Raw genomic sequence first — 72089 nt, 5'->3', positions numbered from 1 at the left:
TCTTTTCAGCAAGGATTCTTTATGCACAAAAATGGAAGCAGAAATACTCAGCAAAGCAGAGTAGATAAGTAAGGTGATGGATTATGCAGAATTGGTAAGGTTGGCAGCTCAAATAAGAGAGCCTAACGCCGAAGGTTTTGTGGAAGAATTTTCAGATTATTTGAAGAAACATTATTATATGATGAACACGTGAGCAGGCTTTGAACTACAAGCAACAGAGGGGATTATTGTAGTTCTGTTAAGGTTGAAGAGATCGAAAACAGGCTGCCTCAGAGGTAAAGAAATAGAATCACCATAGAAAAGGGGAGTGGGAAGTCAGAAGTTATTATGTATTGAAATGTATGTGTGAATTTTTGGAAAACTTAAGGGGGAAAAAACTTCTGAAGAAAAAGATGTCTCTCTTTTCTACTTAGCAGTTTCACGAAAGAGAGTGGGACTTGGTTTCTTACTCATATTTAAAGTACTTCTTGTAAAAGGCATTCAAAATCTCAGAGCTCTTCACAGCCAATAATATGGTGTTGCTTCAGAGCGGAGAAAGATGGAGCATTAATGATTTTAGGAGGTCAGCACCAGTGCATACAATTCAAAGTGCTGGTTTTGACCTATAAAGCCTTAAACTAAGGTTACCAGATTTTTTTCAATGAATCCGGGGACACTTTTAAACTTCCTACTAAATAGATGGATTTTGTCAGGGGGCTGATTTGTAAATATGGGGACTGTCCCCAGGAAACGGGGACGTCTGGTGGCCTTACATCAAATGGCTCAGGACCTCAGTGCCCCAGGGACCGCCTCTTTCCATATGAGCCTACCCAGACCCTGAGATCATCTTCTGAGGCCCTCCTTCGTGTGCCGCCTCCTCCTCGAGAGGTCCAGAGGGTGGCAACATGAGAACAGGGCCTTCTCTGCAATGGCTCCCCATCTGTGGAATGCTCTCCCCAAGGAAATTTGCCTTCTACCTTCATTTTAGGCCTTTAGGTGTCAGGCAGAAACGTTCCTGACAACGTTCCTTCTGTTCCAGACAAAAGGTGCCTAAAGGTGTATAATGAAGGTGCCATTGCAGAGAAGGCCCTGTTTTCATGTTGCCACCCTCTGGACCCTTATACTTTGCCTTAGCCCAGCAACTGACCAGAGTTTCAGTGGGAACCTTCAAGTGTGTTTTGTACTAATCTGCTCCATTTTTCCGGCCTTCCTTTCCAGACCAAATGGAAATTGCTGGTCTAAGGCAAAGTATAAGGGTACATAAAATAGTGGCAGAATACTGCTCCCTGGCCACAGGTCTTGAATAATGACTTCAGAAAGTGAATGGATGTGCATTTTCTAAGTGTCTTTAAAATATATGGATGAGCAATTGCCTTTCAAACACTAACACCTCCTGCCTTGCATCTGTATCTTCCATATAATTAACTTGAGGGGGGGGGGAAACACTTCAAAAAGTGGGAAATTGAGGAAATGAATATATTTCAAGTCCCTTTTTTTAATGCAGCCCCCACCCCACCCCTGAATAATAAACAAATTTTGGAAGATGCCACTGTTTGGACTGAAAATGGCAAAGTGAGAGCTAAGAAGGCTCTGTGGCACTTTTGCACAAAGAATCAACATTAAAAGAAATTGCCTTTCTCTTTGAATGCAACAGAGGAGAGAGACCTGAAAGGCAATTTCCACTTGTCTGAGAAAACGGCTTCATAGAAGACTAGGCATATAATGCACCAAGCTGTATTTGAAGAACCACTGATCTATCTAATGAAAACAAAATAGGAGAGCTCCCTTTAAATCAGTCCATATGCTTCTTGCTTCCTTGCCAATGTAGGGAATTTAAACTGAGCATGTTTGCAGTGCTGAACATTTCTCTTTCCCCCACCAACCATCCTCCATCCATTAATATCACCACTGGAGAGAGACCTGTTGGAATGTAATATAAAAGTGCACTCTAAAATGTATGAGATATTACTGGAATGGGAGACGAAGGATGAGCAAGTAAAATCCTCAATGATACATTGGGCAATAGATATCGGTCATAATATAGACATGGAAGCATGGGAACTATTGTGGAATATGGATATAAAATTTACAGCATGTTATAGTCTAAGAGAAAATATATGAAAATGATATATCAATGGTACCTAACACCGAGTAAACTGGCAAAAATGTGTAAATTTAAATCAAGTAAGTGTTGGAAATGTAAAGAGAAAGAAGGTTCTTTTTATCATATGTGGTGGTCTTGCAGTAAGGTTAAAGCTTACTGGGAAATGATATATAATGAATTGAAAAGGATGTTTAAAATAACGTTTGTAAAAAAACTCAGAAGCTTTTCTTTGGGGAATTATAGGGATAGAAACTTATTTATGTATGCTACTACAGTGGCAACAATGTTACTTGCCCCAAAATGGAAAGAATCAGAAGTCCCAGTAAAGGAAGATTGGATATAAAAACTTACGGAATTTGCAGAAATGGTGAAACGTACCAGAAACTTTTTATAAAAGAATGGAAATGGTTTATTAATTTTTTCAAATAATTTTTATTAACAGGCCAATCAAATCACATTAATTCCAAATTACACAGCCAAATTTTTAAAATTTTTTTTGGGGGTACCCATACTTCGAGCTCAGATAGGGATCCAAACATCTCTCTTGCTGCTGCTTTAATGCACACAGTTCTGTCCAAATAGTATTCACAGTTCTGTTCAATCTTCTCTTTGTTATTTTCCTCATCTTGTTGTTATCATCATATATTCCTTTCTTTGTGATCTCTGGTAGTCTCCACAAGCGGGTTGAAAACAAATGTTGTTATATCCTGTGTGGATTTTACACTCCTCCAAGAGCCATATCAAGATAGACAGACACCATTTCCGCACCTCCGTACAAAACATTCCCAAAGTCAGTCCGTTAATTTCCACAGGCCTGCCAGTCTCTCCTCAATTTTCTCAGGGGGCCCTGCCAGGTCAAACTCACAGTCCGGTATAATAACATGCCATGGTCCTCCTCCCCCTTGATCATCCTGTGGCCAGGCGTGCCGTAACAAATCTCTTTTTATAACTGCGTCACAAAGAGCTTCCATTCCTTTCCCGATGTTCCCACAAGCCATGTCTTTGATTAGTAATTTATTTCCACACAGTTCTTAATCATCCTGCTTGTAATCAGTAATTGCAACGGTTCTTTCTTGGGGGGAGAGTTATTGGGTACTCACATAAGATAAAAAAAAAGAAAAGTCCCCCTCCTTTTCAGTCCCACTCCTACATACCAATCCTTTGATGAATCTTCTTCTTGATTTATTGTTGAATCCAGCCCATTGCTCCACTCACAGAGATCACTTTAATTAGCAGTCTTATCTCCCGATCTTCACTCGAAATATGTGCATTTGCTTCTCTCTAATTGTTTATTTTGAGGTCCTGCAACTAGTACGCGCGATCAGAGACAGCTTCAGGGAGAGCCGTCTCCCACGAGGGCTATGTGCCTAGTGCCCTCACCCCCTTCTTTCGAATCTGGGGGTGATTTATGGCAACTGCAGGCAAGGCAGTGTTCCCCATTTCCTTGGGGTAACAAGGGAGGCTGCATACTCCCATATCAGCCTCTTAATTACCTCGTGTGAGCCGGAGAGATGGTATTATCAGCCATCTTCCAATGCGCCCCTAGCGGCCCCCCAGAATTGAAATGGTTTATTGAATATTTACAGACAAATTGCAGATAAGAACATTGCCAGGATTATTGTAATAACCTTCAGTTTGATAAGAGTATATATTTAAAGTAAATGAAAAAAATGAGCAAATTAAGTTAATTTGGATATGCAGAAGATATTAAAAATAAATTTCAGGAACTACAGAAAGAGGGGGAAGGAATATGTTAGGTACCTTTATTTTATTGTGTAGTAATTAAAATGATCAAAGTATTACAGAAAAAGCTTCCACTAAAATTATTTTATATTTATGCATTTCAGTTTTGCATTATATGTTTTGAAACTTTATTTGCTATTTTTTCATATCTCTTCATATTATTGTTATTAAACAATTTCTTAGTCATTTCTTCCTCAGTGCTTCAACTGTCCTTTCGTTCTTTTATTTCTCTCTTTCATGGATGCCATGTTCTGCAGAAGCTTGTGTAGACCAAGTTAATGGCCTTTTAGGCTTCCTCCACGTGAATAGGAGTTCACCTTTTAAATAATAAGAATTATATGTCATGGGGTGGGGGAGTATCAGGATTTTAGAGGTGCTTAGGTGGGGCATGGCCAAAGAAGGGTTGGGAATCACTGAACTATATCTTGTTTTATTATTTAATATTTAGTTCTGGTAGGGTCTATGGACTTCACTAACAATAAAAGCAGCAGGCTAAAATGGGAGATTAAAGAGACTGAACAGCAACTGAACACAGCAGGGTTTGTGCATGCATGATGATATATATATTGTGAAGAGGGATTGTTGACAACACTAGAATGTTCTCCCTGTTTGCTTGTGATCCTGTTTTTCCACAGATGCAGATTTACATGTATTAATTACCGATGTTTCTAGGTAACAAATTTCCATATCCAATTACAGTCTCCAGTTGGACAATTCTGCATGCTCAAATTAGTAATTGCCTCACAGTTTTTTCCTCAGGTTAATTAGCGGGACATCTGGAAATAATAATCTGTTACCCCCTAGAACATTTACCTTCAAAGAAACGATGCCAACTTTGAACTTCAAAGGCTTCTGTGGACTCTTTCAGCTGTGTGCCCATTGGTGGGATCTTTTCAATCTGACAAACCTGCCTGTGACAGCTGTGTTTCACTTTCTTATCCTCTCTAGAAATTCAAAGATGTGTTTTTGGAGGGATATGTGTGTGGAATGAGGTGTCTTTTAATGGATTTCAAAGTAATAGGCCCCCTGACAGATGGGAAGATCCTGATTTTACCTGTAATCCTCTGCAACGATGGGGATCCTCTTGCCCCCAGTACTATTTTCACAGAATTGCCTGTCGTGGTAGCATCCTAACCCTTTGCCCAGCGATCTAAAGTAAGTTTCTGTGCTGGCAAAGGCTGTATAAGCTTGGAGGGACTGGCACTATGACAAGGCTTAAAAGAAAAGCAAATACTGAGAAGTAACTGGAAAAACAAAAAAAACTTGATGATTGCTGACCCCAGTGAAAATCTTTATATTAGCTGAAGAGAAGCATTTGCTGTTTAAAGAGCCTGCCTCCTGAGATTAAAATCATCTGTTTTGTGATCCTTGAAGAAACAAGAGTCTCAAGTGAATGCTCCTCAATAACTAACAGAGCCCTGCGTATTCCCTCAACAGTTAAATCAGTTCACACAACAAGAGAGAATAGTCCTTGAGACGGAATTCTCTCTGCAATATTTACAGTTTGCATATTTATTGTAATGATGCATTTAAAAAACAACAACCCCCAAACCCGAAAAACTCGCTTCTTTGGGGGGAGATGTTGATTTCCTTGTAAGACTCTCCATCGCCTGAAGTTACCCCAATGCTGTTCTGCATAGGTTTATGAACTATTCACAGTGTTGTAGGATTTCAGAAACAGACTTGAAAGAGAAGTTGCTGAATTACAACTTATCACTAAACTGAAAACTATGGAGAGACCTGGTCTGAATAGAGATACTGGATTCCTGTCTCATTACATATGCGAATCGTCTGCATACAATCCCTTGCTTTTTCCTGTAGGCCTAATTGCAGTCGTTAACAGTCGTCAACAGGTTTACCATACCCATTGAGTCAATCACCCATCTCCTACTACTCTCCTGAGAAAAAACCCACCCCACCCTCCTGCTATATACGGTATAAGGGTCTGGTGACTTCTGTTTCAGTGTATCTGAAGAAGTGTGCATGCACATGAAAGCTTATACCAAGAACAAACTTTGTTGGTCTCTAAGGTGCTACTGGACAATATATATATTTCAATGTTGTAGGATGAACAGGAAATGCAGAAATCAGACAGGCAACATTATCTCGAACGTGTTCCCGAAGACCCATGGCTCTCTACCACTGATCTCTTTTAATCTTCTGGCAGCACTACCTTGTACACGGCGACAGGTCAAGGTCAAGGGCTGAGCTGACCCAGGAAGTTTATATAATGCCCCAAGCCATTCAGCTCAGAAGGCTGAGCTGAGAACCAATCACATTATTAGTAGTTTGTTTGTTTAATTTATTTATGTGGTTTTTCAGATTAAAAATTTACAGTCATATATCAAAACATAAATATAAAAACAAGATTCCAAGGAATCTCCTAGACTTCCATCCTCCCCTTTGTGGGTCCTATTACGTCCTTCCACAATGGGGACATAGGTTTCCGGGTAGGAGTTGATCATGGTGAGGGTTTGCCAAGCGTGCCTTCCTCTTAGCACGTTTCTCCCTTTCGTCCTGAGTTTGAGCATCTTCAAAGCCCATAGTTCTTTAAACACTAGCATGAGCTCCTTAAATTAGACCCAGAAATGAACTGGCAACCAATGGAGGGCTCACATAGTGTGGGGTAGTCAAAGGGCAGTCAAACCAATGATTCATTGTTTGCTAGATGGACACATGATAGGAGGTGAAGCTCACAGAGTTTTCCTGTAAGTTTGCTAGAACTCTGTGAGAGTCACTCCCACTGTGCCCTGACGGGGAGAGGGCATGTTGTTGTTGTTGTTTAGTCGTTTAGTCGTGTCCGACTCTTCGTGACCCCATGGACCAGAGCACGCCAGGCACCTCTGTCCTCCACTACCTCCCGCAGTTTGGTCAAACTCATGCTGGTAACCTCGAAAACACTATCCAACCATCTCGTCCTCTGTCGCCCCCTTCTCCTTGTGCCCTCCATCTTTCCCAGCATCAGTGTCTTCTCCAGGGAGTCTTCTCCGGCGTAAGCCGGAGAGGGCATAGCCATGTATATATTCTCCTTACCTGCCTGGGCACATCCTCATTTGGCTCTCTTCACTCTTCTTCATCTCATTGCCAGGCCAGAAACGTGAGAAAAATCTGCACGCCTGAGCTCCCATTGTTCAGACACCCTCTTAAGCTAGCCTTAAGTATGTCTTTGTAATGGAATTACCATTTGAAACTCTGAGATGAGTAAATGCTGTTTTTACCTTTACAAGACTCTTTGTGTGATTATTGTTTGAAGTGGGAGGAAAGGGGGAAATAGCAGGGAAATCCAGTCTGCCTTAAAGCACCCTGGATTACTTAAATTAAAAGGCTAAAACTAACCTACACAAGCTTCCCTTTCAAGCTGCAATGGATACACTCTGCTGAGCTCACAAACGTGCAGGAAGAAAGATAATATCTTAAAAATATACCCTCTCCTAGCATCTATACACACCTCTGTGGATAAGTATGCCATCATTTAAGAAAAATACACCAACCGGTGGCACTTTCAAGACTAGCAATTTTATTGCGCTATATGCCACAATAAAAATGCTAGTTTCTTAAGGGGCTCCGGGACCTCAGTTTGACTTGGCTTCAGACCAAAGCTTGGCTACCTGTCCGAAATAATTTAACATTTCTATGACACAGAAACAGCCTGCTGTGCTTCACCTTCTGGCTGTTTTCCATAGCAACCTCTTCACTCTGGATTTTAGAGTTCTAAAATATACCCCTCGTTTCCGAAAGCCAAAAAAAACCCCCAATCATAAAGCATGTTTTATGTCTGAGACGCTTATGTTAAATATACTGCATAGTAAAACAAGGAGAAAGATGACGACAATAAATCCTTCTGTGAGGAGGATTCGACGATCTGTATATTTGTCTTCATAGCAGTCGACAGCAGAGAATCTGCAGCAACCCGCACACCGCCAGACTACAGGAAAGCCTCAACTTGAACCTGCTCAGTACAAACATCTGTCTGAACTGACCTTCTTTAATGCCATCCTGCAAATTAATAAAAGCAATATGAACAGGCTGAAGCTACAGTGATTGCAAATAATAATATATATATATTTTTCAAAACCCAGCACACAGCCAAGAGAATTTTCTTCTCAGATTGAGTGCTTTGACACAATCAGTTCTAGAAACTATACCTTTACTGTTCCTGCCATCACCACCACTAATATTTAAAAACGGTTTTCTTCCAAAAGTTAGAGACAAAAATGCACATTATTGCAAACACAGGGCCTCCTCCGTAATGTGTAGTAAACTTTATTTTGCACAACATACATTCAAAGTATATTTAAATCAGACGTTGTCGTCCCCCCCCCCAAAAAAAAAGACTCTTGGGAACTGCAGTTTATCCCTCAGAGAGATACAATTCCCAGCACTCTTAATAAACTACTGTACAGCTCCAAGGATTCTTTGGGGAAACTCATGTGTTTTAAATGTATGGTGTTCATGCAACCGTGATTTATCCTGCCACTGCCATTCTCTCTGGAGTCTCCTGGTTCTATAGCTCTTCTTCCTTGCTATCACCGTCTGTTCACCTGCCCTGTCTCGAAAACAATGAGGAGATGGAGCAGCTAGTCGATGGGTAGGCAAACTAAGGCCTGGGGGCCAGATCTGACCCAATCGCCTTCTCAATCCGGCCCGCAGACGGTCCAGGAATCAGCGTGAGTAGAATGTGCCCTTTTATTTAAAATACATATCTGGGTTATTTGTGGGACCTGCCTGGTGTTTTTACATGAGTAGAATGTGTGCTTTTATTTAAAATGCATCTCTGGGTTTTTTGTGGGGCACAGGAATTCATTCATTCATTTTTTCAAAATATAGTCCGGCCCCCCACAAGGTCTGAGGGACAGTGGACCGGCCCCCTGCTGAAAAAGTTTGCTGACCCCTGAACTAGTACCTTCACACAGTTGTTTGGACTGGGTGGGAAAAGAGAGAGCCAGCAAATGGGCAGCAGTGCCTTGAATCTCACTGATGGTCCCCTCAAACCTTTGAGCCCAAGGTGTGTACTTTAGATTTGCTCTGCTCATCAACGGTCCTGCAGACCCAACTGCTTTTGAAACCAATGTTTTTTAAAACTGTTGGTGATGTCAAAAGGGGGAAAGGTCAACGTTTCCACACTATGGCAAGTCCCTTACATGTTATGAAGAAACTCCTTGGATCCTAGCCATAGTGTCCCACCAGCCAAGCAGGGTTTAAATAAATAAATAAATAAATAAATAAATATTTATACCCCGCCCACCTGGCTGGGTTTCCCCAGCTACTCTGGGCAGTTTCCAACAGAATATTAAAATACAATAATCTATTAAACATTAAAAGCTTCCCTAAACAGGGCTGCCTTCAGATGTCTTCTAAAAGTCTGGTAGTTGTTTTTCTCTTTGACATCTGGTGGGAGGACATTCCACAGGGTGGGTGCCATTACCAAGAAGGCCCTCTGCCTGGTTCCCTGTAACTTGGCTTCTCGCAGTGAGGGAACCACCAGAAGGCCCTCGGCGCTGGACCTCAGTGTCTGGGCAAAATGATGGGGGTGGAGACGCTCCTTCAGGTATACAGGACCGACGCCGTTTAGTGTCCTTCTTCCATATCAACAACTTTATCAGGCTTGTGTATAGGGTTGCCATATGTCCAGATTTTCCTGGACATGTCCGGGATTCCAATGATTGAATTAGAATCCGGGGGTTTTGGGGGGGGGGTAATCACCCAAAAGCTCAACAACTTTCCCAACAAAAGCTCAACAACCTTTTGTGTCCAGATTTTTACTTCTTGAAATATGGGTACAATGCTTAAAATTGTTAACATTGCCAATTCGGTCAATTTCAAGGATCTCAATGCCCCTCCAGGTATCCTTTTTTAAAATTCAGCATTCATCATGATTTGTCTTCATGATGCTAATTGAGGCAGTCATTACACAATAATGCTTTCAGTACCAATTGTGTCTGCAAATGTTTTGCAAATGACATGCTCCTTTGTTTGTGATGGGTGTGCGCCCATTAAAACCTGTTCTTTGACTGGCAGGTGGAGATGATAGAATACTTGGAACTTGCAAAAATGACTGGGAGAATAAGAGGAAACACAGTTCAGAAAGTGAGTAAAGATTGGGTAATATTTAAAGAATATATAAAACAATATGGTGAAAATGCAGATCTCCTGAGAGGTTTGGACTGAATCTTGAATATTAAGGAATGCTAGAAACTTAAAAAATTATTTGTGATATGCAATGTATATATCAGGAAGTGCTTATAGCATGGGTAGGCAAACTAAGGTCTAGGGGCTGGATCTGGCCCAATCGCTTTCTAAATCCAGCCCGCGGACAGTCCGGGAATCAGTGTGTTTTTCCATGAGTAGAATGTGTCCTTTTATTTAAATGCATCTCTGGGTTATTTGTGGGGCATAGGAATTCGTTCATTTCCCCCCCAAAAAATATAGTCCAGCCCCCCACAAGGTCTTAGGAACAGTGGACCGGCCCCCTGCTGAAAAAGTTTGCTAACCCCTGGCTTATAGGCTAAGAATATGTAGAAAGCCCAATAAGGTGAATCGGAAGTCCAAAATGTGTATGAAGTTAAAAAAATTGTTGTTAGTGTGTGTGTAGTTGTTACTGATGTACTGTTCTTTTTTGTTTTGTTTGTCTGTGTTGTTTTATGTATTTATTTATTTTAAATAATTTTTATTAACTGGCCAATCAAATCAAATTAAATCACATCATATAAATTCCGAATTACAAAGCCGAATTTTAAATTTTGTTGTTGTAAATTTTGTTCACACAGGATTAATATTGGTGTTTATCGGCTTAAGGAGACTATCAGAAGAGATCATAAAGAAAAAAGAGAAAATATATGAACAAGATGTGATGTGGAAACAGCAAGATAAGATTGGATAGAATTATGAACTCTGTTTGGACTGATTTGGTCTGATTTGGACATTAATGCAGTAGCAAGAAGATGATCAGAATCCCCCTTCGGATCTTGAAATATGGGTCCCCCCCCCCAACAAAAAATGTGTTGTTTTATGTAAACTATTTTGCAACAATAATAATTTTAAAAAAAAAAAAAATCTGTTCATGGGTGTTTGGTTTTGGGTTTTGTCCTTTTTCTTGCATTATAGCACAGGAGCGCCCCTCCGGCTGGCGATGATGCAGTAACAGTGGAGAAGCACCACAGAACAGCTAATAAAGAAAAATGATATGTGGATGATCCAGTAAACCAGTGGTGCTCTATTACTGCTAGAGTACGTTTCCGAGCACGATTCAAAGTGTTGGTGCTGACCTTTAAAGCCCTAAACGGCCTCGGTCCTGTATACCTGAAGGAGCGTCTCCACCCCCATCGTTCAGCCCGGACACTGAGATCCAGCGCCGAGGGCCTTCTGGCGGTTCCCTCATTGCGAGAAGTGAGGCTACAGGGAACCAGACAGAGGGCCTTCTCGGTAGTGGCGCCCGCCCTGTGGAACGCCCTCCCATCAGATGTCAAAGAGATAAATAATTACCTGATATTCAGAAGACATCTTAAGGCAGCCCTGTTCAGGGAAGTTTTTAATATGTAACGCTGTACTGTTTTTAACACTGATTGGGAGCCGCCCAGAGTGGCTGGGGAAACTCGGCCAGATGGGCGGGGTATAAATAATAAATTATTATTATTATTATTATTATTATTATTATTATTATTACTGCGTCAATGAATATGGTGCAGAATACACCCATAAAAACAACACCACCAGTCTGGAGGTGCCCTGAAAGCTAGGCACATCCTTCTATGCAGAAGGGTATCTTATGGGTTACGCCGAGTATCTGGTTGTAATGCCTCTGATCAACAACGATATCAGAGTTGAACTTTACAAGAGAAATATGAGCCTTTTGTTCCCACAGCACAGATGGCTGTTGCTAACCAGAAGCCGCATCCCTATCAATTAAGCCTCCAGAGGTTCATATCTGCACAGAGGAGGGAGCCTCTTAAAGGCATTTTACGTATCAAAGGCACAGCTTGCAGGTTGTAAAATGTGAGCTGCTTCTTGCACAACCAGTGAGAAAGAAATCAAGGTGGTGAAGATGGGCAGACCATTCCTATATCAAATTCACATTGCCCTTGAAGAAAGACAGAAGGGGGAGAAAAAATTATAGAGCTCTAGCTTAATTGTAGGCTTTGGAAACATCACAGAGCGTTCTAACATTGACGTTGGTTCCAGGTGGCCTCTTTCCATCCACATTGCATGTTATTCTGCACACCTGGGTGGGCACCCTGTTTTCTGTTGTGGGTCACTTTGGGATAATGTTGAATGCCACGTGCCAAACACTGGAAGGGATGAAGTCCTTCTTCGTGTGCCCCCTCCTCGAGAGGTCCGGAGGGTGGCAACACGAGAACGGGGCCTTCTCTACAGTGGCTCCCCATCTGTGGAATGCTCTCCCCAGGGAAGTTCGCCTGGCGCCTTCATTATGCACCTTTAGGCACCAGGCAAAAACGTTCCTTTTTAACCAGGTCTTTGGTTGATCTGATTTACATCCTATGCCCTTTTAAAATGTGTGGTGTGTTTTTTTTGGGAGGGGGCTATTGGGTTATTTTTATTATGGTTTTTTTTTGTAATTTTATATCTTGATTTTATTCTGTGAAGTGCCCTGAGACCCCCAGGTATAGGATGGTTTATAAATTCAACTAACAGTAATAATAATAACAATATAGGATTGGGTGTGCTGACCAGAAGGCTGATCGCCGAAGAATTGATGCTTTTGAATTATGGTGCTGGAGAAGACTCTTGAGAGTCCCATGGACTGCAAGAAGATCAAACGCATCCATTCTGAAGGAAATCAGCCCTGAGTGCTCACTGGAAGGACAGATCGTGAAGCTGAGGCTCCAGTACTTTGGCCACCTCATGAGAAGAGAAGACTCCCTGGAGAAGACACTGATGCTGGGAAAGATGGAGGGCACAAGGAGAAGGGGGCGACAGAGGACGAGATGGTTGGATAGTGTTTTCGAGGTTACCAGCATGAGTTTGACTAAACTGCGGGAGGTAGTGGAGGACAGAGGTGCCTGGCGTGCTCTGGTCCATGGGGTCACGAAGAGTCGGACACAACTAAACGACTAAACAACACAAGTGCTGACCAGACTGGATACAAGACGGCAATCAGCAGACTCACTTCTCCGGGTTGAGAATTGTGCCTGGCTGCTGTGTGTCACATGTGATACTGAAAATATGTGGAGATGTATCATAAGGACTACAGTAAATGAATTTTGTATCCACTCTGAGGCCTGCGAGATGCAGCTGCCAGTTGCTGCCACAAAGAGATAATCAAGAGATGTCAGAAAACACCATAGCTGTCAACTTACAGATTTGAAAATAAGGGGCCAGCAGCCTTGAAAATAAGGGACCAGCAGCCAAAATAAGGGACCTGCAGCCTCACCTGTTCCAGGCACTCCAGTCTTCCTGTCCTCCTGCAGTCTGGTCAAACTCATGCTGGTAGCTTCGAGAACACTGTCCAACCAAATTTGTAACCAGAGCTTCAACTGAATAGAATCTGAATCACATGCACCACAAGGCCTGTGCGGTCTCAACTTAAGATGGCTCCCCAGCCTGGCTTTGCACTGCAAAGTTTGCAGCAGCACGTGCAACAAAATGGCGCCCAGCATTCAAAAAACCCCTCAGCTTGCATTAACTAGCCACACACAAGGCATGCAAGCTCCACCCCCCAGTCGTTCTTAGACTTCTTATTGGGTGAGCAACACAGCCAAGCAACATAGTTGGAGCCTCCCTCCTCCCTGGCCGGCAGGGAGGGAGGGAGAGGAGCTGCTTCCTTTGAAATTTAAGGGACATCATTTAAGGGACATCCATCAATAAGGGACAGCAGTGGGACGTGGCGCTGGAATAAGGGACTGTCCCTTCAAATAAGGGACACTTGGCAGCTATGGAAAACACTAAATTATGATAAATAATAATAGTTGGCAGGTGAGGCAGAATCTGAAGTGGGCAAGGCCACCCCTTTTCTCAGCCTCTCCCGCTCTTCCCCAGCCAGTAGGCTGCTGGAGAGAGAGAGGGATGGTGTTGGCAGAAGTCTGAACTTACCACTTGCAGAGGGCTTTTGAAATGAGGTTGACGGCCACATAAAATTAAGAGGCTACAGGTGTCCCATCCCTGTCGTTCACACATCTTCTAATGCCCAGGCTTCGTCTATATTCTGGATTGAAAGCCCCATCGCAATCTCCAGGAATAAATGCTTTATGCAGAGTCCATCCAGAGTCTATTTGGATTGGAAGTGGCTCTCCTGGGTCTCCACCAAACGTCTTTTGTGTCCATTGCTCCTTCATCCTTGTAACTGGGATTGAAGCTGAGACCTTTGACATGCAAAATCACTGAACTATGCCCCCTCAACCCTAAAGCTGCAGCCCCTCTTTTCCCTACGCCAGTGTGGTGTAGTGGTTAAGAGCAGTAGACTCGTAATCTGGTGAACCGGGTTCGCGTCTCCACTCCTCCACATGCAGCTGCTGGTTGACCTTGGGCTAGTCACACTTCTTTGAAGTCTCTCAGTCCCACTCACCTCACGGTGTTTGTTGAGGGGGAGAAAGGGAAAGGAGAATGTTAGCCGCTTTGAGACTCGTTCGGGTAGTGATTAAGCAGGATATCAAATCCAAATTCTTCTTCTTCTTCCCTGGGCTTATCCGGGAATTTAATCCGGAATCTCTCTCACACAGAGCAAGAATCAAGTCACCTGACTGGGGTGGCCAATGTCACATCCTCCAGACGTTGCCACAGTACAGCTTCCATTGTCTCTCCCCATCAGCCATGATGTCTGGGGCTGCTGGGAATGGCAGTTCAACAACATCTGAAAGGCACCAAGTTGGATAACCCTGCCCTAGACCATCATCATGGACCGTAATGAGTGCCTCTTCCATATTCATCTCCCTGATCTCTTAGCTTGGCCAAAGTGGCTCTCTCTCTTGTCCCAAGTGGATGTGAAGACTCTACAACAGGCTTCCTCAACCTCGGCCCTCCAGATGTTTTTGGCCTACAACTCCCATGATCCCTAGCTAGCAGGAGCAGTGGTCAGGGATGATGGGAATTGTAGTCTCTAAACACCTGGAGGGCCAAGGTTGAGGAAGCCTGCTCTGTAAGCACAGAGGTTGCATCTTCTTCTCTTGACAGTGCCCACACAACTGAGCAAAAACAGAGAGGTTTATCAAGCTCATGACAGGCTGCCATCCATGACTGGTGGGCTGTGATTGGCTCACTGATTCACAAGTTGTAGAGCATTTGCAAGGCCAACACCTGTTAGCAGTGAAGAGACCAGGGTGGAATAAGAAGCAACCCCAAAAACTCCAGAGGGAAATATATTACTAGAGAGCAGAAAGCATGAACTAATAGCAAGAGAAGCATTAGATAACAGGCCATCGAGTTTTTGTTTTCAATTTGGTACGCAGTAAAGGAGTCAAGTAAGCTATAAATGGATTTATTAAAGCAAATACTCTCTTATTTTAGTAATATAAATTATAAACCAATACTCCAAAAAAGTCTTCTTGCCAAGAAATATAGTTTTCCCTGTAGAGTTTTTACCTTTGTAAAAATAAAAGGCTTGCATAGATTGGAGAGGGCACTCTTTCTAACTGCCAAAATCCTCTTTCCTAGATAATGCTAGCCTTTACCAAATTCTTCAGCTTTGGTTATATTCTATGTAATAAAAGCATAAATAATACAAAAGAGATGGAAGAGTACATTGGACCCAGCTATGCTTAATTCTTCCAGTCACACAGAATTTTAAATAAAGCAAAACGACATTCAAACAAAGGTGGGTATCCAACTAAGTTGTACTCAGAGTAGATCCATTGAAAGCAATGGACCACAGTTAGTCGGGTCCATTCATTTCAATGGGTCTGCCCTGGGTATGACTTGGTTAGATACCATCCGAAGAAAAAGCCATTTCTCTGCTTGGCTTAGTTGTGAAGGTGGGAATTCCGATGATACAAAGGATTTAGCTAAGCTATCTTTGTCTGAAATTCCCACCGCTGGTTCAGCTGCAGAAATTCTGAAAGATGTCTGCCCCTTCCAGCCAGTTTCGGAAGCAGTTGAGTCCCCGTTCCCTTATCTGTTTCCTTCCTTTATCGGTGATGACTTCTCCAGTTTGTTTAACAATCACAAGTTTAGGAATGGCTGTGATGTTGTATCTCTTCTTCAGCTCACTGCAAAGAAAAAGAGGGGGCGGGGAAAGAGGAACACACTGGTGTAAAGTGCAAGAGAAAATAGAGCGGATTAAGCGTGATTGAATATCTATTTTTACTTAAAGTTGGTTAAAAGAATTGTAATAGGGTTGTTATTTAAAAAAACCAACAAGCACACAATTTATTGTAGGTCTCTTTAAAAAGTCACCTGGTTTAAAGTGCTAATTCAAATAACAGAAGCGCTTTCTATAACACACACAGACAATATTCTGAAAAATTTCAAGCACTCTTCAAACCAGAATGAGATGTTACATTAATATCACACTCCCATGAATACTTATACAGAACTCACTTCCACTACATTTGGCAGAGCTTGTTGCCAGGTGCATAGCACTGAAACCAAAATGACTGCAGAAGCCTTAACTAAAAATTTCCATGTTTTTTGGAGCATGATCGAGCTTGTATGAGTGAGCTTGTAAGAACATAATTTTCCCCCCTTAAATTAGGGGCTTTTTTGGGTGTTGGGTTTTCAAGCTCAGAATAATTTAGATTCCACCCATGCAGTTTTCCAACCCAATTACAGTAGTATGGAGTGCGAAAAATGATTTCCGCATTATTGTTTTGAAAACAGCCAGACTCCTCCTCTGGGTAAACATGCGCTGCGTCATGCAAGGTCAGTCAGTAAAGTCATCTCATTGAGACTTTGGCACATTCAAAGTGATTGGGTGGTGCAAAACAATGGGCTGCATCCATCAGAGAGAATGTTGCATGCTGTTTACATGCTCATTTATCTGAAGACAAAGAGTCAAACCAAAGAAGAGAGAGAGAGAGAGAGAGAGAGAGAGAGAGAGAGAGAGAGAGAGAGAATGAATACTACAGCGCTTATCCCGATGCTGTGGATTTGTTTAAATCTCCGGATGGTCTCTGGATTATACAGACAAACTGAGGGATGAAGCAAGTTCAGGAATTCTTTATTTAATTTATTCGTTTATAAAAGTACTTATACACCTCTGCCTGCTGAATCTCTGCTGGAAGATTGTTTCACAGCCTAGGATTACACCCAATTTTCTAGTTGGGACCAGTCAGGCCTCCGTAACATGTAACATGAGGGCAGTGTTGGAAACCCAGATATATAAACTAGGCACCAAATGGCTCCTTAAACCAAGGTTGCAGTCACCAAAATGAAATGTCTAGATGCCATTTTGGGGGAAGACAGCTCCAAAGTCTGATTTTTCAAATGATTGATTCTGTGGTTGATTCTCAGTTGAACATCTGGCTAGTTCAGATGACGACCTTGAGCTAGGTTAAGAGCTGTGAGAAGTTATAACAGAAAAGCAGAAACGTTAAAGAAGAAGAAAAGAAAAGAAGAAATGGACAGTCCACACATACATTCTATTCCAGCCTCTTTTTCTTAATGGTGACTGCTCCTGCTCAGGCTGCAAAAAAAAGCGTATTTGGTTCCTGAAATGTGTTCCAATCGTATAGATAAAATATAGCTGATAGAATTCTACAGAATATTAGTGACTGAAAACAGTCCAGATCCAATTATCCCCAGATGTATAGAATGAGAGTCAAAACATGCTGGAAATGCAAAGAATCAGACAGAGACTTTTATCATATGTGGTGGACGTGTGATAAAGTAAAAACATTTTGGGAATTGATCTATAATGAACTAAAAAAGATGTTTAGATATACCTTTCTCAAAAAAAAAACACAAAAAAAACCCTGGAAACAATTTTGCTAGGTTTGATGGGAGAGCAAATTGTGAAGATAGATCAATGACTATTTATGTACGCCACAGCAGCAGCGAGAACTTTAATGGCCCCAAAATGGAAGCTACAGGAAGTACCTACGATTGCAGAGTGGCAGGTGACGATGACGGACTTTGCAGAATTGGCCAGACTGACCTGCAGGATTTGGGACCAGGACAATCAAAAATTTCAAAGGGACTGGAGTAAATTTATTGTATATTTGAATCATAATTGCAAAATCTGAAGACACTAGCAGGATTGAAATAAATCCTACAGTGTGGATAATAGAAGTGAAAGAACAAAAATGTGAGACAGGACTTGAAAGCGGAAAACCTGCTGAAGGGAAGGAGGGAAGTCGCATGCTCAGCAGAGCAGAAAGCTTTATGTTTGTGCTTCCGGAGGCGGCGCCAGCGGTAATGGCGGATTCCCTCTGAACGGAGGGAGAAGCTCCGCGGAAATCGGGACCTCCGCTACAGCGAAAGTGGAGGACCCTCAAAAAACCCGCAGGCGGAGGAAGCCTGAGGCCGTGGGACCCAGCGGGCACGTTTTGCGCCCCCCGAGCTGTCAAAGAAGCTCTGTAAAGAGCTTCGGAGCGGAGCGGGGGTGCGCTGTGCTGAGGGTCGATCGCTACTTCTGCGGAGTGAAGCTGCACAGCTGTTACCGGAGAGCGCTGACCTTTTTCCTGTGAAATTCCTTACTGAAACATCTACCCGTGAGTAAGAACCGGGGAACCTGGGAAAGATCAAAGAATAAGAGCGGATCTAACTGAACTGCGAACTTGATCCTGGCTTTGATCTTGGTCGCTAACAGAAAATTTGGATCTGAAACCGGCAAAGTATAAACAGGAAGCCTGCTTTGCCGATCCTGTAAATAGTTTAAAAGCAAGGGGAAAAAGAAGCTTTGGACCAAAGAATTTGGGCACTTTAAAGAGCTAAATTTCAGTGCCTGGCAAACGATCCCCCCCCCCCACAATTGGGGAAAGGGGGGAAACCATCATTTAACAACTGATTTCGGACTGCTTTATACAACTTTAAAGGTCATTCTGAGCGCACCCTTTTCTATAGACATTGTAATGCTTATAATATGTTCTGCAAGAGACCAGTAACTTTTTAGAAGATACATTGGAGCCAAGTATAACTGTTTCTATTAGTGAATGTTTTGGGAAATCTGTTATTTAAGAACTACCATGTTGAAACATTTTGCTACTCTGCTCCCCTAGAGGAACTTTGTGTCACTGCTGGGGATTTTCCACTGCAGCTGTCATCTTTCTGCTGTTAAAAAACAAGCCTGCTCAGTGGCATAAGCTGTGTGAATGACCTTGACTCTCAGAGGCTGAGTAATGGATCAGGACAAACCTCAAGATAAGGCGTGGGAACAGGCTCAAGAGAAGGCGACAAGAGCTAAAACTAGACAACAGCAACAACTACAGGCACAGCAACAACAAGCGCATAGAAGAGGATCTGTAGCAGGACTTTCTACGTCACAGGCCACAGAAGGAGCAGATCCTGCCACTCTGGATAAGATTCTTTTAGCTGTACAAAACTTGACAGCCAAGATTGATATAAACACCTCAACCATCAATGATCTTGGGCAGAAGGTGAGCGACGTGGGACAGAAGGTCAACACCAATACTCAAGCTATTGACAAGTTGCTGCTGGAATCCAAGGAGACAAAAAAGATAGCAGAGGAAGCGAAAGAAAGAGTCTTGGCGGTGGAGGAGAAAATACCGCCAATAAATAGAAAATTGGATGACTACAAGGTACAATTCTCTCTGATCGAACTTAAAGAGAAACAGACTAATTTGAGAATAAGGGCGGTCCCAGAAACAGAAGATGGAGAATTAATTGACTTTCTTACACTGGAATTTGAAGATTTCTGGGACCTGGATCCACAAAAGGAAGAATTTAAGATAGTGAGTGCTTTCCGTTTGGGAAGGGTAAAAAGGAAAAACAGAGCAAGAGACTGTCTGATTTCATTAAGATCAAAGGAGGAAAGAGATAAAGTCTTGAATCTTCACTACCAGAAAGCACTTGTGATACAAGGTGAGAGAATTGAGATCTTCAAAGATATCCCAAAACATTTACTGGACCTCAGATCTAATTACACAGACTTGGTAGGCCTGTTAAGGAAAAGCAACATTCCGTTTAGGTGGGAATTTCCACAAGGCCTCTCATTCACATTTAAAGGTCATAAAATAAGGATAAGATCAAAGGAAGATAAAGTGAGTTTTCTGAGAGACTTTGGTGAAGACCTGAGAAAAGAGGCCAGAACAAAAGATCCGGAAGTACCAGGAGCTGGACCACTTGACTTGGCAAGACACCCCTTGGGGTTGGATCAATTAGAGAAAGAGACACAACCGTCAGATCAGGAGCAACTTTTGGGAGCGGTTGGAGGAGCCTTACAGTAACTACAACATGTCTCTACAGATGTTAACTTGGAATATTAGGGGTCTAAACTCCCCCAGCAAGAGGAAAAGAATTTTTCATATCTTAAAAAAAGAACAATTAGACTTGATTTGTTTACAAGAAACACATATAACAAGACTCCACAGGAAATTACTTATAAATAAACGATTAGGTCAAGAATTTATTTCATCAGATAAAGTTAAAAAAAGAGTTGTGATATACGCAAAAGAGAAGTTATCACCAAAATTTCTCCTTAAAGACGAACATGGACGATTTGTAGCAATTGAGATACAATCTCAAGGTGAGAAGATATTAATAATTGGAGTCTATGCACCCAATGAGGGGAAATCAGAATTTTATAAGCATCTGCATGAGACTTTGTTGGATTACATGGACCAAAAGATCATTTTGATGGGAGATATGAACGGTGTTGTGTCGACAAATATGGATAAATCTGAAAGACAGTTTGTTACAAAAGATGGAAGACTACCAAAGACCTTTTTTGAAATGACTGACAATATGGATTTGATTGACATCTGGAGAACTAAAAACCCCCTAGGTAGAGAGGGGACTTTCTTCTCTGAAGCCAACATGACCTGGACACGAATTGACCAAATTTGGATTACAAGTGGGATGGCACCCAAGATTTGAAAGGTGGAAATCTGCCCAAAAATTTGCTCCGACCATAACCCTGTGAAAATGGAGATGAAACTAATACCGACTGGTTCCTTCAGATGGAGAATGAATGACACCTTGTTTAGAGATCCAGAAATTATTAAGAAGGCCCAAAAAGCTATAAAAGACTATTTTGAAATAAATTTGAAGACTACAGTGGAAAAAAGAGGAATCTGGGACGCAAGTAAAGCTGTAATGAGGGGTTTTTTGATCCAACAAAATGCTATAAAGAGAAGACTTCAAGAGGAAAGGAAAGGAAAGATTCTGGAGAAAATTAAAGATGGAGAGAAGAGATTAAGGTCTAAACCTAAGTCACAGGAGATTCTGCGAGAAATTAAATTATATCAAGCACAATATGTGAAAATGGTTAACCAGGACATAGAATGGAAGATTAAACAGATGAGACAAAAAACTTTTGAATCAGCTAACAAATGTGGAAAGCTGCTAGCCTGGCAGCTGAAGAAAAGACAAAAATTAAATACTGTGACGAATCTTGAAGTAAATGGAAGGAATATACAAAACCCAAAGGAAATTAAAGACTGTTTCCAGAGATACTTTAAGCAACTGTATGCACAAGGGCCACAGAATGAGATTAAGATCGAGAAATTTCTGGAAACAAATGGATTACAAAAAATATCCCAAGAGAGCAAACTAATTTTGAATGAAAAAATCTCTGAACAGGAAGTGGAAGGTGCCATAAAGAGTTTGCAGCTAGGCAAGTCCCCAGGACCAGATGGACTATCCTCCAAATATTATAAAGTTTTGAAAGACTTCTTAATTCAACCATTAATGGAGGTTTGCAACGAAATCATGGAGGGGAAGAGAGCGCCGGAATCGTGGAAAGAGGCTTACATCACACTAATACCGAAAAATGAGTCTGAAAAGACACAACTTAAGAACTACCGCCCCATATCCCTACTTAATGTGGATTACAAAATTTTTGCTGACATTTTGGCTAAAAGACTGAAAAAGGTTTTAGCTGGAATGATACATAAAGACCAAGCAGGCTTTCTCCCAGGCAGATATATGTCAAACAATACAAGGAACTTGATTGACATTTTGGAAAAACTGCAAGTTAATATAAACACAAAAGCTGTTTTGATATTTATTGATGCCGAGAAAGCCTTTGACAATATTTCTTGGAGTTTTATGAGGAAAAATCTGCAAGGGATGGGGGTGGGGGAAAGGTTTGGAAATGGTATAGGTGCGATTTATTCAGAACAAAAGGCAAAACTAATAGTAAATAACGCGGTTACAGAAGAGGTTAAGATAGAGAAAGGGACACGACAAGGCTGCCCAATTTCCCCTCTGCTTTTCATTTCAGTCCTGGAGGTCTTGCTGAACATGATTAGAAGGGACCAACAGATCCAAGGTATACAGGTCGGAGCTAAACAATACAAGCTTAAAGCATATGCAGATGACCTAGTATTGACATTACAGGAGCCAATTCCCAGTACCAATAGAGCTTTGGAAATAATACAAGAATTTGGTCTGGTGGCAGGTTTTAAATTGAACAAATCAAAAACAATGGTTTTGGAAAAGAACCTGACACCGATTGAGAGGGAAAGGTTTCAGGGAGAAACAGGTTTATCAGTGGTGAAAAAAGTGAAATACCTAGGGGTGAATATGACCTCAAAAAATGCTAACTTATTTAAAGACAACTATGAGAAGTGTTGGTCAGAAGTGAAAAAAGACCTTGAAATTTGGACAAATCTGAAGCTTTCCTTATTGGGTAGAAATGCGGTTATCAAAATGAATGTATTGCCAAGAATGTTATTTTTGTTTCAGACGTTACAAATTATTGACAAGATGGACTGTTTCAAGAAGTGGCAAAAAGAAATTTCTAGATTCGTCTGGCAGGGCAAAAAGCCCAGAATAAAATATAAAATCCTTACTGATACTAAGAACAGAGGAGGGTTTGCCCTGCCAGACTTTAAGTTATATTATGAAGCAGCAGCTTTTTGCTGGCTGAAGGAATGGCTACTTCTTGAGAACACAGACATTTTGGATTTAGAAGGTTATGATAATGCTTTTGGGTGGCATGCATATCTGTGGTATGATAAGGTTAAAGCTCATAAAGGTTTTAAAAATCATATTGTCAGAAAAGCACTACTCAATGTCTGGACTAGATATAAAGATTTGTTAGAAAGTAAGACTCCTAGGTGGTTGTCGCCAATGGAGGCTAAAGCTGTGAAAAAGCTTAATATGGAATCTAAATGGCCGAGATATTCGGAAATTTTGGAACAAGAAGGGGACAGGTTGAAATTGCAGAGTTATGAGAAACTTAAAGATAAGGTGCGAGACTGGCTACACTATTTTCAAATAAGAGAGGCCTATAATTTGGACAGGAAAATTGGCTTCCAGGTGGAAAAATCAAAGTTAGAAACAGAATTGTTAGAACCCAATGCTAAGACACTGTCGAGAATGTATGATTTGTTGCTGAAATGGAATACTGAGGATGAAACGGTTAAATCGGCTATGATAAAATGGGCACAAGACATAGGTCATAATATCATGTTTGCTGACTGGGAACGGTTGTGGACCACCGGTATGAAATTTACGGCATGTAATGCCTTAAGAGAAAATATTATGAAAATGACTTAGAGGTGGTACATGACACCAGTCAAGCTTGCAAAGATCTATCATTTGCCTGATAATAAGTGTTGGAAATGTAAAGAAACTGAAGGAACATTCTTTCACCTTTGGTGGACGTGCCCAAGGATTAAGGCATTCTGGGAAATGATCTATAATGAACTGAAAAAGGTATTTAAGTATACTTTTCTGAAGAAACCAGAGGCCTTTCTCCTGGGCATAGTTGGCCAATTGGTGCCAAAGAAGGATAGAACTTTTTTTATGTACGCTACAGCAGCAGCAAGAATACTCATTGCAAAGCATTGGAAGACGCAAGATCTACCCACCCTGGAAGAATGGCAGACGCAAGTAATAGACTATATGGAACTGGCAGAAATGACCGGCAGAATCCGAGATGAAGGGGAGGAACAGCTCGAAGAGGACTGGAAAAAGTTTAAAGTCTATTTACAAAAATATTGTAAAATTCATGAATGCTGAAGGCTCTGAAAATGAAACGAAGGGGTTCTAGGGATTAAGATAAATAAGATTAATAAAGAGAAGGATAAAGGTTTAAAATGAATAATGAAAGATCTTGCTGAACTAATTTTTAAAATAGAATGCAAGAAGGGAAGGCGGGTGGAAGTAAAGAGAATAAGGTTTTGAAAATTACTAATATGAAAGAGTGTTCTTTTTATGGTAAATTTTTTCTTTTGTATTTTTCTTTTTTCTGTTTTTCTGTTTGGATTTTTGATGTTTGTTGTTTGTTTTTTGTAATCTTTGTTGATTTTTATTAATGTTGTTCTTTTTGTAAAACTCTAATAAAATATTATGATAAAATAAAAGAAAGCTTTATGTTTGTTATTGCATTGTTGAAAATATTGTTTAAGGAAACAAATAATAAAAATATTTATAAAAAAGAAAGAAAACAAAACAGTCCAGATCCAATTATCCCCAGATGGTGGAGATGCCAGGTGCCATTGAAGACTGTATGAGAGACAAGTAACATGCCTCTGTCAGATGATATCAGTGATTGAGCTGGGATATAATGGCTCCTTAAGGTATCATAGACCCAAGTTGTTTTGGGCTTTGTATATCAACACAAGAGCCTTGTGTGGCATTTGGGCAGCCAATGCCAATGTTTTAGCAGAGGTATCACATGCTCTTGGCCATCTGACCCCGCCAGGAGTCTAGCTGCTGGTGCTACAGGACACAACAACCCGCATAAAGTGTGTTGCAATAATCCATTTTGAGGTTCCTAGTCCATGGAATACAGTGGCCAAGTTATCCCCATCTGGATACAGACATGGCCGATGTACTAGATGAAGCTGGTAAAAAGCACTCCCAACCACCAAGGTCACTTGGGTTTCTAATGCACCAGGGGTATCCAGCTAAGGTAAAGGTAAAGGACCCCCGGCCGGTTAAGTCCAGTCAAAGGCAACTATGAGGTTGCAGCGCTCATCTCGCTTTCAGGCCGAGGGAGCTGGCGTTTGTCCACAGACAGCTTTCCAGATCATGTGGCCAGCATGACTAAACTGCTTCAGATGGAAACCAGAGCACACGGAAACGCCATTTACCTTCCCACCACAGTGGTACCTATTTATCTACTTGCACTGGTGTGCTTTCAAACTGCTAGGTTGGCAGGAGCTGAGACAGAGCAACAGGAGCTCACCTTGTTGTGCGGATTCGAACCGCCAACCTTCTTACTGGGAAGCCCAAAAGGCTTGGTGGTTTAGACCACAGCGCCACCTGCATCCTGAGTAAACAAGCACATAATCACTGATAGGTCCACCCGCCATTGTGAGGCCCAAAGCAATGAAGATGATGCCTCCCCAGCCGTTGCCATTGGCTGTGGGTTTCTTGTGATGTCACAAAAGCACTTGGCAACTGAGTGGATATAAAGGCAGGCCAAGGTGAAAGCCCTTTTCTATTTCCAGCAGGACACACCTGGCAATGGATGTGACATTCAGCACTGCCCAGGTTTCTTCCACTTGCAGGAGGCAAACTGGTGAATGGAAGGAGGCAATCTGCTGACGGTGGGATGCTAGGGAGTGATAATAAGGCAAGTTTGCTTGCTTGAAGGCTGCTGGTATCTGTGGTTGGAAGCTGGCGGACATCTCATGATGGACCTAAGAGAAGCTGGCAGATGTTGGTGGATGGAAGTCAGTGGCTTTTGGATATGGAAGTTGGTGGAGGCTACAAGGCTAAAGCAGGCGGATGTTTGTGGATGTCGGCTGATGGAAGTTCACCTTTGGAAGACAGTCTGCAGAAGCCAGTGGATATTTGTGGACTGAAGCCAGGGCAGAAACGTGAATGGATGTCATGTTTTTGGATGTCGGTGTGACATTAACATGAGAGTGCTGGAGGTGAAACAGTTAAACAGGTTACCCAATCAGGACCCAGGGGGGTGAAGTCAGAGGGACTATAAAACCATCTCTGGGGGAGTTCTTTGGAAGAGTTCTTTGGGAGTTGGGTGGTTGGAGTGGGAGTGAATTGGGCTAGAGTTGCGGGTAGGTTGAGTTAGTGTAGTGAAATAGGTTGAGTCAGGAACAGTTAGACCTTCAGGGTCCCTTCTAACTCTAAGATTCTATGATTCACCTGAGAGCAGTTTCTCTTAAAATACTTCAAGGGACTGTTGTGACAGTAAAAGGAAACAGCCCCTTGTATGCTGCTACTTCCAGGAAGGATGGGTTCAGGTGTTGCAGGTAAGCAGACAAACCTGCTTACCTGCAACACCGTGGGGATTCGAACCACCGACCTTCTGATCAGCAAGCCGTAGCCTCAGTGGTTTAGACCACAGCGCCACCCAATTTATAGAGGACCATAGGCACCTCTATAAATGCTAAAGAGAGCTTTGCCCCTACCTGGCAGCACCAGAGGATTCCCTCCCCCATTCCTGCACACCTGGAATTAGGAGGCGGGGTTTAACCACGGAGTGGGCGGAGGGGAAGCAGATCTACATACGCGGGGGAGGGAGCGAGGTCTTCCTCTGCCTCCTACTCCTCTGCGCGGGCTTCTGCATTCCCACACACGTGTTCCACCCCCAAGCCGCTCCCTTCTCCTACTCACTGCTTAAAGGTGTCTTGGAAAGGCACCGCCAGCCATTCCCCGTGCATGTTCTGCATGTAATCCACCATCTCTTCGCGGCTGCGGTCCGACGAGACGAACACGATCTCGAAGGGCGCCGGCGAGGGCGCGTCCTCCACCAACTCGCTGTAGAAGTCGCACAGGATCGGCGTGAAATCCCGGCACAGGGAGCACCAGGCGGCCGAGAAGTACAAGCCCACGATCTTGTTCTGCAGCGCTTGCTCGGGATCTACGGCTTGGCCGTCCCGGTTCACCAGGAAATGCCCAGTGAAAATGTCCACCATTCTTTCTTACCGGCGCGACGAGGATCCGGGAGTGGTGGTTGGTTGGGGATCCTTTTTCCCCAGTTGCCGATCTCCGAAATTGAGGGGCCCCGGGGGGGAGGGAAGCCACGTGCTAGCGGGAATCTGGATTTCTAAGGCGATCCGCCGCGCGCGCCGTCTCCAAAGTTTGGATGGAGCGAATGTTTCTGCTTCAGAGGGAAATCAGCAGCGAGGAACCAAATGGAGAGGGGGGGGGGCGGAATATACCCTACTTTCCTGAGCTCCCGAATGGGCTTTTTCCCCTCTAGAAAGCCGAAGATCCTAAGAAGGAGGAAACGGGATGAAGGCGCAACGCGTGCTGGACCCGTCCGCGACCCCAAACGTCCGGGAGAGAAACGATTTTGCGCGTGGCTTTGGAGAGGCAGCGGCAGGCGAGAGGACTGCAGGGGGTCGGGGTTATCCAAGCCGTGGACCGTCTTAAGGTCGATGCCTTTGTTTGCCGCGGATATAAATGGAATGAGCTCGCTAAAAATAGCCCTCCCGAGCCCGGCGAGCTTGGAAAGCTCTTGCTCTGAGCATCCCGAGATCCGATTGCGCAAGGGGGCGGGTTTCTGCGCGCAGGAGGCGAAGCAACAGGTCTGCTCAGCTGGTCCTCGCGCAGGTCGGAGAAGCGTCAAGCCGGCAGGCGAGAGAAAGGCACGATCGCTCGCAGAGTCCTGCAAAAAGAAAAAGAAAAAGGAGGGGATTTGGGGAAGGAGTTATAAAATCCTGCTCTGCGATTACACCGACAAGCGACAGTTGCGCAATAACGCAGAGAGTCGTGGACAAGTCGTCGAGTTCATGAGAATTCTTCCTCGGGCTAGACGTTAAGCCAAAGGCTGTGTTTACCTGCAAAGCACATTGAAAGTGCCTTCTTTTCTTCAAAGAAGTCTGGGCACTGTAGTTTGTGAAGGGTTAATGGGAGGGTGAGCTGCAGTGCCCAGAATTATTTTAATTTCCATTTTTGAAAGCAGTTCAAATGATTGAAACTTACTTACCGATGTTTTTATTCTGGTTCTCTTTAGCACAGTGCAACTTACATGATGGACAGCCAAAGGACCTACCTCAATCAGAAACTTCCAACAACCCGTTTATTTCCAACCAATATTCTCTATTCTCTCCTCACTATTCAAAGCCACGGATAACATACAGTGGGAATCCCAGATTGGCTGTGGTTCTGCCCTGTCATTTGCCCATCCAGGTGAGCTACGGTGACACACAGGGCTGTCCCATCCCTGAGGCAGACTGAGGCAGCTGTCTCAGGCGGCAAAATCTAAGGGGTGCCTCCACTCGAAGGCCTCACACAACTTTTCTGAGACCCCAGTAAGTGAGACAGCACCTTCCCATTTCGCCTCAGGCAATAACACCGGATCCAAAACTCTGTTCCAACACGCTGGCTGCTACTGAAACATAAACATGTTAGAAATCAGTATTTTTCAGTGTGCCTGGTCAGTTTTAGACAAACTAAATTTTGGAATCAGCGTTTGAAACTGGTTTCAAATCCAGATAAAAACGGGGTCCCAGTTAACATTAACAATGACAGTAAACTCTAGCCCTCCAGATGTTTGGGACTACAGTTCCCATCATCCCTAGCAAACAGGACCAATGGTCAGGGATTATGGGAATTGTAGTCCCAAACATCTGGAAGGCCAGCGTTTGCCTATGCCTGCTTTACCTCTTTGAGGCCAGTAAGGGAAATCTAAGCTCAAGAAAGGAGCTTGGGAATCCCTGGGGCCTCATGACAAATCCTGGAAGGTTAATGCAGAAGCAAATGCAGTGTTAGATGTTTAACTCAGAATTCAGTTCTACTATGTTCAATGAGGTTTACTCCTTCGTAAGTGTGCTAGAATTACAGCTTCAGTTCCTAGCTGTTGGGGATTGTAGAGTCTGCACTTAATCTTAACAGTGGTAGTATTTATATGGTTGTTAATTGGTTGTTAAGCCACCTCAGGAGCCTATTAGTCTGAGAATGTTATCTTTACTTAATTACCTACTACCTGATACGCTGAAGATGTTTAATAAAAAATAACTTGTTTGGGTGCAGTAACAGATAAAGAAGGTATTGTTTGGGAAATAACCTTGCAAATTTGCATCCTGAAGCACTGGTGTATTTCAGATGTGGAGCTCTAATGCGAAGCTCAAAGCTGCAAGAACTTCTCCCATCAATTGACTGGGAGAAGCAGATCTCCACTCATTTCTTTTGTGCAGTTGGAGCTATACCTTGGAATGAAAGGACAGCTTGCCCCCTCAATTGCTCTGGGCATATATTGGTGTTCACATAGCCTTCTGGGTGGAGTGTAAACCTGAATGACGTTTTACGTAAAGCCATCATTACCACAGCACTTCAACTTTGAGGCAGCTCTAGTCTTTGGCCATCTTTCCTGTTGACATACAGTACAATGCTTTTTGGTCTTAATCAGCATTGCAGTCCAACTTTCAAAGCAGTATCCTATATTCTAAAAAGTAGTCCTCATTACATGCGTAGTCAAAACAGCATCATCTGAATGCAAGACAGAGCAAGCTCAGAGGAACCTCAAGGTTTGCAGAAGTACAGAAGCATATTGGGGGACCGGAACTCAGCTCAGTGAGGACTGAGCATGCTCAGTAGACACGGAATGCTGGATGGCTAGCGGTGCTGAATGGAATGGCGTCTTCTGAACAGGAGCAAGACTCCACTACACAACTTTTTGTTTCAGATCTTCCTTCTAAATCATTATATGGCTTTTCAAACCCAGTTCAGGCTTTTCCATTAAGGACACAGTATGGGTTTGCCACTTGATGATTTTACCACAGTGTCAACTTCCTGGGATGGTAATGTGTAACAGCTACATCCAAGTTATACTTGATAAATGTTATAGCAGTTCACTGTGATATAAACAAATACAGTGGTACCTCGGGCTGCAAACACCTTGGGTTACAAACACTTCGGGTTACAAACTCCACTAACCCGGAAGTAGTACCTCAGGTTAAGAATTTTGCTTCAGAATGAGAACAGAAATTGGTGCGGTGGCAGCGGGAGGCCCCATTAGCTAAAGTGGTACCTCAGGTTAAGAATGGTTTCAGGTTAAGAATGGACCTCCAGAACGAATTAAGTTCGTAACCTGAGGTACCACTGTACCAACTTTAGTGGCGCAGATTTTTGAGCAGGGGTGATGGAAGCTATAGTTCACAAATGGGCATTGCAGTAACAGATAGAAGGTTGTATAAATGTACATTTGTAGTCAGCGTTTTGCAAACTTCCCAATAGTGCACTAGCTGCTGTGAAAACCTCTCTTTCTGTTGCCAGTGTTGGGCCTCTGCGACTCGACCAGAAACCATGCACAATTCATAGAGAACTGCATGTGTAAACAGTTCATTGAGAAAATGTCAAAGAGGTTGCTACATTTTGGAGATACATCTCTTTTGGTCACAGCAATGTAGCCTATGTGTATTTACTTCTTCAGATGTATTTATTTACTTGTCTGTAAGGTGCTCTGAGGTTTGTCGCCATGCATCTATTTATACAGAGTCCCTGATCTTCCGTCAAGGGAGCAAATTAGCTTTAACTTGACACCAAGATGGCACTGTGTATTAGACAACTGATAAACATGTCTTGGCCACTACCAACCAGCAGCCTTTTCAGGCAATGAAAACACTCACCATCTATTTATAGTGTGATTAGAGAATACCTGTGTGTCTTTCTTTGTATTTTCAACAGCGGTTGCGTGTTTATTTTGCAATCCTCGGAAAGACATTGACTTGCCCACGAAGGATAAAGGAAGAACACAGTTTTCAATAGGCATATTGTACCAAGTCAACCACTGGTCTGCCTAGCTCAGTATTGTCCGCACCAGGAATGGAGAATCTGTGCAGTTCATTCCCTACTCACGCAACTATTTGTAGTTAACTTTCCGTACCTATTGGGACGCGGGTGGCGCTGTGGTCTAAACCACAGAGCCTAGGGCTTGCCGATCAGAAGGTTGGCGGTTCGAATCCCCAGGACGGGGTGTGCTCCCGTTGCTTGGTCCCTGCTCCTGCCAACCTAGCAGTTCGAAAGCACGTCAAAGTGCAAGTAGATAAATAGGTACCGCTCCGGCGGGAAGGTATACAGCATTTCCGTGCGCTGCTCTGGTTCGCCAGAAGCGGCTTAGTCATGCTGGCCACATGACCCGGAAGCTGTACGCCGGCTCCCTCATCCAGTAAAGCGAGATGAGCACCACAACCCCAGAGTCGTCCGCGACTGGACCTAATGCTCAGGGATCCCTTTACCTTTCCATACCTTTCCATACCTAACATGCAAAGCAGCCACTTCCCTATGTTTGCTGTGAAAAAAGCTAAGATAAAAAGATACTATAGTATCAAGGCTTCTGGAAAGCTGTTCCTTTCCTGGTTGCAGCAGGAGCAGAGATAACAAGGTTAAGACCATTTTAATAAGTTTTATTCAGTCTAAATAGCGAGAGACAAAAGAATGTATCCAGCCTTAACAATGGCGTTGCTCAAAACTGGGCTCCACCTCCCACATTCCTAACAGCAACATCTCCCTTTACGGTGTCTGCTTGGGACCAAAAGTCTCTGATTCCGTTATTCTTGTACCCTTATTGAACACCGAGTTCTGGGGGAAGGGGGGGGGGGTCTGAAATACTCTCCAGTGACAACATGTCAACTGGCTGCCCTGTCGCAATCCCACCCACCCCCCTTCTAAAACTGCCCAACTATTTTGTTCGTCTATCTCTTGAGTCGTAACTTTCCTCCACCCCCTCAACTCCCTGCTGTAAATCAATGCTACATTCCTCTTCTCCTGCAACATCAGGAGAAGGGTGTGTGTGAACTCCACCACTCCTCCTCCGTCTCGTCCTCTTGAGTCCAATCCCTGACAGATAGCTACTTAAACCGGATTCCCTACCCTGTCTGTTCCCACTGGTCCCTTGATCTCGAGTCTCTGCAGGTAGTTAAAGTGTGTTACCCCAGATCATGATGTTGGGAGGGTGTATCATATATCTGCCTTTGCTGTAAATTTAACGAGTTCAAATCTTGCCATTTAATTCCATTCATACAGTCTCCTCTTACATCATCGGGGTATCCTGGCAAACAAGCCCTAATACCCAGACCATACCTTCCAAGATCTGGAATGTGGCCTGGCTGCACCTCAGTATATCTGCTTATCTTTCATTCGGTCTTCTAATGAAGGCAGCCCTGTACAGGGATGTTTTTAATGTTTGAGGTTTTTCGTGTTTTAATACTTTGTTGGAAGCTGCCCAGAGTTCGGCTCATGCAACCCAGTCAGCTGGGCAGCATATAAATAATAATAAAATTATTATTAACTTCCCTGTATGATCCTAGGAATAACTTCAAACGACTAATAAAATACATTTCTCATAGCACAGTTCTTTTTTTGTTTCTTTTCCTTCTAAGCTTTCAGCAGTAGACCCACTTCAAGAGTTAATCCAGCAAACATTAGCTGGTTATAACATCTGCTGCTGATAATTCAAGAAATGGCCTGTTTTGTATATATGGAATATATACTCTTGTTTTGCCTTTCCATTCTCTCAGTGACATAATCCAAAATGTTGGGGCTGCAACGTATTAACTAAGAGAAAAACTAGCTAGGGTACAATAGAATAACCCAGTTACTATGGAACTGAATTTTTATATTTATTAAATCAGCTTCCCCTTCAACATTTTCAAAATCACCCATTCCTAGCAGCATTAACGGGGTACGACATGAAAGACATTTCCAGGCTGAAGTCTGCTTTTCTGTAGATACGTGACTCGAGGGTGGAACTGGGACAGAGCAACGGGAGCTCACGATTTGAACCACCGACCTTCTGATCAGCAAGCCCAAGAGGTTCCGTGGTGTAGACTACAGAGTCACCCACATCCCTGACTCACTGAAATGCAGCACATTTGAAGTTCACAGGCCAGGGAATTCATATACCATTTCTGGAAACCTGCTTTCCCCCACTGCTATTGAGGGGGGAAAGTTAGAATACCAATAGGGGACATGCAACCTGTGTTTACTTTCTACTACCGAGTGAGCATCCGCTACGAAAAGTAGCTGTACAAGTCTTGCTGTACAACTCTGGTAGGAATTGGATTCCTTCTGTATGAACATGTCGTGCATTAATGGCTCGTTTGCGCTATCATGCTTTTGTGAACCATTGTACGTTTTTTATTATGCAACACTGAGGCCTTTCCAAATTGAAAATGGCTTTAATTGCAGCTGTAAATGGCAGTAATTGTTAATTCAGTGCCAACGGCCACATATTTCCTTTGGGGAGTCCTTTAGAAAAAATGTGTCCATTGTTGACCAGGTAAGAGCAGCAATTTCAGAACATGCAATTAACATGAGGCACAATTCATGAGCCTCTTCAAAAGGGGGAGTTACATATTTCCTTTGATGGAAGAAAATAACATTTTTGTTTTTCAAAAGGCTCACACTATGTAAAGTGTGATTTTGTTAACATCCTTTGATCCCCACATATGGGGATTTCCCTCCGGTCACATGGTACAGAAACGTCTTAGCATCCCAAGCTAGACAAAAAAAGGAAATAAATTGCAAAGAGATTCAAATGGCTGACAAAATCCATTAAATGACCAACAGCACAATCCCAGGCCTTTCTACTCAAAAGTAAGTTAGTAGAACTAATAGCATGTCCTCTAATAGCATTTACTCCCAGGTAAGTGTTACAAGACTGCACCCGAAGATATTCTTCCCAGAACCCAGAGTTCTGACTCCAAATTGTAAACTGAACTGTGATCTTTGGATGAAGGGTGGGATAGATATTTAATAAATAAAAACAAAACAAAACTCTGTTTTGAGAAACTTAACTTCTATGAAGTATTCTATCAGATATGCTAAATAATAACAATGTACAATTGGATCTAATATACATGCTATATGTGTAACGAAATGTTTTGGGGCAATTTGCTAGGGGAAGCTTCATAAATGCTGTATGTATAGGAAAGCATTGTCAGAAAGAGATTAAGTATTCCTGTTGTGGTGACAACAAAAGCTCAAGGCACAATTTACTCTGGAGAATAACTTAAGCTTTAAACAGGAACAGTCATACTGTACAGCAGTGCAAACCCGTTTTTGTAAACTATTGAGAATTTTTAGAACTGATGTGATCTTTTTTATATAGCAATTACTATTTTGACTTAAGAATTGGGATACTTTTGAAATTTTTATTTAGGGTATTTTGTATTTAGTATTTAAGTACCGCAAACAACACTGAGTAATATTTTTGTAAGTCAGAATATAACAGTAGCAAGTTGTGTAATAGGGCTGCCATACATCTTGAATTTCCCAGACATAGCTGAAATATGGCTGTCGGAAATAAGGTGTCTGGGCGAAAATCGATGAAATGTCCAGGGAAATCTGGCTGTATGGCAACCCATGTTGGAAGTCTAGATTTTGGTGAATTTCCTTAAAAATATCTCAAAAACACATAAAAACCCCCACTCTCAACAACTTTGCATCCCACCCCAAAAAAGGTCTTTTTGTGTCTGGATTTTGAAATATGGCAACCCTATACCCTATGCATATAAGAAGGAAAATGTTTCTCGCCCTGTTGCACAGGGTCTCCTATAATTACTATTTACAAAACCTTGAAGAAAGAGTTGCATCTAATGAAAATGTGACTTAAAGGCTGATAATTTTCCTAATGGCCATTTTCATTGTTTTGAGCCAGATTTCTTTCAAAGGCCAGAACCAATACAAAAGCAGGGGAGGGGAGGGCAAAGGGAAATTCTCCTTTTAGGGGGCAAGTTGAAAGCAATTCCTCTCTTGCCATTTCTTTAAAGGTCAGTGATTCACTGAGCTCCACAACAACATAAAGGTAAAGGGTAAAGGGACCCCTGACCGTTAAGTCCAGTTGCAGAAGACTCTGGGTTGCAGCGCTCATCTCGCTTTACTGGCCGAGGGAGCCAGCGTTTGTCCGAAGACCGCTTCCTAGTCATGTGGCTAGCATGACTAAGCAGCTTCTGGCGAACCAGAGCAGCACACGGAAATGCCGTTTACCTTCCCGCCAGAGCGGTACCTATTTATCTACTTGCACTTGACGTGCTTTTGAACTGCTAGGTGGGCAGGAGCTCACCCTGTCGCGGGGATTCGAACCACCAACCTTCTGATCGGCAAGCCCTAGGCTCTGTGGTTTAGACCACAGCGCCACCTGCGTCCCCCACAAAAACATACCTGATGCTTATTCAAGGCACCCCATATCCTGTTGATCATCTGATCCCAGCACCTCTGATATGTCACTCTATCATCTTGGGCAGCTGTTTGGACCTTGTCAGTTTGAATTGTACATACATGTACACACACACACTGGCTGCAACCTTTTAAATGTACCCACTATCGTGCTTGAAACCTTCCAGCCTTTAAAAGAGAAACACCCCATTGGGCAGTTTAGAATTTTAGTGTTGTGCTGGTCATGTGACGCCTCCAAGCTCTTTTAATAGTTTTAAAGGGGAAACTGGTTCACACTTCTGATGTGGTTTCCATACCGCACCCAGGGAGAGACATTAGGTTATGAAAGGCCGTGATTTTTCAAATGTGGAGCTCACCTTGTAAATGGCCAATCATCACAGGACTCGAGCACCAACAGGAGGAGAAGAAGAGTTTGGATTTGATATCCCGCTTTATCACTACCCGAAGGAGTCTCAAAGCGGCCAACATTCTCCTTTCCCTTCCTCCTCCACAACAAACACTCTGTGAGGTAAATGGGGCTGAGAGACTTCAGAGAAGTGTGACTAGCCCAAGGTCACCCAGCAGCTGCATGTGGAGGAGCAGAGACGCGAACCCGGTTCACCAGATTACGAGTCCTCCGCTCTTAACCACTACACCACACTGGCTACGCCACACTGGAGTGCGCAGGAAGCAAGTGGGGGCCACATTGAGAGTGGACCCTTTCGCCTTTCAAGTTCAAAACACGTAGCCTCGGTAAGACGCACAGAGACAAGCCCAGATAAAACTCTTCCTTCCTTTATAAACCTTGGCACCAGCAATGGAGAACCTATGGTAGCATTATTATTTTGCATTTATTTCCCACCTTTTCATCCAGGGGGCATGCATAGAAGTAGGCAGGGATAGAGACAGAAGTGGGCAGAGCAACCAGGCGGTTTCTTACCTTTGCAGAGATATTCTGCCTACACAATCTTAAGTTTTTGCATGCCCTACCCAACCCATCCTCATCCGTGCAAGCGAGAGGCATCATCATAGTTTAAGGATATGTGTCGGCCAGGCAAAAGCTCTCAGGAAGAGAGCAGAGCAGGGTTGGCGAGGCCGTGGCCTATGGAGAAGTGTTGCTTGGGTGGAGTCCCAAAAGCATGGGAAGCAGCGTTTGGGTCCTAGGCCTGCAGTTATCCACTGCTGCTTTGCAGCTCAGGAAAGGGGATCAACATCTTCTGGAGAAGACTTGCATACTGTAAAGCTACACCTGAGACACAGGGAAAGGACTTTTGGCAGCCGCACCCAGGGCGGATGGACACTCATGGTTTGTAACGTTAAGGGTCAAGGAATAGTTTTCGTAACACAGATGGGAGACCGAACACCCTGGTTTTAACGTTCATAATGTGCTATTAAAATGTGACACCAGAGTGCCCTGCAGAGCAACCAGCAGTAGGGGAAATAAGTGTTTTGACGGGGGGAACAAAAAATGCTTTTAATTTTCAGGTATGCCCTGCAACGTTTTAGAACGATGTATCCAATATTGTTCTAATGGCGTTAAAAAGGTCAGTGTGGATTCAGCCCCAAATGCAGTGGTACCTCGCAAGACGAATGCCTCGCAAGACGGAAAACTCGCAAGACGAAAGGGTTTTTGGTTTTTTGAGTTGCTTCCCAAGACGATTTTCCCTATGGGCTTGCTTCGCAAGACGGAAACGTCTTGCAAGTTTGTTTCCTTTTTCTTAACACCGTTAATACAGTTGCGACTTGACTTCGAGGAGCAACTCATAGCACGCGGTGTGGTAGCCTTTTTTGAGGTTTTTGAAGACTTTGGTGATTTTTGAAGATTTTCCAAAACTTTCCCGACACCTTGCTTCGCAAGACGAAAAAAATCGCAAGACGACAAAACTCGCGGAACGAATTAATTTCGTCTTTCGAGGCACCACTGTACTTTGAGGGCTCTCCCCCTAGAGAGTCATTTTACCTCTCTTGTTCTGTTAATGTATAAGGAGGTTTGTGCCTGCAGAGGGATAAAGGGCAAAAAAGGGTTTAAGTTAGGTGTGCTTAATTTTGGGTGTTTTCATCCTGCACCTGGTTAAGCATATGAGAGCAACTTGGCACAATCGAAACTATAGACACCTGTGTTTGAGGCAAATTTGCTCTTGGCCAAAGCCTAGCCTGTGTTGGGATGCTGCAAGGAGACTGTTTGCTGCTGGAAGGTCAGAATATGACAACTGTAGGTATCCTATAAGCTGTAGACCTGAACATGGCCAGCAAAGGGGCTGACCTTACCTAGAACTTTCTGGTGTTTTTCTGTTCCACTGCCTTTTTCCCAGACAGGGACTTAAAGACGGCTTACAGATAAAATAAGAACAGCTAAAAACATTTTTTAAAAACAATGAAACATTAATGGAATTAACACTTATATATGTATCTACTAAAAAGATTAAAATATATTTAGTTTCTTTTGTTACTCCCCCCACCCCCCAGTTTGTCGTGATTGCCTTACGCATCACTGGTGGAAAAGGTAAGATATAAGTATTTATTTTTTAAAAAATGAAAGTGTCACATTAATGAGGGAGGGAGAACATGTTTCAATGGGTAGGGAAATGTTAAGTACTGTACTGGAAGCCCATTACATGCATAATTTTTGTCTTTGCCAGCACATACTACATGTCAAATTGGCAGAAAGAGGGAAATTGTCATTTTCTCCAAAAGCTTTCTGAAGGAATCTAGTATGTCAACTTCTTATGCTACTTAGAACAGTGGGACTAAATCCTAGCTTAAGTGACAGCATCAAACTCGAATTACTTGCATGTAAATTCTACTGAAATCAGCTTGTATTTAGGATTCTTTACAGATACTTTGCCTTACCCCTGCCACTCAAGTCTGTCAGTTTTAAAAGGCAAAATTGGATATATTTTGAATTTTGATGTTTTTGAAGGACCAGTCATCACCATAGTCAAGAGTTTTCATATCAACCTTTATCAGGCATTCAAAGCAAATATTGTAATATCTGATTTTGTTTTCAAGGCCACTACTTCTAAATTCCGGATAAAGTGTATATACAGGGGACAATATTCCAAAATATTTTGGGGGCTGCTTCACCTACTTACCTTACTTCCTTAGATGTTGTCTTTTTGGGTTTTTTGGGTTGAAAGTACAATAAAGCTGTTTCAATGCCAAAGAATTCTATCCATTTTAAATGGATGATTTTAAAGTTACAATTCTTGGCCAAAAGTATTGCCCAATAAGCATAGCTGCTTAGGCAAGTATATATCAGCATAAATGCTCATTGTTAAAATAATTTTAATTATAAAAATGGAAAGAATCCTATTCAGTTTTAAACACATCACTACATTTGCCTTATGAGAACAAGATTTACAGTCGTAAGTTGCACATAAAGGGTTTATTTTAAATGTTTTAAGGATAGAGTTACATCATAATTATAAAAATTACTTACAGAATTAAGTAACAGATTTAAAGTGTTTATACTTCTAAATGCAGAGAACAGGGAACTGTCTACATTGTTAAAAAATAAAAAAATGAAACCAAGCTCTAGAGATGAAGTCATTTACCTAATTTTAAAATGTGAACACGAAGACCTTTGAACTATACACATACCAAGAACCATCCAAATTGCACTAATGATGTAAAATACAAAAAAGCACAGCATTTCCAAGGAACCACAAATCATCGAAGCTTTTTCTCTTTTTTTGGGTTCTCTGAAATGGTTGCAATTAATGTATCCCTGGAGAAGCCTTTATTTTTCAAATGTACCAATTTAAGAAGGCTAAGCAATTTATTCAGTGAAAAAAAGGCTTTTTCCATCATTGTTTGGGGAGGGGAGTGTCGTAATATGATTCTACTTCAACTTAATTTAGGATTTGGCACAAAAAAGCATACTGTTGAATTTTACTGGTTTTTTATTTCATTTTGAGCAAAGTACATGGTCCCTTCAAACGCTGCATGACACATACAACTGGAAAGTTACCTCCTGTTGGCACTATGTTTGCCTCACCAGTGCATTTATCCTACTAACCACCATTAAAAACAGCACAATAAGCAAATTCACAAAGAACACAAAATTAAAAAAAACCCCGAAACTAAAAACCTAAACATTTTTTTAAACATGCAACTTTTAAGTTTGTTACATTGAACATTCTACCTTCTAAGCATGCAAAAAAGGGATGGTCTGCATTTTAAGTTTGTCTTTTTAAAATTGTACAGGGCAGCCTGACATCACGCGAAACACACAATATACAATACTACAGCAGGTAAATGGAGAGAAAGGCCAGTAACTTTTTATACACAGATCCATAGCTTGTGCCACCACAAGCCCCGTGATAACTCGGAAAATCATGTTGAACCCCTAAGAAAAGGAACCAACATTTAGTTACCAGGGTAACAAGCACTGCATGCAGATCTGAAACGTGAGCCTAAAACAAGCCCAAAGCAGATTGGCAGGGAGTAGAATCAAGTCTCAAGCCTCAAAAAAAAAAAAAAAAAAAAAAAAAAAAAAAAAAAAAGAAGAAGAAAGAAGGTGGTTTAAGCTATCAAAAAAGCAGACAATGTGGACACTTTAAAAACCATAAAATTTACACAAGAATATAGATCACTCTCAACTGGCAGAATGTGGTGTATTGCAGAAAACCTCCAATTGGAAGCTCTTTGAATGCAACATTTTCGGTCTACCTAATCCTCAGCAATCCTGGAGGCACACCTGGGATTCACCGTTAACGTAGCCCGCAATTCAAAGTACTATGTTTCGTGTATCTTGTGTGTGGTTCAATACACTCACTCATTCTTGTGCCACAAATATCAACTTGGGCTCATGGAGCCAGGCTCAGCTTTTGAGATTTACATGCAGGACTCTAAAGAGTCAATAGAAAACATACAGATCTGCAGAATGAAGGAGGAAACAAAACAAAACAAAAACCACTGGGTTGCAAATCTGCTCACTTGGTTCAAGAACACAGGAACATTTATGACTCAGGTACTTAGGGCTTAAGGACTGCATTTGAGAAGCTCTTCATGGAAAAGACTACAGCCTGCCTTGGGGTTGCCCATGATGAAATACTGTACACAATGCAACAGCAGCGATAGGACAGGAAAAGTTTAAGATACTGTATTTATACGGTATTTATTACCATTAAAGAGCATTAATGAGGCACAAGCCTTAAGGCTACAATATGAAATCAGGCAAAATTAAAAAAAGGAAGTTTAAACCACATGGAGTTTAATATGTATACCCACACCAGAGGTAATTTGGACCTCAGAAGGCTGATCAGCAACACTCGTTTTTTGTTTTACCTTCTAGCTATATATAAACAATGGTGCTTGCTTCTCAGTTACATGTGCAGACTGCAATGCCCTGCTTCAGCTTTGCTGCTGTTTGATATTTTTCCACTGATTACTTTAAAAAGCTGCCACACCAATCTACTACCTTACAAATTAAAAAAAGAAAAAAAGAAAGAAGGGGGGGGGGAGAGAGAAAGAGAAGAAGAAGCAAATTTTGTGGCTGTGGGCTGCTTATTTACATCCACAATCTGCTGCAGATGACTGGACCATGGAGACCGCCTAGCTTTTGTCAGGCAGTACCCCATTAGCATGCAGAACCCCAGTGTCCTTTTAACGAAGTTCACGTTAAAACAGCATACTTCAAGCAAAATACAACGTACAGCACAAAAGGCGACAACAGGTTTGAGTTTGTATAATGTCTTGTCTGGGTAAACCCCAAGAAGAAAGGCCAGAAAGAGGGGTGAGGGGCGGGGAAGGTAGGTGCCTTCTTGAACAAAACACAGTAAAATGAGAAGGAATGCAGCAGATCAAAGTAGAAGGCAACGAATGATTCTCCTTCTCTGCAACACAAGCCTTTAATGTACGAGGACTCTTCTCTTGTGAGGTTTGTCTTTACACGTAACAGATTTAAGTCCACACACAAGAATCTAGGTTGCTAGTTTTGAAACTGAGACACCCAGTAGTTGCTGTGGAGAATTTAACATTAACATGGAGTTCTAGACTGCTAGGGCACCAAGCGCCTGGATTCTGATAAAAGTTAACCAAAAAAAAACCCCTACGACATTGAGAACTGAAGGCATCCTTGCTTTGAATGTTTTGACCAGGTCCTACAGTTGCAAATATGGGCTCTTGCTCTGCATTCAGCTGCATTACATGTATGCCACGTTCTATTTTCCTGCAACTAAAATGTACAAAATTCTCATGTGATAGTAGCTCAACAGTTAACCTGAACACAGTACACCGATGTTAAATTGGGTTAGGCACTCCTTAACACTGCTTTAAACATATTATAGTCATCTTTGCCCAAACCCTGTGAAAACAAGGACTGCCAAACAAGAAAACTTAATACATACATGAAAGTAATAATATCAAGCTAGACTTGCATGTGGCAGTTGAATAGTTATGTGAGACGGTGAGGGAAAGTTATATTTGGGGGGGTGGGGGGAAATCAGATTAATGATTATGTTGCTAGATCCACTTTACACAGCTTGAATTTGCAGCTGCCGTTTCCTCTAACTTCATCCACATACCCACCAGAAGACTTCCTCCAAGAAAGGGAGTTCCCTTACACAAAATGTGTCATGTTCACATAAAAGTCTATTTGTATAGTTCACAATGGAATAGTTTTCCTGGCAGAGATTGTGGGCTCGCAGGGACATTTAAGCTTTCAAATAAACTGGAAAGCACTTAAGTCTTTGTGTCTACAAATTTTACATTGAAGTTCCACAAGTTTGGCAAAAGTTTGCATGGTGGTGTCTAAGATGTCTTCACCAAATCATAGACATAAATATGGAAATCATCGTCAAACTTGATGAAATAGACCGAGGGTTTGGCTTCCACCTGATGAATGACCATGCCAGTCCTTTTTGAGCCATCTTCTTTGGCATATTCCACTTGTTTCCCCACTAGGCTGTCCACAACTTCGCCAGGCTCCCGTTCTGCTGGAGGTGAATCATCTGTGAACACAACGTTTGAGTTAAAATGCAGCAGGATTTTATAGAACAGATGCTCATAGTTAGCTCAACGAGTAATAGTTTACTACATGCTTCAGCAATTAAATGTTCATGGCAACATATTTCTGATCACAATGGTTTTGTCTTCTAACCCAGGGAAAATAAACAACTGGATATACATATCTGATATTTCTCTTATCCAATTTGTCTCCATTTCACAGTAACCATCTTAAATACAGATTATGGTAAGGACAAACAGAATGATTGTTGCATAACCTAATTCCTGGAGGTTTTTCAGCTGTTGGCTATACTGCTGATCTGACAACATATCAACCTGTTCAGCTGAGTAGTTAAGCTGTACATTCAACCTGAATTAAAAGTTGGAATGTGAAAGCCATGCTGAAGTTTCTTTGCCTGTTCATTTATATTCGTTCTACAAAATGTTCCAAGTATCAGAATCCACAAAGTATTTTTTTTTAAAACGTTGTGGTTGGTGCTGTCAAGCATTACAGTATCAGTTAGAGTAACTCCCTCAGAATCTTATCTTCCTAGACTCCAAATAGTCAATTAAGGGGAAAAGTTAGTATGGTAAGCCTAGCATTTCTGGGCTCTCCTCCAAACCTCAAATTACCTCAAATAGTTCCTTCTTTTGGCCTTATGCTCCACAACAAAGGAGATCGCTTTATAAATAACCCTTTAAAAGCGAGAAGAGGGAAGGGTGCCTTTTCCATCACCTCTTCCAAGTTGGACAAATTAGGCACCACAAAATACTCCTCTGAAGCCTGCAGAATACCACTTCAGACATACTGTATATGTCAGTGGCTCCACAGAACTGAGGGTCAATCCCAACAGCTCACGATCAAATCTTGAACCACAATTTGTAGTTATAAGAAATCATGACAGGCGAGTGACCAGATTCTCATGTAGCGCCAAGCCAAACCATGACTTGGTGCAAACCTTCATGTTCCACAACGGATGATCCCACCTGCAGCATTCTTCCACCAATCCTGCTGCTATGCTCCCTGGGGCTAAGCCATGGTTTGGTTTAGTGTTAAAGCCAAACCATGGCTCATAGTTTGTCTCACTGCAAACTTCATTGTAGCCGAAGTTTTTTCTTGGTTTGTCTCGCTTCAAACAACAAGTAGTAAACAGTGCTCCAATTCTTCTAAAAACTCTCAATGCTCAATGTCAGACATTTTAAACGTATTTTCTTTCTTTACAGAGAGGATAAAATACTGGCCAACTTACTGGAATCAGGCATAATACGGAGATCACCTTCTTTATAGTCATCTAAGAGCTGGTACATGTACAAGACAGGATCCTTCTCATAGGTAATATAAAACCATGTGTTCATAATTGGTGCCCGAGCCAAGACCATTCCCCTCCACTCATCTTTTGAACCATCTTCGGTTTCAAACATATGCTCCACTGCTTTGCCAATCATGGTGTCTGCCAGGTGGGCATCACTGATTCGAGATGAAGCTGGAAGAGAAACACCAATATCTGATTAACATTCTGGTAGAAGCATGGCTACTACATCTTAAAGGAGGCCAGGAAAATAGTGTGCCTAATTGCAAGACTAAAGGTATTGCCCTTAATTCAAAGCTACATCATTCTTCTGGTTTAATCCACACTGTGGTATAGGTTTTTTTTCTATCCATCACTACATACTGAACAATTTCTAACCATGGCATCCATATGTCCTCCTATTTCAGCCATTATTCTTTGGAAGCTAAATTCTAATTAGACACACCAAAGTTAACTCAGGCACCATGCACTGAATAAGCCTGTTTTTCATGCTTTTTATGAAGTGGTCTCTAGTCATAATAAAATAGATAATCTTTAAGGTGTCCTAATGATCTCTGTTGTTGTTTTTAAGAGATAACGAGAGAGTGGCCAAAGTCCCTTTACTGAATTTTTAACATTATGGGAAACATGGATATCATTGTTCTAGTTCTAAGATACTTACTGCTAACTAAGAGAGGCAAATGTTAGAAATGTGACAACATGGTATTTTATTAAAATGGAAAATACATGCATAAGCCCTAGGGAGCACTGACAGTGGCTCACTGGAATTTATTTATTTGCAAAGTAGGTTAGGCTTAGAGGTCGTGACTGGCCCAAGGTCACCCAGTGAGCTTCATGGCCAAGTGTGGGATTTTAACCCTGGTTCCCCGGGTCCTATCTCTAACCACACCACCACACTGGATCCTGGTCCCAGTACTCATTATTTTTAAAGGTTGAATAAATATTATATTAACTGAGATCATTAGACAGAAATAGCCATTACTGGTGGTGAAGGGGGAAAAAGAGCACATCACTTCTAACCATCTTCTGGATATTAGTCAAAACCTTCCTTTTAGGTTGTAGCTTGTATTGGCTTTAATCCGCTGATGTAATGCTGTTCTCTATGGTTCTTCTGGGGTTTTAAAGTATTTTTGAAATTGATAATTTTAAATTCATTGTGAGCTACCTTGAGTTTTTTTATTGGAATGAAAGTTGGGGTATATGGGACTTAAATAACACACACAAATTCAGCCCCATCGAGACACTTACCAACTCTATCTGGAAGCACTTCGAGTGCTGAAACCCTTTCGTCTTTGTGCAGTTCTAGTCCATAGACACAATCAAATCCATCATATTTGATAAGGTAGAGGGAGGGATTTACAGGAACCTGGTCTAGGACAGTGCCTTTCCATTGTGTCACGGGTCCGCTCCCTTCTTTCCATCCATGCTGTATTCTGCAGCCTACAATATTTCTTCTAGGTTGCGACATTGGTTTGCTTGGTCCCACGTTGTTTCGATGCTTTCTATGTTTATAGATACACAAACATAATTATTAAAGCAATAATTAGTTTATGGAATGAAGCACCTCAAAATAAGAATATATTTTAACCAAGCCATATGCAAGCTTATTTTCAGGACGTGCCCAGGCATGCTTGACCTCCCCTTCAGAATTGTGGCATCCTAAGTGAATGGCATTGCTGCCTCCTCTCCTACCTGATGTTTCCAGATACAGCCACCTTTTGTATTTCCAGTATTGGTCCAGAACCCACAGCAGCAACAGCGGATCTGGGTGCAGTCCATGAATACTTCCGTTCTAACTAAAAGCTATAGTTTAGCCAAAGAAACCAAGGCAATGGCGCCACAAATGTGGAATTTGCTTGCCACTCCTCAATACTTTTCAGACCCATCTTTTCACTGAGACCTGTAGAAGTTAACTGTGACCTGGATTGTAGAATTGGAACTGTAATCATTAGCATTTTGCTGGCTACTATATTGTTTATGTTTGCTTTCAATAAATGTTTTGAAGGAAATTTATGTTTAAGTGCTTTAAATGGCTCTAATAATATAGTTTTATATGTACATGCTGATATATAATTTATAAATCACTTTGGAGACATATTTTGCCTGAAAAGTAGTCTAAGTCAAACACATATATGGGAGCTTATTTCTTAACATGCACTCATTTTCGTATTGTGTTTTTTGCTCACCGGTGCCTACACAGCTGCAAATGCTCAAAACTTTGTCGTAGGCCTTACCAATTAATTAATGTGTACATATCTGTCTGTATATTCTCTGAAACCTTTCAGAAAGGTTTTTCCTATTTTGATTTGCTGTTTTGTAGTTTATGAAAATGTTTATTTTTGTACTGGTAGTCTTAAACTGCTAATAAGTTATGTGAGAAAGTATTCTCTTTCTAATAGAGTCTGCACTCTTCGCTATCCCAAAAGCTGTAGCACAGATCTTTCCAAACTGTGTGTCACAACACATTAGTGTGTTGGCTGCAGTGTGCAGATGTGTCGGGTGAATGCTCCCCGCGCTCCTCCCAGGGCTAGAAAGGGGTTAATTTAACCTCCGGTTTGCTAGTAAAACTGAACTGATGTCGTGAAATGATCCATGTCTAAAGAGCGTGTTACCAACATGAAAAGTTTGGAAAGCTCTGCTGTAGCATAACCCTTCTTTTACCCACCTGGTGACAAGGTGGTGTGACCCAAGGTGGCATAGAGCTGCTTTGCCTCATGCAAATGAACTTCTCCATCCCCAGTTTTTGGCAGCATCTCCCAAAAGATTTCTCCCTTACACTGGGGAACCATCTGGAGCAGCCGTTATGCTTGTGTGGCAGCAACCAGGGGTTGTGAAGGAATTAGCCACCCTAGTGTGCCTAAATGGAGGTCCTTTTTACGAGCATATGGGACTTGAGATCCAAGCCACGGAGAAACACATAACGAGCTACTAAAGGCAAGTTTTATTGTGAAATGCTTGATAACCGACGAAGCCCTAACTAATCAGACAAGTCCTAAGGTCAAGTTTATACGGGACAATGGAAAATTTCAATCATGCTGCTTCTTTTTAGTTCTACTAAATTCAAAAATATTTCGACTGCACTTCATGGGATTTTATATTGTATTTCAAACATGAACTAATCGTTTATTTATTTATTTAACACGCCACCCTTCATTCAAGGATCACAGGGAAGTTTACAATACAAAAACACAAAAATACATTAACATAGTAACAAACAAAAACAGTACCACCACCAACCCCGGTTTAAAAGGCTATGGAGAAGAGTAACGTTTTTCACCTGGCGCCTAAAGATCTGCATTGAAGGCATCGGGTGAACCTCCGTGTGGAAAGCATTAGTCAAACGGGGAGCCACCGAAGGCCCGTCATCATGTTGCTGCCCAGCACATCTCTCGTGGAAGGGCACATGAAGAAGGGCCTCAGCTGGTAATCGTAGGGTCAACATCAGTCCATATGAGGAGAGATGGTCTTTGAAGTACTGCGGTCCTGAGCCGCCTACGACTTTAGAGGTCAAAACCAGCACTTTGAATTGGGCCCAGAAACTAATCTGCAACCAGTGCAGTTGGGTCAGGATTGGTGTTATACGCTTAAACCAGCCTTTCTCAACCTTGGATCCCCAGATGTTTTCGGCCTACAACTCCCATCATCCCTGACCACTGGTGCTGTGAGCTAGGGACCCATCTGGGGACCCAAGGCTGAGAACCACTGGCTTAAACTGTCTTGCCCTGGTAAGCATCCTGACTGACGAATTCTGCACCAGCTGAGGTTTCCGAACAATCGTCAGAGACAGCCCCACATATAATACTTTGCAGTAAACTAACCTAGAGGTTACCAGAGCATAGACAACAAAAGCTGTAAATTAGAATTAACAGGGCCCTCTGTCTCTGTCTCATCATGCAGGGTGACCAAAGCAGTTTCTGGGCCAAAACCCAGACTGAAATGGATCTAGAAAATGGGTTTCCTGCAGCAGCACCTGGATCTGGTCCAGGACCACCCGCTCTCACTGGTGTGTATTTTCACAAGTGAAACAAACTGCAGTTTACAGAGTCTAGATTTGAATGGCAACATTTCATTTGAGTGAGGACTCTGCAAGCTCAAGCCGATGCACTGTTATCAGTTGGTATCAGGTAATTTTTTGTTCTGGAGCCCAAGGAAAGTTCTACAGGTGTCCTTGGTTTCTGAAATTCCATTTGTTACTTTCATGACCTCTGACTTTGTACAGAAATGGTTACTGAGTGCCGCAACCCCATTGACCTTCACTATAACTTCTTGAACAGAAAATCCACACAGCTGATGTAACAAAATGATGTAACAAAAGTGGACACAAAAATACAGTCCTCACAGAAAGAATTACCAAGCCACTTACTTGTGGGAAGCTCTCTTCTTCATCACGCTGGCAGACACACCTGCATGCCCTACAAGGAAGATGTCAACAGTGACTAAGTCACCAGGAACAGGTTTTAACCTCACAGGCTTAATTGTTATTTCATGCAGCATTTGTTTACTGTATTGACATTCACTTTAACACAGCACATGGACCAAATCTATTAAAAACGCTAACAGAAATGAATTGCACCCACCCTGTTCATGCCACAGATGGGAAGCCTCCAGGACAAATCAGACCTGCCATGCCTCTTAAATCTGGCCCGGAAGCCCATTTCCCCCTGATAATGCCCACCTTATTTTTAGGATTGCAAAATTGTTCTAAATTATTTTTAACGCTGTATTTTAATTTTGCATCCCAATCTGGGACCTTAGGATGAAGAGGGGTGGGGTTTGTCAATAAACAAGTCCAATAACTAATGACAACAACCTGTTGCTCATCTGATGTGGTGACATCAGGTATGGGACAGGTAAAGCCACAGCTGCAAAGGAAGAATCAGAGGAGCCTTATTGTGTGCTACTGAATGGTTACTTTGTGAGCACAGCTCGCATTCAGTGCTGTGCAAATTTGGCAGAAAAGGCAAGCAAGCTGCACTTGTATCCACTCAAAAGCTCCTGAGTGGATATGACCCTGGCAGAAAGCAGTGCGACTCGCATTTGGTGCCAAATTTAAATAGCCCTGAATGCACACTGTGCTTGCAAACCACAACGCATCCTTTGCAAGCACTACTTATATTTGGCATCAAATGCAAGCTGTGTTGCTTTTCTGCCAGGGCTTTCTATCCACTTGAGACTTGCTGAGTAGATCCAAGCGCAGCTTGCATTTGGTGCCAAATTTAAGCAGCAGTGCTTCAGCCGGGATTGGATTCACGGGACAGCATGGGAAGTCAGCTGATGGGCCGGTGTGCAGCCCTCCAGCCAAAATTGTTTCTCTGCCCACTTTATGTCGTCATAGGTAAGTGCTTAATGCCACCAAAACCAAGCTCAGTCACCTTAGGTCAGGGATAGCCAACTTTTTTATATCTACCACCCACTAATGCATCTTTCTTGATGGTGAAATTTCCTTACCGCAGACCAGTGCTCGATGGAAGGAGGATTCAGTTTGTGCTACAGAACCCCCTAACACCCACCTAGAATCCTGAAACACCCATTAGTGGGCGGCAGGGACCAGTCTGACAACCACTGCCTTAGGTGTTCAATTACTGAGTTAGGCTGACCTGGGGTACAGAAGCAGAAGAGAGATGCTAAGTGTGGTACAGACCATTCTTATCAGATTTATTACCCATCCTTCATCAGCAGGTCCCAGGGTAGGTTACAACAACATAAAAATCAAAATTAAAACCAGTTAGAATGCACCATCTCTTTCGTACATTGCATGATACCGAGAAAAATACCAAACCTTGTTTATCACAGTTTCACATTCATCTGGCCACTGAGATAAGAACCAAAAAACCCCAGATACAGATCATATGTCACCCAATTATTAGCGTGCAAAGAAAGTGTGCATCAGGCCTTGCTTCTGTCCAATTTATGGAGACCATCAATATGCTTTGGAACTTCAAGCATACTCAGAACTAGTACACGAGGAGACTCTTGACAAGGTGCCTTTCTTGCACAGTAGCTTTCCCACCATTTCCCAGTTTTGGTAAGCATATTGCCCAAAGCCTGGCTATCAAAGGCTACACACACACACACAGATGTCCGTAGATGAGGCACAACTTGTATCATAGACACAGGAAAAGCCCCTGATCTTTCTAAGATCAGGCCGATTAGCTATAAAAATTAGCTTCAAGGCGGACATATGTGCATATTCAAGGAAACCATTTATGTGCCCTAGAGAGATGGATTACACCCATCATCTCTCGAGGCCAGTACACTTTCCATCCATCCAATGTGTAGCATTGTGATAAGTACCTGTCTAAATAGAAATATCTGCAACCAAACAGCTACATACTCTCTATCTGCATTAAAAATTAGCACCCTGGAAGAGGCAGCTTCAAAATTAAACTTTTTCATTGGCTGGACCCTCACCTGCCCCGAGGTCAACAGTGTGAAATCAATAAGGGAATACTGACTTTCTGCCTCGTACCTTAGGGTTTTGGGGGGAACTGGCACACAGCCTGTCAGTGTAAAATTTTCTAATTTTGGCTTCTTTTCTATACAGTGGTACCTCATGTTACGGACGGGATCCGTTCCAGAGGCCTGTCCGTAACGTGAAAAGCCCGCAACTTGAAGTGCTGCGTCTGCGCAGGCGCGCAGCGCAATCTGGCGCTTCTGTGCATGCACAAAGCGTTATAGCGTGTCTGCGCATGTGTGAGCAGCGAAACCTGGAAGTAACCCATTCCAGCACTTCCGGGTTGCCACGGGATGAAAGACGAAAACACCTAACCTGAAGCGGACGTAACATGAGGTATGACTGTAACTGCTACTTGTTGATCCTTGTCTGTTTTGTTTTTTTGAGCGAGGGAAATCCTCATATGCTGAACTACTGCAGTTCTGAGAGATGATATGCATATGTTTTGATATGCAAGTAGTCTTTATTATTTATTATATCAACTTCCCAACTTTCTGCACACAGCTCCCAAGGATGGTAAGAAATTTTTTTTTTAAGTCATTCTCTAATCTTCAATAAACTAAAAACTGCAGATAAAGCCAATCATGGGCACCTGAAGGCATTAATATATAAATGATGAATGATAATATTAAGATGAACCCAGAAAATAAATAAACTTGAAGACTTTGTGAGAGTGGGAGGGTAACAGACCTGCACTCTGGGTACACTGTGTTAAGACCTTTACCCAAAAGTTATTCTTACTTGAGAGTAGAAATAATACCCTGCAGGGATATAGCGGCATCAAAACATATTTGTGGTGAAACCCAGAGGAAGATTATTTTAGTTAAAAACTGAAGATCCTATTACATAGAGGGTGATCACAAATCTTCATCTGAACAAGTTAATTAGTTCAGTGCTCCAGATGGAGCAGAAATCTTAGGTATTATCTCTAACTTGTAATAGTTTTTCAGTATTAACGAAGCATGCAACAGCATCGAGGCTAGTGTTGTGAAGAACCCAGAACTTCTAGAAAAGTGCCGATGACGCTCATGATCTGTGCAAACAGATGCCTTGACATTAAATTCTCACAGTATTCTTTTCAATACAAGACACTTATCTATGCTTTATGGATGGCAAAGTTTCAGACTACAGCGCTCACCCTAGGTTGTGGAGTGGATATCAACTCAGATTTCCAACCTTGAGAATCAGCAAGCTGTTTTTCCTGTTGACTTATTAGAACTGAAGACTAGCAGCTGAATTAATGCACAAAATAGCAAGATGTTAAATTACATACAGATGAGGAAATCTTATTCATGTAGGAGGAATTTCCACTGTTGCAATTAAATTTGTTTGGCAACACATGGTGCACACAGGGGCTTCTCTTCACTATGTTTTGAAAGGGTCCAAATAATTGGGACATACCCCAATATAAACCGAGGGAACCAAGTTAATGCAACGTTCATCCTCACATATACCTAGGCCTATTTCAGTTCTACTTTGATAGAAGCTTTAGCAGAAGCATTTTCATATTAAGTACCGTATTTTTCGCTCCATAAGACGCATTTTTTCCTCCTAAAAAGTAAGGGGAATGTGTGTGCATCTTATGGAGCGAATGCCGCTGCGCAGAGAGGGAGAGCTACGTAGTGCCCCTTCAGCGAAGCAGGAGGAGAAACGGAGCCCCTTCCATTTCTCCTCCCGCTTTGCTGGAGAGGTGCTGTGCAGAGATGGAGAGGTTTTTTTTTCTTGTTTTCCTCTTCTAAAAGCTAGGTGCGTCTTATGGTTGGGTGCGTCTTATAGAGCGAAAAATGCTGTAGTTTCTGGAAAATTAGAATACGCAAGCAGACATTCACTCCTCCCAGTTCACAACCCGCCCACCCCAAAGCACCCACTTTAAATGCCAGCACATCACTAAAAGCTCCTTTGGTATATATGCTTACAATGTGTGCAACTTCCCCAACTTAAATTTGGTATGTAAAGGCGAAGCAATACTGTATATTTGCCTTAACTTAACAAATATAGTAAATTTTAGAATTACTACTTTAATTCTGCATAAAGCAGTACTCTGATTCACTTATTAGGAATGTTTTATGTCAGCTACAACCAAAACAGCAGATGAACTGCCAGAGCACTCTAGTTAGCCTAAATTAATGCTGGACCAGTTTTTTTGATAGATGAAGTAGCTAGTCTGGTAAGTTCCACCACCAGGGTGGACTTGATTTAAATCAAATCGATTTAAATCACTAGTCAGTAAGGCTTTATTTAAATCATTTTTTACAGAAAGACTCATTCTTGCTGGTATCATCTTAATATTGACAACCAAAGGAAGGTTTCATTTTTGGAATAATAAATTTTCAGAGTAGTTTTTACAGTTCTATCAAAAATTACTGATTTGGTTATACTATTAGAAATACACAAGACAGATAATTATGAAATTATGGTGAGGTTTAATAAGTTAACTGTTTATATTTGGACAACTTTTCTACTGTACTTTATTGGAAAGAGAAAAATAATCATTTCCTTAATAACAATTTATTTAACTAAAACAATAACATTATTGCGTATGTATCCATGTTTGTTAACTGATGTGGTTAAACATTTTTTTAAAACAAAACACCAGACTGAGTTTTAGCACACCTGAAAAACTTAAAACAAATCCTTATTTCCTGATGAACAGCCTTTGAACTATAGTCTAACTTAAATACAAAATATTTAGTTAGATTTTGCTTCCAAAAACATTTTATTTTAAAAATCCAATTTAAATTAAAAAAAACTGATTTTTTAAATATCGTTTTTTAAATCATTGATTTTTATACACCTTGTCCACTACTAATGCAAATATGCAGCCTTCACAGAGTTTAAAATACTGGGCAGAATCTAACGTTGCGAAAGCAGTAACAGACTTTGCTTTCCTCAACTTCCCCCCTGTGACACTGCACATGTCCCAAAAACCTGCTCCAGAGGCTCCTTCAACCTTCTGGAGCAATTCTGAGGGCACACAAAGGGGAGAAGAGGAAACTGGAGTCCTGTTGCATGAGCAAAGTCCATTTTGCTCATGCACAGGCAGCACTGAACACAACCAAGTATATTTTTATTTTATTTTTTAAATTTTTAAATTTATTTTTACCTAGACCAATGTGGGCAAGCCCCGTCATGCTCTCATCTATGAAAACCACATTTGAGGCACTGTATAATAAATATCAGACTTGCCATACCAGAGTAGTTCAGTTTGGAGAATAGCAGACACATTGAAAACAGGTGTATGCTAGTATTGCAGAAATATTATTACCTATGCCTGGTGGTAAGTGGACTTGCAATTGCAATTCCATCAACTGACCCCCATCCCAATCAGAATACCCAGCACCCACAAGCTGGATGGCACAAACACATAATGGCCTGGTGTCTGTAGACCAAATATGTGAATGTGCCAATCCTGTGCAGGTTGGCTTCTATGCACATGGACTTCCAGAAGAGGTGTGTCTGATATGCCAAAGGAGTGGGATTTAAAAAAATGGGATCTGCAGTCACCAAGATTTCTTATCCACCCGTGGGATGTGTAGCGACATTACTTACCTGGATCAGCTCTGGAACGCTGACCTGGTGCCTTTCCAAATGGGGTCTTCATTCATCTGTATTTAAGTGAGCAGCAAAGCTGCTGAACTAGGGTGAAAATCCAGTTCTGGATGGTGGTGTGAAGTCCTCCTCCGTCTTGAAACAGTAACTATAATAATCCAAATATGAAGTATGTTTTCCCACAAGTGTAACAGATGCTCCTTCAATTATAATACTCTGCAAGAGAAAAAGATAGCAAGATTTTAAGGACTGCTAATGAGCAATGCAAACAACAATGTCCAGAAACACTATGCACCCAGTTCAGCTTCTTCCTAGCGTGCATTTTCTCTCCTTACCATGACAACCTCCCACCCACTTCTTTTCCTCCCATGTCCCAATTCTAGCATTACTGTCATATTGTTGCCTCATTTCCCCACTTCTGTCTGGGCTGAGGAGTTACATTACCATCTCTTACATACTTACCTGGAGAAAAAGGAGGTACCTCTCCTCTTTCTTGGTATCCAATTCAGCAACAGAGTATTTTAATTTCCCTCATTTGGCTGGGTGCCTCCAAGGCACAAAATCCCCTCTCAGTTAAATATGCTTAAAAACAGAGTAATTATTAAATCAACTGGGTGATCTATGAGTGAGGAGTGGCTATTGTTGGCCACAAGGATACATTTCTTCTGTCCCACTCAGAAGTCTCTCAGTTTCACAGGTGGATAAAGAATGGATTGTATTTAAAGAGTATTTGAATAATTATTGTGATAGCAAAAACCTCCTGGCAGACCTTGATTGACTCTTGTAACATTTAGGTCACAAATAATAGAATTTTTTGAAAAGAACCGGGAAAATAAATAACAATAATAATATGCTGTGCATAAAATAACAAAATGAGATGTAGTACAATGAGAACAATTATTTTGTTTTCATCCTTTATCTTTTAACTTTTATCTTCCCCCTTTTCCTTTTCTTTCTTTGCAAAGTATGTCTATGTAGTTTGTACAATTTTTAATATGGTGTATTGTTGTGTAAGTCCATGTTGTATGTTCAATAAAGATTGTTTTTTTAAAAAACACAGAAGTCTCTCAGTTTCAAAACTGTATCTGGTACTGGGCTCTCGAGACCTAATTGGGATTCTGTTAATGCACCATTCACACCACTGCCTAACAGTCTCTCTGCATGATCAGGCTGAGATGGTCTTAGGGTGGTCCCGAGATCTTCAACGTTGATCATCTTCAAATACTTCCATACTGAAGCCTTTCTGCCTGGGACTGCTCAGGAATTCATGGCATCTATGGAAACCATGGGCCTGTTGCCACTGATATCTAGTACAAGACATGTGGCAAGACAGGCAAAGGACTTGGGTTTTCTGTTCTGATCAGGAAGGCTGGGGGGGGGGGGAGAGAGAGAAGGTACCGGTACTTGTAAATAGGGTTTGGGGGCTTTATGACTCCACTGTCATGGACAGATCACTGTCTGCAGTCCCTACTGTAAATGTCTAGTCCATTGACAGGTACCAAAGATACCTGTCTTTTCAGTGGTGTCTCATACTTGACTTCCCTTCTGACAACTCTGCCAAGCCCCATTGCCTCTTCTGGTCTTCAAGCAGTTCCTATATCCTTTCTATTTTTGAAAAATATTCAGAAACCTTCTATTGATCTTATACACTTAATCTTATTATGTTTGTTCCAATTGTTTCATTTTTAACAGCTTTGATGTATTGATTTGTATTAAGTATATTAACGTACGAAGTTCTGACTAGTACCTGAAGACCACTTTTGGCGAATGTTGCTGAACTCTCAAGTTAGTAGTAGTAAGTGTTAAAATTCCATGAACACGGAAATCAGCTAATGGATGGCGCATGATTTTGGTAGTTGGAACCGATTTCAAGTTTCCTCAAAAGGATTAGTATAAATCATAGGTTTTACACAGCGCAAGTATGCTTGATGCAACTGGTACCTTTAGGAAATAAGCACTGTAACACCCTCTTGTGGCAGATTCTACAGATATCCTAACTTAACCATTTTAGTCCTTCCAGCCACTTCACCTTCCTGCATGGTGAGCTTTCCTTACCACCTTTGACAAGCGTTCTCTGAGCCAGCCATTCCTCTCCAAGGCTCTTTACACCTTTGTTGTGGCTGGGAGGAAGCAGATCATTACCTAGAAGTTCACCATTTTCACACGTGTGCTCCATTCTATTCGCTTTCTTAACTTGTTCAAGAGGTTCCACTGAGCTGCGCAAGAGCCCCTAGTACCTCTTTTAAGCCACAGTTTACCTGTATTTCTCATGTAGCTGTTATATGTCCAAGCACCAATGCAGTAGACCTTCTTGATACTGTTCTGCACAAGCAACTTTGAATTCACTGTGACCCTTTCAAGTGGTCCCCATTCAGCACCATAAAGCTATTTTTTAAATAAAAAACCTTCTCCAAAATCTTGTGGATCATTAATTTCAAATCACCTCCCCCTCACCAAAGAAAACCCCATATACTTTCCTTTTATTAAGAAATACTCTTCTCAAGTTACGCAACTGATTACAGTCAAGTCCAGTTCCCCAAACCCAGAATCCAGATCTTGGTGATTCAGCCACTTGGTCCTGCAACATCAACCCTGCAACTTACACTGCTACCACTCCTTCTGTCCAGCCTGTGTCAGGAGGCTCTCAGACATTACTAGACACCAGTAGAATTCCAGAGAAACAAGAGCCAAAAATAGGGCTTTCTCCTCCCCGAGTAACAGGGTTGCTTACTTAGTAGCAAGTGAGCAAGCAAGTTAGGAACTGGATTTAGTACCAAGTAGAGAGACAGATACTAAATAATAAATAATATTTTTAAACGAGATAAATAGCAAAACTAAAGATAGCAGCACAAAATGGGACCCAACATAAAAACTACTGTTAGAAAATCAAATTCACAAAGTGGTTAGAAATTATAAATCCAAATAAAATAACAAAGCTAATTTCTCCCAACCCTATAAAAAATGGCAGGGCATTGACTTCTACCAGTTATAATCCGTATCAAGAAAGTTAAGATCTCACAGGTGATGCGGAGAGACGACGTAATAAAAACAGAACAGGAGTAAGCTTAGCTTTATCGTAAAAAAGACAGTAAGTAGGGTGACTCCCCATAACTAATTAGAAGGTTTTGAAGTTAGAACTTTCTGGTACTTTGGCCCTGCACTTCCCCACAGCTGAAGCTACTTACTTCCCAATTAGCACGCCGCCTCCCTGATCTTAAAGCACAATAAACCTAGATAACACAGGCACCTTAACCCAATGACATCATATCCAACTGCTAAGAAGTAGCCCATATCCAAAGGCCAGCTTTCAAGTTAATTGAAGGAAACATTTTCTTCACAATTACAAAAAAGGAGTAGCTTTTGCTTCATGGTTTCTCATGCACATCTGCCAGTTAACCACAGTAGCACAGCTGTTTCTTGGGCCACAGTGAAAGTAGGCCAAATACATTTCACGATGAGCAAATCTGTGAAGTTCTTTTTGGTGGCTGCAGCCGTATCTACTTGTATGACTTTCCAGCCATAACCATTCCATACAGGGCTGGCCTGCCCGTGAGGCAAGGTGAGGTGGCTTTGATTCCCACTTCAGCCATCTGATGGGGTTGATTTGATCCCCCCCATCTTGTTCCTGATGTGGATCTTCACTCACTCCTTCTTCCCTGGTGTAGGTGTCGGGGGGAGTGCCATTGTGTGGTTTGCCCCAGGTGCCAAAATGTCTTCAGCCGACCCCAACACAAAGACCTGTGTATGAGAATGTCGATAGCCTGCGCAAGAGCTTCATGCGAACCAGCTTTTTTCCATACCATTACAAATACATATAACCAACTCCAAGCTGTAGCTGAAAGTCCACCTAGGCAAGTCTACACTCCACCCCAGACCTTCTGAATCATACCTTAAGCGTCATGGAAGGAAGAACAGTTAAGATCTGGACTCTTTTAATCTACATCCAAATGTCAGAGGGAGGTAGAAATAGAACCTCTCCTAGGATGGAAAAACTTCATGGATTGACAATTGCCATGGATAATAAGAACATAAAAAGAGCTCTGCTGGATCAGACCAAAAGCTCATCTAGTCCTGCATTCCATTCCACCACCCCCGGGACCAGATGCCTATGGGAAGCCCACAAGCAAGACATGAAGGGATTAGCCCTCTCCAGCTGTTGTTCCTCAGCAAATGATATTCAAAGACACATGCCTCTGATCCTGCAAGGAGTATATAACCATCAAGATTTGATTGCTTTATCCCCCAGGAATCAATCTAAGTTCTTTTTAAAGTCGTGAGTGAATTCTGTAGTTTAACTATGCACTATGTGAAGGAGCACTTCCTTTTGTCCTGTACTGAATCTCCCATGTTTCAGCTTCACTGGATAACCCTAAGTTCTAGCGTAATATGAGAGGGCAAAGGCCTATCTCTATCCACTTCTGCTTCGTAAAATATACATTTTAGACACCTCTAATGCAGTGTTAGAAACTATTTGCCCAAAGGCTCCTGGAACCTGGGTCGTGGGTGCCAAAACAAAATGCCCTCCAACTTCAGCAGATCATTCCTATGATTTTAGATCTAGTAATATCCTGGGTCATGCTGGGGGCATGAGACTCCTCTTTCCTCCCTCTTAACCAGGCATCCCTAAACTCGGTCCTCCAGATGTTTTGGGACTACAATTCCCATCAACCCGACCACTGGTCCTGTTAGCTAGGGATGATGGGAGTTGTAGTCCCAAAACATATGGAGGGCCGAGTTTGGGGATGCCTGCTCTTAACTGTAATCTCCACTTTTGCCCCAGATGAGGTTGACAAGGAAGTCTCTTTCCAATCCTTTCAACACACAGTACTATGGAGGTGTGGAACAGATGGTTTGAGAAATTAGCCTCCACACCCTCAACCTCAATCCCATTTCCCTGTAGAGCACAAGTTCAGGCCCGATATAAATCTGTTATATTTATTATTCTTTATAAAGTGGGAATTCGCCACTTGCAAGTCTGTTATTTAAAAAATGTGCCACTTACAGAATTACAACCCTTGGAAAGTTTGAAAGATTCAGGCTTAGACTGGCTTCACATCCACAAGATTAACATCATCTTGAAAGATCCTGAGGTGTATTGTCCAGCCACAAAACGATGTTATGAACATCTGGATGTAGCAAGTGGTCCAAAAAGCAGGGTCTCTCATTGATATACAGTACCTGTTACTGTTACAATCCCAGTTCTCTCTGCATGCTACTTGGAAATCAATGTGGGAGATGGACCCTACAGGCGAACTGAAAGATTCTCAATGGCTTAAGATCTGGTCCACTCACCCACTTTAGGTCCATGTCAGCTAACATTCAGGTGGATATTTTGAAGGTGGTCCACCACTGGTTTTTAACCCCAGTCCGACTAGCTCATACTGTAAGATCTGGTCTCCCCCTAATGCTGGCAGGGTTATAAGATATGAGGAACATGCTAGCATATGTAGTGGGGATATAACATAACATGCTAAGTTATGTGTTTTATCCATTTTTGATGGTGTTAATGCTGATATTATTTGTCAACAACACATTTTATATCTGCGGGTCAGTGCTTATTTAGTTATCTGTCAAGCATAGAAGGAGTCATCTTGTTACTCTTTGGTCTTATGGTTTTAAAGAGGCATGATTACTGCCATCTCTGAAAAACTGACCCATATGATATGTGCCGCGGGGGGGGGGGGTTGCAGACCCCTCAGACTTGTAATATGGGGGTGGTTTGTTATTTATATAACCAAACCATATCATGGTTGGCACATTCCTACTAAAATATTATTATATCTGGCAAATGTCTACTCTGTAGAAATATGAACCTTGCATCCCACCATGGACTATATCTGATGGTGCTTTTTTATGACTGTTAGTATGAAGTATTTCTGTTCGATTTATTTACTGCATTTGGAAATTTTGTTTTATAATCACCATCATCATCATCTTGAAATGGTAATCCTAAATATTACTATTACTACTTCCAATTTCCTATGTGCTGGCACAGCAACAACATATACTTGTTCACTCAGCAACTACCGGTATCTATCACTGGTGCTGATCCTATGATGTCCGGGAGATAAAGACAAGTGAACAGCATACAAATTTTGTTGTACACACCAAAGTCTAGCCTGCAGGGACATTTAGCACCTTTAGCAAACAGAGAAGATGAGATTTTATCTTTTGTTTCACAAACAAGGCAGGAACACATTTTTGTGAGAGTAAAATGGCTCATGCTGCTCACTAAGGGTGCCAGAAGTGACCCAGGTGCCAGATCTTAGTAGGGTGCATTTCCGTCTAGCATGTAGTTACTAATTATTTTCCAATTCTGAACACAGGCTACTTAAATCTCCTTTAGGGCAATGGAATGTAAGCAGCCTGTGTACAGCCTAAGAAGTTATTTATAGACTCAAGTTATGATATCACACACTACCATGACTGTTGAAGATCTCATAATCTAAAGCAAGTTTGCTGCTTCTAGGAAGAATAGAGGGGAAAACCTGGATACATCTAGTAAAGGGTAGAGCTGATGATAGGACTATCTAGATCTATTTTTAAAAAATCTTGAGGCAACACTACCGGACAGAACTGTAGGGTGTATTCACAAGCTTCGATAGCCCTGCAAGAATCAGAATAACCATTTTCCATCTCAAATTATAGAAGTTGTAGACTTTAGCATCTTGAGCTCTAGAAAGAGAGCTGTTTTGGACTAAAAATGTCAAGGAGGGGGCCGCTTTTCTGAGTCCTCCCTCCAAGCTGCTAATCAATCACATGAAGAAACCGAACGGGTTACCAGCCTTTATTGGCTTATTTTCTGGCACCAGCTACAGAACATCAAACAGCAAGTCTAAAACACGGCAGGTTCTCTCTCTTCCCCGGCAGGTTAACACAAATATTTATAGGGGCTGGGGAATGCTGGCAACCAGCCAGCCCCATCAAATGCTCCTACTTTGGGGACTAATTGTTACCACCTGCCTGAGGGGCCCCACCCAGTGATACTTGCTCACAGGATCACTACTTCATGACAAGTAATGTGATATATTTGTCTACCATTCATACATGCAAGATACAATGGGGAAAATCATTGTCCTGTACACTTAAGACCAAATTCAGCGAATTAACCCCACTAGTATAAGCCTATGGAAAGACTTTTACCAGTGCCACAGTGTTACCTCCCTGCATGCTCCCACAACTGGTTCCCACGGTCAGGAGAAGACCCAGAACAGTACAGAAGGAAGAGAAGGGAGAACATTCCATCAGGCAAGCTGAACTGCTTGCACTGATGTAACTTTCACGTTAGCGCAATTCCTCCCATAGGATTTACAATGCAATTCCGTCTGACTCTACGATCTGCCTATTCTAGTAGCACACACACACAGAGGGACTTGAAAATGCTTATTTGCCTAAATCATTTTAGATTGGCAATTGTTTTCAAAACGTGCTATAATTTCATTATTTATGAAATAAATAAAAAAACCCCTCTCCATCTGAGAAATGCCCCACTTACGAATTCCATCCTGGAAATGTAAAGTCCTGCTCATCAAGCCAAATGATTTGTTTTTGCGCAATCTACCACTAAGTGATGGCTACTTCACTGACGTATCAGAAGTAGCCAACTTGGCTCACCTTATTATGCATTATCAGGCATGACAAATGTTCTTGTCAGTAAACATCTTTACTTTAGCCTGTATCCAAATCATCAAGTTTGGGTAAAAAAATTCTGAGGTTTTGCACTCACAACATCCAGGAGACACACAGGTTTCTTTATAACTATAGGTAAAGTAACAAGCTATTTCTAAAGAGAGTCCCAATACTATTTTTGTACAGACTAATTAAAAAACCCACATGGCAAAGTCAGCTACTTTAGAGAAAATGACCCAAAGCTCTCTGCATTGTACCTTCATAGAAATGAAGAAAGTGCTAAAGTTTCAAGTTAGTCAGTACTGTAAGAATTAAAAGTTTGCAATATAGAGTGGCGCTACAATTCTGTGAAAAAATTGACTGGGATTATCCAGTTGCCTCAACCCTCATACTGGTTTAGTGGATTCACTGTGACCAAAGGAGTGTTGAGCTTGCCAATTTACTGTAGTTCAGCACAATTTCCAATGTAAGCCATTAATATGAAATAGAAACATTCTGAAGAGCTTGGGAAGAAATGACAAAGTCAACACTACTAAACAATATGAAACACTGTCCAACACTGATGTACATACAACTAGAAGGTTACTAGGTGGGGTTGGTTTAGATGACTACTAAACAACAGGCTCTATGTCAGTGTTTCTCGAACTTGGGTCTCAGCTATTGTTGGACTAAAACTCCCATCATCCTTAGCTAGCAGCACCAGTGGTTGTAGGGAGTTGTTGGGGACTCAAGTTTGAGAAACACTGCTATATGCATTCAAGTAAGAGAGAGGACTCGGTACCATACAAAATTGTTTCGGGTTTGTTTTCTAAATTCAGGAGTGCACATGAAAGTCCCTGGATAAATGAATGAGTAGTCGTAGTCGTAGTAGTAGTTGTTATTTATTCAATTCATATACAGCCCTATACCCAGAGGTCTCGGGGCAGTTCACAGAAAAGATCACAATATATAAAATAAAAATAACAACCCAATACCACTTTTTATGAGATCTTATGCAGACGGCAGAGAAATTGAACTAGGGTTAATTGATGGTATTGGAAATCAGCCACTCAGACAGGCAGAACTCCCTGTGAAAACTCAGGCTCACATTTCCAGATCCAGGTTTCCTCCTGGGTTCTTGGGGAGCAGCTGTTGCCAAGAATGCTTTTGCACAGTTTCAGTCGGTGTGCCAGCTCCATCCATTCCTAGAGAGATCATATCTGGCCAAGATAACATGCCTTAATTGCCACCTAGAGGGAATTACTGCAATGCCGTCTCCATAGAGCTGCGTCTAAAATGTCCAGGAACTTCAACTGGTCTAGAATGCAGCAACTTGAGTATTGACTGGAATAATTTCTTGGGAGTATGCGATTACAATAGCTACATTGGCTTCTGGCCTGTTTATGGGGACAATTAAAACAACAACAACCTGTTTTTTGCCTTTAAAGCCCCGAGTCTTTTTGTTCATAAAATCTAGCAGAGGGACTTTTCTCTGCATTCCATCAGTAGTTGAAGTGTATAGTGGGGACAAGGAAAAGCCACTTTGTGGTAGTTCCTAGGCTATGCAATGGCCTACCTAGTGAGGTCTGAGTTGCACAAACCTTTGCTAGCCAAGACTTTTGCTTGCAAACGTTTGCTTGTCAAGCTAAAGCTATAGTGCCGGTTACCTGAAGGATGATTTTTAAAATTATTTTTATCTGCTGTCTTGCCATTTTTAAAAAAATAAGGTTACCTGAAGGATGATTTTTAAAATTATTTTTATCTGCTGTCTTGCCATTTTTAAAAAAATAAATGTTGAAATTCAAAAAGAATATACTGTAAGTTGTCTTTAGTGTTATTAAACATGGCAAAATGGGCTATAAGCATGTTATAATAACCCTATTACTAATTTCTCAGGCTAGAGAATGTACTTAGAAAGGTAAAGGACCCCTGGGCGGTTAAGTCCAGTCGAATTCAACTATGGGGTGTGGCACTCATCCCTGCTTTCAGGCCAACAGAACACCGTGACGGAAACCAGAGCACACGGAAACACTGTTTACTTTCCCACCATAGCAGTACCTAGTTATCTACTCGTGCTGGTATGCTTTCAAACTGCTAGGTTGGCAGGAGCTGAACAAAGCAATGGGAGCTCACCCTGTCACGTGGATTTGAACTGCCGACCTGACAATCGGCAAGCCCAAGAGGCTCAGTGGTTTAGACCACAGCGCCTCCCGCGTCCTTAGAACATAAGCTATAGGTTCGAGTAGCCTTCTCACCATGTAACTCTGATCATGTGTTGTTAAGTCTAACATGAACAAGTATTATTAACAATTATAAAGCAAATAAACATGTCTTAGTATTGTACTAAAGTGATTTCTGCATAAGGCACGAAATATTGTAATTATGAATCTAAAAGCATATCAGAATCTAACGACCCTTTCATGGGTTATAATGAGCAGCCAAAAAACCCCAGGTGTGAGGCTTAATTCATATTTCTGCTTTCCCCCTGCATACTCTCTACTCAAGAACCCTGTAAAAGAGCCCTAAGCCAAAAATGGAGGGTTCAAAGGAAGAGTAGCAGCACATATTTGACCCAAGGCACTTCTAACCCACACAAGTCCTCAGGAAAATTCTCTGGATGACATGTGTGTAGGCATATATGGTCAGAATGAAAAGTGGAAGAAACTAATTGTAAGAATGAAACAGAAGATGGGTAGCTACTAGCAAACATGCTATAATGAGACAAAGGCATGCATTTATAGAGTCTCATTCTTCCCTTCCAAATTAGAGCATATCCCTCTGTTTTCTAGCTTTCCAACACCAGGATAGGGTATTATTAAAAATGCAGTATGAGTTACTCTCTTGTATGTTTGTCTCCTTGACTCATCTTCCACCCTTGCCCATATGACTTAGACTGGTCCAAATACAAAGATTTATCTGGTCTCCTCCACTTCCACAAGATTAAGGCAGTTTGATGCCTCACCAATCTCACATAATACATTGAACAGTGAAATGAGTTTTCTGTTTGTTCCAAAGCACGAAAGCTATCTGACATTCATTCTAATTGTTTTCTATCATAAAAATATCATTTACACCTCTGCTGTTGATTTAAGTGTCTTTGGCCTCGCCACTAGGATCAAGAAGATATCCCAAACATTCAATTTGCTCGTTTCCTCACTACATTATTGGCCCACAGAGTACCAAAAATTAGTCCTCTTGAATCAGGTTAGAATTTTAACAGACTTTACTGATATTTTGAATAACATCTCTAAAAGTTACAACTAAGTGGAGGGGGTGTTTCCAGCAAGTGATAATTTACAGAAACTGACAAGTCACAAATGAAGGTAGAGTATAATATTTAACAACCAAGGCAAGAAAAATGTAGATAATGGGTTGATAAGAATAGAGAAGATGGAAGATATACTTGGGAGAACAAGGAAAAGGGTGTCATAGCAAATTTTCAAAGAACGGATTATTATTTTTTATCAACTGGCCAGACTGAGATGGCCTTACAGGCTCCCCCATTATATAAATAGCCAACCTTTGTTGGTCCATTCAGAATTTTCAGTGAGTGCCATGGGTTGTTCCTCTCTCCAGGCTGGCATCTCACTAGACAGAAAACATGTGCACACACTTTCCATGGAACCTGGGTAAAAGTCAGTTCCAGCAGACTGAAAACATTCTTTTGCATATGCAAGGTTTTAAAACCCACTATCAAATGAAAGTATGAAACTCCACAGTAAAAACTATGTAAATCTGGAATTCACTAGCACAACAAAAACATTGATCCAAGGCAGCAATCCTCCTCACTGGACAAAAAACAAATAACATAACACATCAGTGTACACAGAGCTAACCTGTTATGGTTTGATAGCAGTTTTGAGATGATCCCTTGTAAAACTTATGATACATAAGGATCCCTGCCTTAGATCCATGATTATGCACCTGGGCAGTGCTAAAGCACACTGAAACCATGATTTTTATTATTCAGTCAATGGAGACAGAAATGATCTGCAAATTGATGTTGATTTGGGGGAAGAGGGAAGCTGTGGAAAAAAATCATGCATTTTGAATAGCATTCATTTCGCAGGATCTAGTGTGCATGTGCAAACACACATGCAAGCCTTCTCCGTATCTGGTACTTCATTCTCTCCTGTAGCACCCCATCTCCTTCCCTGCCGACCAATGGGGTGACAGATGTCGCAGCCAGATCACCCTCACATCCTTCTCCCTGCACCCCAGCAACTGCATTTTCATCCCTCTAACCACCCAGAAATCCTTTCTCCCCTCCTACTCTCTTATTTGTTCTCTGGGAGAAAAAGGAGCCCCACCTCTTTGTCATCATTGCAAGGGGGTGCACCTTGTGAGCACCAAATTTAGATCCCAAGGGTGCTACTGTGCCTAACAAGTGCCACAATGGCCACCTCGGGTCTGAAGAATTGCTCTGCAGAAGGGCTATCCAGCCACTGTTCTGCTCCTCCTATTTACTGATAACCAGAAATATCCTGGGAAATTATTTGGCTAAGTTTTGTGAAATAAACCTACCAAGTGACAAGGATTCACTTGAGAATGGTCTTGAGCTTGTGTCTGATTGAAATATGCCAACTAGATACTACTTTTTAGTTCTGATTTAGAATACAGCTAGAGGTGCAAACCTGGCATATACAACATACAAAACCTTTCCATTAGTTAAAGTTCTAGCAGCTATGGAAGCTGTCAAGTTAACATGACCCAACCACCTCTGCCTTCCTTATTCAGGTCTAAACAGCAAAGTCACTGGAATTATAAACTATCAACATTTCCAATCCCTCTAAATCAGCCTTCTGCAACATGGCACACTTCAGATGTTGTTGAACTGCAACTCCTTAGTATCCCTGACCGTGATCAACTCTCGCCCAGAAACCAATGTCCCCACTATAGAAGGATGTGTGGATCCAGAATAGGCCTCCGTCACTTACGGACTCACTGTTAAAACCATGTCTATGGAAGACAATCTTACTTGGCTACGAGTGATCGCCAAAGAAGAAGAGTATCCCTAACCACCAGCCGTGCTGGCGCTGATGGGAGTTGTACTTGCAGGGCAAAAAGTTGAGGAATCCTGCTCTAAATGAATGACTGCTTGCCTGAGGTATGACTTAACTGAAGCATGCTGAGGCTACAGCAAAAACTGAGAACCCTGCACATCTGTGCCTCAATACTGTGGCACAGTGCATAATAGGTTGGGTGGGTGCACAGCAAGATTATTTCAGGTACAGTACGGAAGGAAGAGTGTAGCATAAAGGAGACATATTTCCACTGTATGAGTTTCAACGGGAAGTCTTGGAAGTTGCTTGCGTTGTTCCAAAGTACAGTGGTACCTCGGGTTACATACACTTCAGGTTACAGACTCCGCTAACCCAGAAATAGTACCTCAGGTTAAGAACTTTGCTTCAGGATGAGAACAGAAATCGTGTGGTGGTGGCACGGCAGCAGCAGGAGGCCCCATTAGCTAAAGTGGTACCTCAGGTTAAGAACAGTTTCAGGTTAAGAACGGACCGCCAGAACGAATTAAGTTCTTAACCCGAGGTACCACTGTACAGATTCAAATTGTTTCAGATGCAATAAACAGCACCAGGTTAACCAAAGGTCTCACTGGTTCAACATAAAGTTTGACTTGGACTGGCAAAGGGAATTTCAATTTGCAAAAAGCCTCATCTATATGCCTAATCACCTACAGCATACCAACTGCATATACATAACTATCCTGAAGCCCCACCTCTCTGTTACTCCTACCCCTTACAAACAGCAAAGCAATAGCCATTAAGCACAGTTCAGCTTTCTGCTTAAGCCCTTCCCTATGGAACTGAACAACCCTGGCCACAGAACCAGTACCTTCCTGCCGAAACTTGCTCTGTTTATTTTCTGTTCATACTTCTACTCCCTCCCCTGGAAAGCCAACTTACAATTAATCACTATCAACATATAATCAAGTTAGAAGCCAGAGATTCCTCAAACTGCCACAATGGAGAAAGTAGTCCCTATAAGAGGATGATCCTAAAGGCCTTAATTTAGCTCCCTCACATGTATTTGAGTTCATAACTCAACCCACTCCAGAACCCTTTGAATTTCCATTATACTTTGTCTGTAGGGGTTGATAAGGTTCCTACATCAGAATGTTCATTTAAATGTCTTTTTTTATCCTGTGTTTTAAGCTTTGAGGTCAGTCTTATCTCTAACGTCCTAAAGAGTTCAGGTTCTACAGTCTTCTCAGAAACTTCCCCTCATGATCATCCTTTGACTCTTGCTTCCTCTGCATCTAGACCACGGGTGTCAAACACAAGGCCCGTGGGCCGAATCCGGCCCGCCAGACCTTGTCATGTGGCCCGTGTAGCCGCCGCCGGCCGCCAGCCTTCACCTTTTATTCTCGCTTTTTTTTTTTTTACACAAGAAAGCCGCCTCTTCAGCGCATGCGCGGCAGCCTACAAGACAGAGAACGTCTGCCCTCTAGCAGCGCCGGCCGTTCTACACAGGAAACCTCCACTTTACATGCATTCATGTAAAGTCCTACAGATACAACCGGCCCTTTGAGGGTGACCAAACTGCTGATGCGGCCCCCGATAAATTTGAGTTTGACACCCCTGATCTAGACCTAGCAAAGTTAAAAAAACAAGTCAATACAAATACAGTATGGCTAAATATTTATATACTTTCACTCTGTAGTGGTGTGCCGCCGTGGAGACTGCCCTATTAACTGCTCTGAGAACAGGATGCAGGGCATCATTTGCTGATCAACAAGTCAACTGTAACAAGAATGCTGCATGCAAAGCCCAACAAAAACTGAACAAAAGGTTCCCAATTGTAAAACCTGGGCTGCAACCGATTTTCCTTGGTCCCATCGGTGGGCAGAGACTAATCAAAGCTTCATTTCAGTACAGGTGCAATTCTTCATTCAGGAATACTGAACATATTTGATAATGTATACATAATATGCAATATGTTAGCTTTGTGCTTTTATTACTGTATTCTTTCTTGTAAGCCACTTAGAATTATTTTCAGTTATACAATCTATATCCGTACCACTTAACATAAATATTTCAAACAAAGGCTTCCAACTATGCCTTTATATAATTTTGTAATGTGGCAGCTAATCCAAGAGTTCCAATTTCCAAAGCTTGACAAATATTCCATTATTCTACCCATCTGCTCTGCAATTTCAAAATCAATTTTACCAATCACCACCAAGCATTTAAGTTCCAATTGGTTACATTATGTATTTTTGAAAGATACTACTAACTTTGCTGGTGATAAATTATGCAAAGGCCACAAAATTATTGTGTGGACAAAAGAATAGTAACACAAAGCCAACATTCTAAACGTTAGTAACATCCTCAGAAGTAAAAATGCACAATGGGGAGGGATCTCTCTTGTAGCAACCAGTCACCCACAGGCAGCACAGAAGCAAAGAAAACTCTTGTGCACAATCCTCCTTTAAAGAAAAGCATGCAATTATACCCAAGGTCATTTTACATGAGAAGAAACTGCAAAGGGCCTTGTCAAGTAAAGATATGTGTGTGTGTGTGTGTGTGTGTGTGTAGTTCAAAACTGTTTTATGAAGTTTTGTCAAAGCCAGAAGGAGGTGCTGGTAGCTAGCCAAGATCTTTGGGGTGGTTGTTGTTTTTTTAAAGTCTTGGATGCTTTCGATGAGCAACACGGGATAGTGAGGAATCTTAGATCTGTGTAGTCACTGAAACCCTAAAAAATGAGGTGCAGCCCTTCCTTTTACGCACTTATCTTGTCGTTATGAAGAAAAGTTATTGTATAAAACTGAACTACCATCACCCTATGCATGTTTTAACTCTCGCAGCTCAACAATTACTTCAGATTCTGGAATGGCACAAGCACTAAAAAAAAGGATGAATCAGAGGGGGGGGGGGAATTGCCACCCTGTGTTCAGGGTATGTATGATGGCAGGTAATGAGGCATATCCCAAAATAAAAGGAATGGCCCTGAGCATCCTGCTAACGTAACACCTATTTAATAACCTTAATCACCGCCAACATTTTTTTGGTGCATCAGCCTCCCTTCCCCCCATGCCTAGGAAGAGAGATACGCACATTCCAGTCGAGCCTCTCAGCAGAGGTCGCACCACTCACCCCCTCCCCCTCCCCGAGGCCTCCCTAAGCTTGCAAGAATCTTTTGGACTTTTCCTCTACCGTACTGTACAAAAAGGAAAAGAAAGCTCCAGAGCAAAGACCCTTCCCTTTATATCCCATCAAAGTCTCTCTCCCTCCCTCCCTCCCTCTCACACACACACTGCAGTTTCCTTCCTTTTTGGGTGGGTTGGGGAAATAAAAGAGGGGGAGGCAAAGCACAAGTGGATGAAAGACCAAGAAGCAGAGAGAAAATGAACCCTACAAGGGGGGGGGGGGCAGCAGAGCGTCAGCCATGTTTTGCTTGTGTGTGTGTGTGTGTGTGTGTGTGAATGTGAGTCCAGTATTTACAAACCTGCAGCTGCAGCAGCTCTTGGAGTCTGTGAAGGAAGAGGGGAGGGAGAGAGGGGGGAGGGGAGGGAGAGGGAAAGGCAAGAGGAAAAAGAAGAAAAAAAGGAGGGGGAGGAGGGAGAGAGGGCGAGGAGAAGGAGAAGGGGAGAAAAGCAGAAAGAAAGGAGAGAAGGGAGGAGAGACAGGCAGCAACAGCAGACAAAGGAACCCAGCAAAGCCTGACAAGACACACACACACACACACACACACACAGAGCTGCTGTGGCAGGCACTGGGGCAGCTTTGTTTGCCTCTCTCCTTGGCCATTTTCGTTACCTAGTGGGAAGTTTCTGGAGGGTGTGTGTGTGTTTGTGTAAGAGAGAATCTGTGAGTGTGTGATTGTGTGAGGTTGTGTGTGCCTGTGTGCGATTGTGTGCCTGTCTGAGACTGTGTGTGTTTGAGTGATTGTGTGATTGAGTGTGTGTCTGTGTGAGTGTGCAAGAGCCTGTGTGTGAGAGAGAGAGAGACGAGGCTTGCCACATTCTCATGGGCACCACTAGCAACAACAGATCCATCACCCCCCCCCCCATTCACCAACACACACACACTTCCCCCTCACCTACCCCCGCCCCTCACTCCCTCGTGGCTCTCTGTTTCCGATAATGGGATTTTATTTGATTTTTTCAGGATGACAAAAGGCCCCAGGCTCTCCCCCCCCCCCACAAAACAGAGGGGAGGGAAGCAATGTGTGTATAAGGAAGATTCTTTTGGGGGGGGAGGGGGGGTTGAAGACCACGAGCGTCCCCCTCTCGCTCCTTCCACCCCACAGGAGGAGAAAAGGGTCCCCCGCCGGGCTGGCCCCCCCCGTTTCTTCCTAGCAACAGCTTCCGGGGGGGAAAGAGAGGGAGAAGAGAAGAAGCGGGGGGGGGGGAGCCTGGCGCGAGGTAGCGAGCGAGCTGGGGGGGGGGGAGAGGAGGAGGAGGAGGATCGCGCGCCCTCCTCGGATGAATAATAAATAACGCCAGCCCCGAGGGACGCGGGGCGGGAGGGGCCAGGCCAAGGGAGCGGCTCCCCCACAGCGACTCCCACCGGCGGTGGCCGGTACTGCCCGGCCGGGCCAAGGGCGGCGCGGCGGCGGCGGCTCCTTTTCCCGCTCCCTTTCCCCTCCCCCCCCCCCGCCGCTCCCCTCACCGCCGTTACCTCACCTGCTGCCGCTGCCCGAGCCTCCTTGTCCGCCCTCTCCGCCGCCTCCGCCTGCACCCGGGCGGGCGCGCGGTGCCCGGCGGGGGTGCGGCGGCGCCGGCGGGGGTGCCAGTGCTGCAGAGGCTCCGCCAACCCCCCGCTCGCCCGGCCAGGCCGCTCAGCTCCTCGGCGGCGGCGGTTGCTGCTGCGGCGGCTCCCCTTGTCTCGCTCGGCCCCCGCCGCCGCCGCCGCTGCTCCTCAGCCCTCCTCCTCCTCCTCCTCTCCCTTGCCACATTGGGAGCCTCCCCCTCAGCCTTGCGCGGCCGCCGCTGCCAGGAGAGAGGCCTCCGCGCCTTCCTGCCAAATAGTGAGCCGCTCCGAAACGCGCGGCCCCGCCTCCCGCCGGCCTGCTGCGGCGGCCGCGCAGGCGCACTGCGCCCGCTGAACTGCGACAGGAGAGCCGGGGCCTCGGCCGTCTGTCTGGCCCGGCGCGAGAGCGCGCTCGCCTCCCTCCCTCCCCACCTTCGGGAAGCCGGAGTGCGCATGCGCCGGCTCACTTGCCCGTGGATTGAGCAGGGGAGCAGGGGCTTCGCTTTCTCTCTGCTGCTGCTCCTCCAAAATGTTCCTGTTGTGTGTTTTTTAAAGCAACAATACGCTCTCAGTTTTTATGGGGTGAAGAAGCTCTGCTGTTTTCTGCATGCAGCCCCCTGAAGCGTATCTTACCTGCCGAAACAAATTTACACGTTTTTGACATGTGAAAGTTTATTATTATTATTCTTTGTTTATTTGGTTTTCAGATCGAAGTTTTACAATCACATATTCAACATAAAAACAAGATTCCAAAGAACCTCCTGGACTTCCCTCCTCCCCTTTGTGGTTCCTATTGTTAATCCTGCATCTTTTATGATGATACAAATCTTTTACATCTCCATGATGTCCAAAATTCACCATTAAACTACAAGTGTTATTCCAGTCCTGCTAAAGCTTTTGGCCGTTTACAATGGTCTTTAATTATAAATTTTCCCTATTCCTTATTAAAATTTTGGTCTTCCTGATTTCTTATTCTTCCGGTCATTTTTGCCATTTTGGCACAATCCATCAATTTAACCAGCCATTCTTCTCTGGTTGGGACTTTATCTTCTTTCCATCTCTGGGCTAATACCATCCGCACAGCCATAAGTCGTCTTTTCTGCTCACTCGAGATTTTCACACCTAGGATATCTAAAATAAAAGCTTTGGTGTTTTTAGAAAAAGTTATTTTAAACTTTTTTTCAACTCATTATAAATCATTTCCCAAAATTCTTTTACTACTTTGCATATCCACCACATACGATAAAAGGTGCCTCCTGACATGTGAAAGTTAACTTGCAAAGCTGGCACATATATTTCTCTCTTCTTTTTCGGTTGCTTTACTTTTTATAATTTTTATTAAATTTTCTGTTTTAAAATTTAGAATATTCTTTTAAACAACTGTAAAATAACAAAAACTTCCCTTCTTCCCTCTCCATGGTTCATTTTGCATAACATAAATCCCTGCATATTTTATATAAACAAAACCATTCAGTATTCCATTATTACTCATACATAGATTTCATTTGAACATTCACACCTGGCCTTCCAACGGAACCATTTGGCAATGGGTCTCAGTAATGGGTTGTTTTTATTTTGATTTTATATATATTGTG

The 72089-nt window shown here is 42.4% G+C and overlaps 2 protein-coding genes across 6 annotated transcripts; both read right to left on the bottom strand.

Annotated features, from left to right (window-relative positions):
- Window positions 1–15238: 15238 nt before the first annotated feature.
- Window positions 15239–27602, bottom strand: NXNL2 (nucleoredoxin like 2). Of its 2 annotated transcripts, XM_077936042.1 has the most exons (3): window positions 26429–27602; window positions 25032–25115; window positions 15239–15981 (listed from the first exon to the last, which is right to left on the bottom strand). In XM_077936042.1, the coding sequence occupies exons 1-3, from the start codon at window positions 26728–26730 to the stop codon at window positions 15813–15815; spliced, it is 555 nt and encodes a 184-aa protein (XP_077792168.1). In that variant the 5' UTR covers window positions 26731–27602; the 3' UTR covers window positions 15239–15812. The 2 variants fall into 2 exon arrangements, with proteins under 2 accessions (XP_077792168.1, XP_028604991.1); XM_028749158.2 differs by lacking the exon at window positions 25032–25115 and having other exon boundaries at window positions 26429–27587.
- Window positions 27603–38281: 10679 nt separating this feature from the next.
- On the bottom strand, window positions 38282–70771 carry SPIN1 (spindlin 1). 4 transcript variants are annotated; one of them, XM_028749321.2, is made up of 7 exons: window positions 70428–70766; window positions 53177–53392; window positions 50766–50859; window positions 47537–47585; window positions 44422–44675; window positions 43114–43347; window positions 38282–41868 (listed from the first exon to the last, which is right to left on the bottom strand). In XM_028749321.2, the coding sequence occupies exons 4-7, from the start codon at window positions 47557–47559 to the stop codon at window positions 41669–41671; spliced, it is 711 nt and encodes a 236-aa protein (XP_028605154.1). In that variant the 5' UTR covers window positions 47560–47585; window positions 50766–50859; window positions 53177–53392; window positions 70428–70766; the 3' UTR covers window positions 38282–41668. The 4 variants fall into 4 exon arrangements, with proteins under 4 accessions (XP_028605154.1, XP_028605152.1, XP_028605153.1 ...); XM_028749319.2 differs by lacking the exon at window positions 50766–50859 and having other exon boundaries at window positions 47537–47609; window positions 70428–70771; XM_028749320.2 differs by lacking the exon at window positions 50766–50859 and having other exon boundaries at window positions 70428–70764.
- Window positions 70772–72089: the final 1318 nt, after the last annotated feature.

Source organism: Podarcis muralis, chromosome 11 (genome assembly GCF_964188315.1).
Source record: "Podarcis muralis chromosome 11, rPodMur119.hap1.1, whole genome shotgun sequence".
Taxonomy (NCBI): Eukaryota; Metazoa; Chordata; class Lepidosauria; order Squamata; family Lacertidae; genus Podarcis; species Podarcis muralis.
The sequence above is the reverse complement of the archived record's forward strand: the minus strand, read 5'-3'. Positions and strand labels throughout refer to the sequence as shown.

Excerpts from the sequence above, each read along its gene's own strand:
- NXNL2 (XM_077936042.1), bottom strand. The coding sequence starts at position 26,730 with ATGGTGGACATTTTCACTGGGCATTTCCTGGTGAACCGGGACGGCCAA. Across the intron at positions 25,116-26,428 it reads TTCCAAGACACCTTTAAGCA|GATGCAGGTGGCGCTGTGGT; the intron begins GTGAGTAGGAGA and ends TTGTTTACTCAG. Across the intron at positions 15,982-25,031 it reads GTTCGAATCCGCACAACAAG|TGAGCTGAAGAAGAGATACA; the intron begins GTGAGCTCCTGT and ends TTTTCTTTGCAG.
- SPIN1 (XM_028749319.2), bottom strand. The coding sequence starts at position 53,228 with ATGAAGACCCCATTTGGAAAGGCACCAGGTCAGCGTTCCAGAGCTGAT. Across the intron at positions 47,610-53,176 it reads GCGTTCCAGAGCTGATCCAG|TCACTGTTGACATCTTCCTT; the intron begins GTAAGTAATGTC and ends CTGGTGACTTAG. Across the intron at positions 44,676-47,536 it reads AAGAAGAGAGCTTCCCACAA|AAAGCATCGAAACAACGTGG; the intron begins GTAAGTGGCTTG and ends CTATAAACATAG.